Source organism: Hippocampus guttulatus, chromosome 8 (assembly GCF_054856545.1).
Source record: "Hippocampus guttulatus isolate MCC_2025c chromosome 8, RoL_Hgut_1.0, whole genome shotgun sequence".
In the NCBI taxonomy this organism is placed as follows: domain Eukaryota; kingdom Metazoa; phylum Chordata; class Actinopteri; order Syngnathiformes; family Syngnathidae; genus Hippocampus; species Hippocampus guttulatus.
Window position 1 is genome coordinate 2,822,755 of NC_141268.1, and position 57,609 is coordinate 2,880,363.

Consider the following 57,609-nt stretch of genomic DNA (forward strand, 5'->3'; position numbering starts at 1 on the left):
GTTCTCCCCGGGCCTGCGTGGGTTTTCTCCGGGTGCTCCGGTTTCCTCCCACATTCCAAACACATGCATGGCAGGCTGATTGGACGCTCTAAATTGTCCTTAGGTGTGAGTGAGAGCGTGGATGGTTGTTCGTGTCTGTGTGCCCTGCGATTGGCTGGCAACTGATTCAGGGTGTCCCCCGCCTACTGCCCGGAGACGGCTGGGATAGGCTCCAGCACCCCCCGCGACCCTAGTGAGGATCAAGCGGTTCGGAAAATGGATGGATGGAATGGATTATATTTAATTTTTAATAAAACAGTCATTCACCCATTATCCGAACATCTTATCCTTACGAGGCTCGCAGACGTGTAGGAGCCTGTGTCTTCGGGCAGTAGGGTGGGTCACACTCAGGGCAATTTACAGTGACCAATTAACCTACCGGGCATGTTTTTGGAATGTGGAAGGAAACCGGAGTACCCGGAGCAAACCTATGCAGTCATGGGGAGAACATGCAAACTCCACACAGGAAAGCTGAGGCCCGGAATCGAACCCTGCACTGCGAGGCGGACGTGCGAACCAGCCGCCCACTGGGGTTTCTCCTACATTCCAAAAACATGCGTAGCGCGTTAATGGACCACTTGAAATTGCCCCAAGGTGTGAGTGTGAGACGGATGGTTATTCGTCTCTGTGTACCTTGCGATTGGCTGGCAACCGGTTCAGGGTGTCCCCCCCGCCTACTGCCCAAAGACAGCTGGGATAGGCTCCAGCACCCCCGCGACCCTCGTGAGGATAAAGCGGATCAGAAAATAGATCGATAGATAGATATTTAATACGCATGCTGTGCGCTCTCTCTCTCTCTCACACACACACACGCACACACACACACAACAATTAAATGCCTCGATTTTTCTCTTGCAGTCCGTTTAAATACAGAATTAGTGCATACTATAATTGACAACACACACATAATAACTCAACAACCCATATTCATGTTATCGTAATGTGTCCCTAACTCCGACGGTAAAAACGAGTATCGAGCATCGAACGTCCGGCCAACTTTGCCTCTTTTAGCGAAGAGGCAGGGCTGGACCAAAACCCAACCCCGCCTCTTGACTTCAAGCTTCTAGCCTGCTCAAAATCTGAAAACGCTTTTTCTTCTTCTTTTAAAACATGCAGGGATCTCTCTTCCAATTTTTATCAAAATTCAAATAGTTGTGCGCACGAGATTTCAGAAGAATGGAGTTGAGTTTGGCTTTTACGGTAATTTGCGTCGTTCTACCATCATACACATCGAGTTCTTATTTGAGCAATAATTTTGTTTTGGAGCCCTGTGATTTCCTTTTTGACACGGCGGTGGAAGCCTATTATAAGGGAGACTGGCTCACGGTGATCCTGAACATGGAAAAGGCTCTGCGGAACAGAGCTACAGTCCGCCGGGTAAAGGCAGACTGCCGACTCAGATGCGCCAACCAGACCGCTTTCGAGGACCTCACGGCAGGCTTAGGAATTTCCATTCCCGAGGCTGGATCTGTGGAGGACCTGGCTTTCTTCTGGAAAATTTTGAAACGAGCGCACTGTGTGAAATCTTGCGAAACGGAGAAACTTGGTCAGCCAACTTTGCATCAAGTCGGTGAAGCGGTGGAGTTGGAGTTTAAGAGGAGGACCCCTTACAATTACTTGCAAGTCGCATATTTCAAGGTACAGCACCACTGTTTAATCTGGTCAAATGCATATCACAAAAATACAATGTGTGTCAGTTATGTAGAGGTAAACGCTAAATTTAGAGGAGCCTAAATCTTAACAGTAACCCCCCCACTCCCCCAAAAAAACACAGCAATGCCACGTCATAAGGCTCGGGGTTTAAGCTTCTCAAAATAGGGAATAGGTTAGTCAAAAAAGATTTGAATTTCTTTCCATGCTGCTTTTAATTAGTCTATTCCCTTACACATAATGGCCTGTTATTTTTATGATTATTCTCTGGCCTAAGCCTCAGCTGTTATCATTAACTATGATTACATAGATAATGACCACTTTTCAATTTTTTTTCACGATTTATTTATGTTAAATTAGCTTGTGAATGTTTTTTGTTCTTCAGCCATATCATGCTTGCCTCCAAAGTCAAGTGACATTAATAATTAAAATCTGAAAACTTGTCGTCCCAAGGGTTGTGAGCATGCTGGAGCCTATCCTGGCTGTCATTGGATGAGAGGCGGGGTACACCCTAAAACTGGTCGCCAGCCAGTCACGGAGCACAACCAATCATTCACACTCCTCTTTAAACCTATGGACAATTCAAAGCAAACCAAGGCACAGTATGGCCTTTTGGCCACATCCGCACAATCGTGGCTCACGAGTCCATGAACTACTAGGGGTCCACGTGCAATCTGACATCCCACCCCCGTAAAGTGGTACAAAATCAGCATTTGAATTTGCATAGAAAATTTGGGGTAAGGGAAATTTATTGTGTATTTAAATGAGATCCGCGAGGCATTAAAGTTCTCCAAATGTACACTTTTTAACTGATGATGCTCTGCTCTGGAAATGATCCAAGTGAGATTCTGAACACAGTTCAAAAGGTCAAAATTAAACACTTGGAAACGGTGATTTGATATCAACAACTTATCTTTGAGTATAAATAAAACTCATTTTATTTTACTATCAGAACAATAACTAGGCACAAATCAAGATCAATGATAAATATTTACTGTACATAGAAATAGAGAGAGATGGAAGCTGCGGGTAAACCATGCTCAGTCAAAATTATCCATAGACCTTGGAGTACGTGCACTACATAAATTGAATTAACCAAAATGCTTTACATTTGTTGTTTACTTGTTTCCCTAGTCCCATACATTAATTACTGCTTGGAGGTCTGGAGCCACACATACAAATCAATAACAAATGCAGAAGATGGCAATTAGGAAAATACACAATGCTGCATATTGTGCACCTATCTATCATTCATTCCCAGTTCAGTGATTGTGATTTACAAAGTTCCCCTGGGGTCTTAAAAAGTCTTGAAAGTATTAAATTTATGAATTTGAAAATAATACCTGAAAAAGTCTTGAATCTCAATGTCTGTGTCTTAAATCTAATGCCGTACAAGGCTGTAAATAAGTGGTCTCGCATCGCAGTTTGCGGGTAAATATGTGGATTTACTGACACATTATAAAGCAAAACTACGAGCAGGCACAACGCGCTTGCGTCACACACTGGCAGGAGGTGGAAGAGAAACTATTCGGTTGACGCCCCGGAAGATGGCAGAAGTGGGGGGGACATTCCACATTAAAATGCAAGGTGGCCACCATGGCATGTTGTAACACGGACCTTGCTAAAGAGGCCCAGTGTGAAAACCGCATCGGACCCAAAACACGGTAAAAATTAATGTTCCACAAATGAATGAGATACGTTAATGTAATAGCCCGTCGACTGGTTAGTGCGTCGGCAAAGGTGCAGGGTTCAATTCCAGCTCTGGTCTTCTTGTGTGGAGTTTGCATGTGCCTGTGTGGGTTTTCTCTGGGTACTCCGATTTCCTCCCGCATTCCAAAAACATGCATGGCAGGTTAATGCAGTGGTTCTCAATTATTTTCTGTCATGCCCCCGCCTACCCGGAAGGGTATAAATAGTATCATTTGTCTATAAAATTGTTATAAGGGCACCTTTGCATAACACTGTATCCTTATTAACGTATAAGAGAATAAAAAAAGAAAGAAATATGGACCAACTTTATGAACCAACTTACAACAAAGAATAGCTTTAGTAAGTGGAACAGAAAATATTTAAAGTGCATCTGAAATTCAAAATAACTTTAAATCCTTAATTTAACAATAAATATTTTTTGACTGACCATGTCAAACCATACGATACTGAAAAATAAAATTACATAAAATCAATAACTAAGAATGCATTCAAACTAATCACCAAGATAATTAAAAAAAACTTTAACCAGCAAAACAAAAATATATAAAAGATTTCATGCTTTTTTTTTAAATCAAAGATGATGTCTGGATTTATGGCTACAATGAGCACGTTTTGCAATGCACAGCTTTTCGAAGCGAGGTTTGAAGCAGGACACAGCAACTTTCGGCTTCTGCTCAATGTGTAGCGACCTGTATTTTAGTTTACTTTAGTTTAGTTAGCAGTCACAAAGCGGCATGATTGTTGACAATATTCGGCACGTTTTCGCTGAAAAAAACTCAAGCAGCTCATCAGCGTGATTGGGGTGTAATGTCTTTAAGTGACGCCTTAATTTATTTGGCTTCATGCTGTCCCCTACCAAAATTTTTAGACACAGTAAGCACATCGCTTTTTCCTCGTCTGCCACCGCAGGCACATTGAAGCCAAGCGCGACATACGCCTCGTCATATTTCCTCCCTTCGAATGCTCCCTGCGCACACTCTGCCAATGAGAGCGCCACTGCCCTCTAACGTAGTGGAGGTGCAACTGCACGTTATTTTAGGACAGTAAAAAAATAAAAAAGCATGTTCCCCGAGATCAAACGCGCCCCCCTTGACGGAGCCTCGCCCCCCCCCCCCCCAGGGGCCTCACGCCCCACTATTTGAGAAACACTGGGTTAATGGAACACTCTAAATTGTCCCTAGGTGTGAGTGTGAGAGCAGATGTGTTTTCGTCTATGTGAGCTGGCAACCAGTTCAGGGTGTACCCCGCCTACTGCCTGTACACAGTTGGGATAGGCTCCAGCATGCCCTGCAACCCTTGTGAGGATTATCGGATCAGAAAATGGATAGATGGATGTTAATGTACACTAGCATAACATTAGCCCTGTGCCAATCTTGCATCCTGGGCGCCTCACGCCAACGACACAGAAAGTCTGGCGTATCAGAATATTTCATGATTGATGATGGTTGATTGCATGAAATGCAATATGTGTCCTGCATACAATATAAGCCTCAGTCCACACTATCACTATTGCTGCTGTTGTTGTGTGTTGTTGAGTTTTGTATTTATTAAACCGTTATTTTATTTTATTCTATTTTATTTTACTTTTTTACGAAATGCACTAAGGAGTGGGACCCAAATTTCGTTGTATGCTATACAATGACAATAAAGGCGATTCTGATTCTGATTCTGATATTTTTTCCACATAGTTTGACAATTCTGCCTAAAATATCAGACGCACACTCATGGCATTGGCATGGGAAGTTTATTTGTGTCGCACATTTAGGGTACAAGACATTTCAAAGTGCTTTACCTAAAACAAAACATTTCCAGAACAACAAAAAAATATCAAGACATTGCAAAAATCACAATACCATCATCTAAAATAATTAGATTAGAATGTCTCAAAACAAGCAGGTCAGCATTCGCACAGAAGCAGGTGAAGTAGAAAACTCTACAATAACTGGTCACAATATAACTCAATGGGTGGTCATTGGTCGTCTGACCTGAGGTTATTGTTGGCCAACGATTAAATAAAATGGCTAGTCAGGGGCTGCGTACGTGTTGGTTTTAGCACAGTGAGTTTCAAAAGTTACTCAAAGGGAATTGAATGTTGATGATTTTGGATTGTAGTCACTTAATTATTTTTTTCATGGGAAACATTTACAAAAAAAGTGTAAGCTGTTCAAACTCATCCGGGCTGCTTGTTACCATGGAGGAGCACGAAGAGCTAGGAGGCTAGCCCTACACCAGGGGTAGGGAACTCCGGTTCCTCAAGAGTTCCTGCCTGTTTTAGATCCCTCCCGACTCCAACACACCTGATTCAATTATTCATGATCGTTTCAGGCCTCTACAGAGCTTGCTGATGCGCTAATTACCGATTCCATTTAAATGTAATCAAAGCTACGTTAGCAAGTACAGTCATGGCCAAATGTTTTGAGGATGACACAAGTGTTGGTTTTCACAAAGTTTGTTGCGTCTAAGTTTAGGGATCGTTTTGTAAGATGTTACTATTGTCAACTGAAATATAACTGCAACACTTCCAAGGTGTCAAAGGATTTTTTTAGACAATTACATTGAGTTTATGCAAAGAGTCAATATTTGCAGTGCTGACCCTTCTTTTTCAAAACCTCTGCAATTCGCCCTGGCATGCTGCCAATTAATTTCTGGGCCACAGTTCATTCTTGAAGAATCAATGCTTGGGGTTTGTCCGCATTTGTGATTTTCTGTCTGTTCACTGGCCTCTTGAGGATTGATCACAAGTTCTCAGTGGGATTCAGAGAGTCTTGGCCTTGGACTCAAAATGTTGCTGTTTTGTACCCTGGACCATATAGTGATCACTTTTGCCTTGTGCCAAGGTGCTTCATCATATTAGAAAATGTATTGTTTGTCAACAAATGGTTCTTGGATGGTGGGGGCGAAGTGGCTCTTGGAGGATGTTTTGGTCCCATTCTGTATTCATGGCTGTGTTTTAAGGCAAAATTGCAAGTGAACCCAGTCCCTGGGCTGAGATGCAACCCCACATATGAACGGTCTCAGGATGCTTTACTGTTGGCATAACACAGACTGATGGTCGTGCTCACCTTTTCTTCAACAAGCGTTTTTTTTTTTTTGCGGATGCCCCAAACAATTGGAAAGAGCATTGATCAAACTACGGTAAATGACTTTGTCACAGTCCTCAGCAGTCCAGTCTTTGTACCCTTTGCGGGAATATCAGTCAGTCCTGAATGGTTTTCCTGGAAAGAAGTGGCATCTTAATTGTCCTTCTTGACACCAGCCCATCCTCCAAAGGTTGTTGCCTCACTGTGTGTGTAGATGCACTGATATCTGCCTGCTGCCATTCCTGATTAAATTCTGCACTGGTGGTTCTCCCATCCTGCAGCTGAATAAACTTAAGGAGATAGTCCTGGTGTTTTATGGACCTTCTTGGGCCCCCCTGAAGCCTTTTTCACAGCAATTGAATTTTTTTGTATTTACTCCTTAAAGTTTAATTCAGCTCATTTTCATGGCAAAGAGGGACTCTGCAATTTTTATTGATTATTGATTGATGTGCAATTTCCTCTACTGTCTCCACACAAACAAAGTTAGTGGCTACATTATTTGGTGTACTGTCGTATTGCCAATTTAGCAGATTTTTTCTCAGACTTGGTGTCTGCTATATTGTATATCCACATATATTATATATACACATGAAATATTTCATGGATTTTGAATTATGCTCCGAAAATTTTCCCAGCACCATGGCCAAAATGGATGACATCATCAGCCGCATTGTTTACTGATTGGCTATGAAGTGTGCTCGTGGTTTCTCTCCTGATTCATTTCATTTTTTGATTATCCCAAAATCAAGATTGCTTTCACATTTAAGCAAAATCCAGAGGCAGTTTTAACAGGTAAACAATGACGACTTCTACCCATTAGAATTGCACCGCAACGCATACCTGTCAACTCATACGGTTTAGCCATAGTTCACACGGATTTTGTGGTGAATCTTACGTATATGGCCGTATCGCACAAATCATACGGATTCTGAAAATGTCCGGGTTTTTTTTCACCAACTCCAAATGATTTGGAGTTGGTGAAAAAAGTAACGCAGGAATACAACTCTGAATACAGTAATGCCACTAAGTAGAATGATGATTAGACATTAACCAGACATTGTATTATGGAGATCTACAATAAATATCATTGGAAATTTCGTGGGGGTTTTTTCTGCCGTTATTTTGACATATAACATGCTTTGGTATGTTATAAGGATTTTTTTGCTCTTTATAAGGATTTTTTTGGTAGTTTATACAGGTTGGCGCTCCGAAAAGTTGACAGGTATGCCGTAACGTGACATCCCTTTCTTGTTTTTTAGATCAATAAACTGGAAAAGGCAGTGGCAGCAGCCAACACATTTTTTCAAGCAAATCAAGATCATGCGGAGATGAGACAGAACCTGGACTACTATGGCACAATGTCAGGAGTGCGGGAAGAGGACTTCAAAGATCTTGAAGCCAGACCTCACATGGTTTGAACCACAGATGCACAAAATATAAAAAAAGAAATCACCATCACGATAATGGTGCATGCAATATGTGTATCGCAAAGACGTGCGATAAAATAATACTTTTATATGGAATTGTGTGCTTTTATCCGACTTTGACCAATCTGATGCAACATTAATGTGCATAGCCATCCAATTGGAGAACAATATCAAGTGACATTACTCACACAATTTACAATTTTTATTTTTCGAAGTCATTCTATTTTGCCATGTGAAAAAAACATTTCCTTCAATATTAAAAATTTAATTTCTTTTGGGACCTGTTAACTATTGCAATCATATCTATTCAATCTATATTAAACACCCATATTGCATGTTTTACCATTATCGTGCAGCCTTAGTGTGAATAATGCACACTATTCTTGAACATTTGAAACTGTTGGGCTTTGACATTTGACCTCAGATAAATCTTCCAACTTGTGTTCATGTCACATCGTTTTGTACAGGCAAAGTTCTTGATGGCGAAGAGTTATTACAGTGACAACTCCTTCAGTCTGTCGGCCAACCTATTTGAGGTGGCAGTAAATGAGTACTTCACTGCTAACGAAGAGTGCAGGGCACTGTGTGAGGGAAGCTACAACTATGACGGCTACAATTACATGGAGTACAACGCCGACCTCTATCAGACAATGACAGGTAACCGTCATTATGCCTGATTTTGGGACCCATCAATGGAGTTTTTCTCATTGTGGATTTGTGTCAGACCACTATATGCAGGTCCTGAACTGTCAGCAGCGATGTTCCATGGAGCTGGCTCTTGCTGCTGGAAGTGACAAGCCCTTGGAGGATTTCCTCCCCTCACACTTTAACTACCTGCAGTTTTCCTACTATAACAGTGAGTATGTGTTGTTGTGTGAGTGACCGTGCTACGTCACTAATGCTGGTCACCAGAATATTACATCCATTCTACATACCTGTCCTCATTAATGTTGGGCTGACCAAGAGCCTGTTTTGGGCGAGATGTAGAGTGTACCTTGTATTGGACGTCTGTCCACCCTAGGGCACAGATCCACCTTATCCCTACGCCCAATGATCCTTTCCTTGAATTATGGGCGCCACTTCCTGTGTGATTATGAACCAACTCGTATTCTGTTTACATGGTAAATTGTTGCGCGACGTCACTTTCTTTGACAGTTACAGACTTAAACAATGTGGGAACGCTAGTTGTCACAGTTGAGAAGCGAAAACTCTTCACTGCCGCTTGTTACTCAGGTAGCGGGGTGAGGAAGATGACATCAAGAAGTGGTCAAGGAGCATATACAGTCGCATGTTTCGCTACTTTCCTCAGACAGTGAGGCGATGAGCAAGCTCAAATGCTTTGAGGCTTCTCAGTACCTAGGCAATAATACAGCTGTCGGTTTTTTGGTAAAAGAGGCTTATTTACTTTCAAGCGGATGTAGGACAAGACAAAACCTTAATGTTGTATCAACCCCACTTCTTCCCGCTAAGGCAGAACAATTTTGGGAAATAATCTCATTGGGATTTTTTACCCTCAAAATTGCATTGGTGTTTTGTTTTTGTTTTTCCCTCAAAGTCCTTTTGAAATGTATTTTTCAACAATTTTTCTTACAACAAAAAATATCTGAGCTCATATGCATTAAGATTATAGGATACTAAAATGAAGGCAAATAAAGCATTCATCAATAATATAGGCAGATTATCTCCTACAGTTACTGGTATAAACTTCATACTTTGACTTGCAGTTTTATCAGCCTTCAGCACGACAACATACTGTTTGTTTGTTTATTGAACATAAAGTAAGGTAAGTAAAATAGTAAAAGGAAAGAGAAATTGTTATGTCTCGGATAAACCGAATTTAGGGGATCCAAAAAGCGTAGACAAGAACAAAGTCTCCGTAGGAAAAAATACAGTTTAATGTATCAATCGCACCGAAATAAGGCGAGAACATAAAGCACTGGTCCACAATAAGGACCAGGAGGCAAATCCAAACGAGTAACAAAAAGCGCTTGCACAAAAGAGCAAGGAAGACAAATAAAGACCGCAAAATACAAACGAAAAACAATGTATTACCAATACACGCACGAAAGCCAAATCACCAAAACAAAACAGTACTTACTCAATAATGGGTACCGAGAACTATTACGCGAAATCACGACGAGGTCAAAAGCCAACTAGTCAAAGAACAGCGAAACAGTAATGCCATAGACAATACTCCCACAACAGGTGAATGGCGGAGGAGTCCTTAAATACTGAATCTGATAATTGATTGGCAGCAGGTGTGCCAGAAGGTCCGCTCATGCCACCTGCTGGCCAGACTGCAAAACCGAAACGTGACAGAAATCAGTCATCATTCAACACAATTATTATGTTCAAGGGAGTAGGAAGAAGTAAAGAATTTATTAGTCCTACTCCGTGTTATGTGTTTATATATACCGGTAAATAGATCATATATATATATATATATATATATATAGGGGGCGGCCCGGTAGTCCAGTGGTTAGCACGTCGACTTCACAGTGCAGAGGTACCGGGTTCAATTCCAGCTCCGGCCTCCCTGTGTGGAGTTTGCATGTTCTCCCCGAGCCTGCGTGAGTTTTCTCCGGGTAGTCCGGTTTCCTCCCACATTCCAAAAAACATGCATGGCAGGCTGATTGAACTCTCTAAAATTGTCCCTAGGTGTGAATGTGAGCGTGGATGGTTGTTTGTCTCTGTGTGCCCTGCGATTGGCTGGCAACCGATTCAGGGTGTCCCCCGCCTACTGCCCGAAGACAGCTGGGATAGGCTCCAGCACCCCCCGCGACCCTAGTGAGGATTAAGCGGTTCGGAAAATGGATGGATATATATATATATATATATTTATTTTTTTTATATGTACTGTAATCGTCCCACCAAAGAGTGGTGTCAACATAAGTATATACTATACTGTAAATGCTTAAAAAAAATTCACACAAACTAAAATGGAGATTTTGACAATAAATCGTGGCTTCACCACATCCTCTATTTCACTTTGTTTCATGAAACATGATACGTGCAATAAATGTGGACTGAATCACTCAACTTATCATATAGACTGATAAATACATAAAAGATTCACGTACAAAATTAAAGTTTAGCAATAAAGAGAAATAAGTAGAATACAATACAACACAATACATCTTGATTCACTTTCACAAAAGCTGCAGCTGTGAAAAAGCCCTTGACAGAACTGTACCATACCGTTTTCTACCACTTATTCGGGATCGGGTCGCGGAGCTTTAATCAATTAATCAAAATTTATTTATACAGCACTTTTCATCCATAAAAATGCAACTCAAAGTGTTGTACAGTTAAAACATTTCAAACTTATAACATAAAAAGAGGACCCCCTCCCGTCAACATAAGCAAATATAGTGTATATCCCCACAAGCAAACCTATGCTCGCCCACACACTCAAATGCACACAAATATACAAACCTTGCACACATACCCTAATCCATCCATCCATCCATCTTCTACCGCTTATCCGGGGCCGGGTCGCGGGGGCAACAGCTTTAGCAGAGAAGCCCAGACTTCCCTCTCCCTAGCTACTTCTTCCAGCTCTCCCCGGGGGATCCCGAGGCGTTCCCAGGCCAGCTGGGTGACATAGTCACTCCAGCGTGTCCTGGGTCTTCCTCGGGGTCTCCTCCCGGTGGGACATGCCCGGAACACCTCACCAGGGAGGCGTTCAGGAGGCATCCGAATCAGATGCCCAAGCCACCTCATCTGGCTCCTCTCGATGTGGAGGAGAAGCGGCTCGACTCTGAGCCCCTCCCGGATGACCGAACTTCTCACCTTATCTCTAAGGGAGAGCCCGGACACCCTGCGGAGAAAACTCATTTCGGCCGCTTGTATCCGGGATCTCGTTCTTTCGGTCACGACCCATAGCTCGTGACCATAGATGAGGGTTGGAACGTAGATCGACCGGTAAATTGAGAGCTTCGCCCTTTGGCTCAGCTCCTTCTTCACCACGACAGACCGATACAACGTCCGCATCACAGCAGACGCTGCACCGATCCGCCTGTCGATCTCTCGCTCCCTCCTGCCCTCACTCGTGAACAAGACCCCAAGATACTTAAACTCCTCCACTTGGGGCAAGATCTCTCCCCCGACCCGGAGGGGGCACTCCACCCTTTTCCGACTGAGGACCATGGTTTCAGATTTGTAGGTGCTGATTATCATCCCAACCGCTTCACACTCGGCTGCGAAACGCTCCAGTGAGAGTTGGAGAGCCCCGTTTGAAGGAGCCAACAGCACCACATCATCTGCAAAAGGCAGGGATGCAATACTGAGGCCACCAAAACGGACGCCCTCAACGCTTCGGCTGCGCCTAGACGGACCCTCCTCTCCAGCACCCCTGAATAGACCTTACCAGGGAGGCTGAGGAGTGTGATCCCTCTGTAGTTGGAACACACCCTCCGGTCCCCCTTTTTAAAAAGAGGGACTACCACCCCGGTCTGCCAATCCAGAGGCACTCTCCCCGTTGACCACGCGATGTTGCAGAGGCGTGTCAACCAGGACAGCCCCACAACATCCAGAGCCTTGAGGAACTCCGGGCGGATCCCATCCACCCCTGGGGCCTTGCCACCGAGGAGCTTTTTAACCACATCGGTGACTTCAACAACAGAGATAGGAGAGCCCACCTCAGGGTCCTCAGACTCTGCTTCCTCCAAGGAAGACGTGTTGGTGGAGTTGAGGAGGTCTTCGAAGTACTCTGCGCACCGGTTCACAACGTCCCGAGTCGAAGTCAGCAGTGCCCCATCTCCACTGTACACAGTGTTAGTGGTGCACTGCTTCCCCCTCCCGAGACGTCGGATGGTGGACCAGAATTTCCTCGAAGCCGTCCGGAAGTCGGCTTCCATGGCCTCACCGAACTCTTCCCACGCTCGGGTTTTTGCCTCAGCGACCACCGAAGCTGCGTTCCGCTTGGCCAGTCGATACCCGTCAGCTGCCTCTGGGGTCCCACAGGCCATAAAGGCTCGATAGGACTCCTTACTGCTGGTGTCCACCAGCGAGTACGAGGGTTGCCGCCACGACAGGCACCAACCACCTTACGGCCACAACTCAGATTGTCCGCCTCAACAATAGAGGCACAGAACATGGTCCACTCGGACTCAATGTCCCCCGTCTCCCCCGGAACATGGGAAAAGCTCTGTCGGAGGTGGGAGTTGAAACTCCTTCTGACAGGGGATTCCGCCAGACGCTCCCAACAAACCCTCACAATACGTTTGGGTCTGCCAGGACGGACCGGCATCTTCCCCCACCATCGGAGCCTACTCACCACCAGGTGGTGATCAGTTGACAGCTCCGCCCCTCTCTTCACCCGAGTATCCAAAACATGCTGCCACAAATCCGATGATACAACCACAAGGTCGATCATCGAACTACGGCCCAGGGTGTCCTGGTGCCAAGTGCACATATGGACACCCTTATGTTTGAACAAGGTGTTCGTTATGGACAGTCCGTGACGAGCACAGAAGTCCAATAACAAAACACCACTCGAGTTCTGATCGGGGGGGCCGTTCCTCCCAATCACGCCCCTCCAGGTCTCACTGTCATTGCCCACGTGAGCATTGAAGTCCCCCAGTAGAACAAGGGAGTCCCCAGCAGGAGTACTCTCCAGCACACCCTCCAAGGACTCCAAAAAGGGTGGGTATGCTGAGCTGCTGTTTGGTGCATATGCACAAACAACAGTCAGGACCTGTCCCCTCACCCGAAGGCGGAGGGAAGCAACCCTCTCGTCTACCGGTGTGAACCCCAATGTACAGGCACTGAGCCGGGGGGCAATGAGCATGCCCACACCTGCTCTGTGCCTCTCACCATGAGCAACTCCAGAGTGGAAGAGAGTCCAACCCCTCTCGAGAGAACTAGTACCAGAACCCAGGCTGTGTGTGGAGGCAAGTCCGACTATATCCAGTCGGAACTTCTCTGCCTCACACACCAGCTCGGGCTCCTTCCCTGCCAGAGAGGTGACATTCCATGTCCCAAGAGCTAGCTTCTGCAGCCGAGGATCGGACTGCCAGGGTCCCCGCCTTTGGCTGCCGCCCAGCTCGCATTGCACCCGACCCCTTTGACCCCTCCCACGGGTGGTGAGACCATGAGAAGGGGGACCCACGTTGCCTCTTCGGGCTGAGCCCGGCCGGGCCCCATGGGTGTAGGCCCGGCCACCAGGCGCTCGCCAACGAGCCCCACCTCCAGGCCTGGCTCCAGAGGGGGGCCCCGGTGACCCGCGTCCGGGCAAGGGAAACTGAGTGCCATCGATTTTATCTATCAAACAGGTCCCTCACCTCGGACCTGTTTGCCATGGGTGACCCTGCCAGGGGCATAAAGCCCCAGACAACTTAGCTCCTAGGATCATTGGGACACACAAACCCCTCCACCACGGTAAGGTGACGGCTCACGGAGAGGACATACCCTAATGATCCTGATATTAAAAAAAATAAATTAAAAAAAATAAAAATAAATAAATAATTGCACCCGACCCCTTTGACCCCTCCCACGGGTGGTGAGACCATGAGAAGGGGGACCCACGACAATTTTATTTATTTTTTTAATCCTGACATTAAAAAAAGACATGGCAAGGCACAGATGAACCATACGAGGAAAAAAAAGAGCATTCAACATAAAATAACATTACGACAGAACACAAAACATTGACCATAATACAATCACTACAACAATTTCTTCATGCACCTTGTTGTTTGAAGCGGTCAAAGATGAAAACCATTCGAGCACACCTACTCTTTCTTTTGCTTATTATGTCGTCCAATTATGCTGTGCAACTACTATGTGCCTATGGATAATAGACGAATAAACTGAAATGCGTGTTTTTTTGGAATGTGGGTACCAGCCGAGATGGCTGGAGAAAGCCCATGTTAAACACAGGGAAGTGTTCAAATTCAACAAAAGCAAGGCAGGGACCGAGACTCAAACCAGCACTGCTAACCTAATATTCTATTGCGCTGCCCCTTCTCCATGTAGTCATATGAGATCATGGATATTTTCTAAAGTCAAAAGGTGGCAGTTTGGTGAGGATTTATCTTCTGATAGATGTACCCAATCAACTATGTACTGTATGCATATTGGCGACTGTATTTTTAGAGAAATGGGCTGTAAGGTAATAAAACTGATGCTGATCTGTAGTTCAATATTAGGTGTCCAAAACTGTCGACATTGGACAAACTGTTTCAAAGTCTGTTCTTCTTGCATTCCACTCAAGGTGAAAACTATGAGATGGCCATCGAGTGTGCAAAGACTTACTTGCTCTTCCACCCTGACGATGAAGTGATGAAACAAAATCTTGCTTATTATTCAACCATGCTGGGATTGGACAAGGCAGAGTTTATACCAGCCAGACAGGTACAGTGATGTAACTCACAATGTTTTTAAAAATAATGACAAGGCATAAGCATTGAATAACACCCAAGAAAATGAATTGAGGTATATCTTTTTTTTTAAAATCCACACTTTGCGCTAGACTTGTGCTGGGCACGTAATTATGGCCCTAAATGTCCAAAGTCCTCACATAAAACGTGAGTATTTGTATCGATTTCAACAACTTTGGTGGTATTATAACAAACTATTTTTGACACCCTCAGACTGTGAAGCTGTTCATTCAGCGTTCCCTGCTCGAGAAAGAACTGCTGTACTACGGATATGAAGCATTTGGGGTAACATTTATTGATCCTGTGAGTATTTAAAGTCTGAGTGTCTGTTTTAGTATTTGCAGTTTGTCATTCATGGTTTGAATGAATCTTGAGTGTCCATTCTGTGATAATTTATTTATTTATTGTTATTAAGGATACATGGACTCCAGAAGATATCATGCCGAGAAAACTGAGAGACAAACAGAAGTAAGAGATGCGTATGAATGATTTGTCCACTTCATATTCAATCAATAATCTATAGAGTGTGTGTGTGTGTGTGTGTGTGTGTGTGTGTGCGTGCGTGCGTGTGTGTGTGTTGTGTCTGCTGTAGTTCTATTATTAATTCATTGTTTTTCTGTTTTTGTTATTGTACTGTGTAACTGATTTGTATTGCATGTACAGTGATGCCTCGCTATTTCGCGGTTCGTTTATCGCGGCTTCAGTGCATCGCATATATATATATATATATATATATATATATATACGGAGACGGTGGTTCGAATCCCGCTTGGGGCAAAAAATGAGCACATAACACCATCCAGTGTGGGTCCTTGGGCAAGATCCTTCACGCTAATGCCTACCTCATACAATGATGAGAGACAGTAAAATGAATGACATGCCGGCTCAAACGTCGCCCGGCCAAACAAGGTCTGCGTCAGGTGCTGGGGAACCAGAGCACCTTGATGAAAAATGGGCTACTGGAACAAAGCGGAGATGGGCGAGATGCGACAACATGGCTCTGTTGGAATGCTACTACTCAAGCAACCCTAGTCAAAGGGGTTACATGCAGAGAATGTGGGCTAAATGGTTACTTCGAAACCCACAGTCACGGTTGACCACGAAACAACTAGTAGCTCAGTGTTCCAACATCCACAAACGGCAACTGCTGTCACAACTTGAGATTGATGAGGTACAACGCAGGTTCCATGGTGAAGGGCCCCAGGCTGCCAGATCAGAGGAGGAGGTCATACCAGAGATTGGGAGGCAAGCCCCAATGAATGCAGATGATGAGATTGGGAGGCCAGCCCCAATGAATGAAATGCTGAGCGAGGCAGCAACTGACCTGAAAGCTAAGATCATGGCGAGAATGAAAGCTGGGCAACCTAGAAACCGATTACAACGGCTATGTGAAGTACCACCTGAAAGTCTCATGGAAAGTGTGAATGCAGCACTGAGGGCGATCCCTACCGTAACAATCACGGAAACCAATGAGCTGATATACGCTTCAGCATCAGTGATCCTTGAGATGCTTGGCTATAAGAGCAACCATGGAAGCCATGAGATACGTTACCCACCATGGAAAAGAGGCTAAGATCAAGGCGGCACGGAAAGATGTGAGTCAATTGACTGAGGCCCAGAGAGGTGTGATGAAAAGGCCGATACCCAAGAGGTACATCCAGATGACCATACCTGAAGCACTCGAAACTGCCAAACAAAGGCGCCAAGCCTTGTCCAGCCGCCTAAAGCGATACACGAAAGAGAATGAGGCCAGACGAATAAACAGGCTGTTCGCAACACAACCTGCGAAAGTGTACGCTCAGTGGCAGGGTCCTAACAACAGAGCTGACCCACCAAGACTGGAAACTGAAAGGTACTGGAAAGGCATATGGGAGAAGGAGGTTGCACATAACAGCAGTGCACAATGGCTGGTGACCCTGAGAGAGGAGCACAGCAGCCTCCCTGAACAGAACCCAGTTACCATAACAGTGGCAGACATACAGGAAAGAGTCTCAGATATGAAGAACTGGACAGCACCAGGCCCGGACATGGTCCACACCTACTGGCTAAAGAAACTCACAGCACTCCATGAGCGCCTAGCAGCACAAATGAACCATCTGCTGAAGGATGGGACTCACCCAGGATGGCTAACCGAAGGGCGAACGATCATGATCATGAAGGATCCCTCAAAGGGTGCAGTCCCATCCAACTATTGGCCAATAACCTGTCTCTCCACAACATGGAAGCTCATGTCAGGCATCATTGCGGCTAAGATAAGTGGACACATGGATCAATACATGAGCGAAGCACAGAAGGGCATTGGTAGAGATACCAGAGGAGCCAAACATCAGCTCCTGGTTGACAGAACAGTCGCACAAGACTGCAGGTCCCGACGTACCAACCTGTGCACAGCCTGGATTGATTACAAGAAAGCCTATGACTCGATGCCACATACATGGATCACTGAATGCTTGGAGTTGTATAAGGTGAACAGGACCCTAAGAGCCTTCGTTGCGAACTCGATGAGGATGTGGAAAACCACACTGGAAGCCAATGGCAAGCCACTTACCCAAGTGTCCATCAAATGTGGCATATACCAAGGTGATGCACTCTCCCCACTGCTGTTCTGCATAGGACTGAACCCCCTAAGCCAAGTAATCACCAAGACAGGCTATGGATACCGCCTCAGAAATGGAGCTACAATCAGTCACCTCCTCTACATGGATGACATAAAGCTGTATGCTAAGAGCGAAAGGGACATAGACTCCGTGATCCACACAACCAGGATTTACAGCAGCGACATCGGGATGTCATTCGGGCTTGAGAAATGTAGTCGGATGGTGACTAAGAGAGGAAAGGTAGTCCGCACTGAAAGGGTCTCACTCCCTGAAGGAACAATAGCAGACATTGAGGACAGCTACAAGTACCTCGGTATACCACAAGCCAATGGCAACCTCGAACTGGCAACAAGGAAAGCGGCTACAGCCAAATACCTCCAGCGAGTGAGGCAAGTCCTAAGAAGCCAGCTCAATGGCATGAATAAGACCCGGGCAATAAACAGCTATGCCCTGCCAGTGATCAGATAACCTGCAGGAATAATAAGGTGGCCAAAGGAAGAGATTCAGACCACGGACGTTAAGACCCGAAAGCTCCTAACCATATACGGAGGGTTCCATCCCAAATCCAGCACCCTGAGACTGTACGCAAGCCGAAAGGAAGGAGGCCGGGGACTAGTGAGTGTGAGAGCCACTGTCCAGGATGAAACATCCAAGCCCCATGAATACATCAAGGAGAAGGCTCCAACGGATGACGTACTCAGAGAATGTCTCAGACAATGGGGAACAGAGGATGAGGTGCTGGAAGAGGGACCATATGGGAGGACAAGCCCCTACACGGGATGTACCACCGGATCATAACTGAAGTGGCCGATCTCAAGAAGTCCTATCAGTGGCTAGAGAGGGCTGGCCTGAAGGACAGCACAGAGGCACTCATCCTGGCTGCTCAAGAGCAGGCCCTGAGGACCAGAGCCATTGAGGCCCAGATATACCACACCAGACAAGACCCAAGGTGTAGGTTGTGCAAAGAGGCACCTGAGACGATCCAACACATAACTGCAGGGTGTAAGATGCTGGCAGGGAAAGCCTACATGGAACGCCATAACCAGGTGGCTGGCATAGTCTACCGAAACATCTGTGTGGAGAATGGACTGGAAACCCCAAGGTCAAAATGGGAAACACCTCCGAAGGTGGTGGAGAATGACAGAGCGAAGATCCTGTGGGACTTCCAGATCCAGACTGACAAGATGGTAATGGCGAACCAACCAGATATCGTGATCATAGATAAAGGGCAGAGGAAAGCCGTTGTACTGGATGTAGCGGTCCCAAGTGATGGAAACACGAGAAATACCAAGGGCTCAGAGAGGAGCTGGAGAGAGCCTGGAAGGTAAAGGTGACAGTCGTGCCTGTGGTGGTCGGAGCACTTGGGGCAGTGACCCCCAAACTAGATGAGTGGTTGCAACAGATCCCGGGAACAACATCGGACATCTCAGTCCAGAAATGTGCAGTGCTGGGAACAGCAAGGATACTGCGCAGAACCCTCAAGCTTCCTGGCCTCTGGTAGAGGACCCGAGCTGAATGAGGGACGGACACCACCCGAGGGGGGGTGAGACGAGGAATTTTTTAATTAATTATATATATATATATATATATATATATATATATATATATATATATATACTGAATATATTTCATATGCATGTAGTACAGTACTGTATATGTTGCTCTATGTGACTCGCTGTTGTTTTGCTGACTTTCGCAGCTTCTCGCGGACCGTTTGCGGACTTTTTGCAGACTTAAAAAACAACATTTTTTTAAAAATATGTTTACTGTATTTTGTTATTCATAAACTAACCTAACTTATACATGTTTAAATCTATTAGTATACAGTATTAAGTCATGTTAATTACTTCAAAATTTACTTCTACATGTACAGTATGTATACCATTAAATCTGGGTTTATAAATATTATAATATAACCTATATGGAGGGGGGGGAGGTCGCGGGTGGTTTTGGTCCCCATTAACCGCGATAAACGAGGGATTACTGTACAGCACTTGGTATGCACCAATGGTTGTTTTTAAAGTGCTCGATAATGAAGTTGAGTTGAGTTTTCATTGGAATATCACATACTCTGAGATCATTGCAGTAGAGTAACCAGCTGTTGGCTAAAGCCCTATCTGTGATGTGCATTTGCATCCACAATGTTCACTTCTTGCTGCAGGTGCTCATGTGATTGTAGTTTATCGTTCTGTCAATGAAGTCTACTCCATCAGTCTTGAAACTAACTTTTGAAATGAAGTTCACAAGAATCTCTAAAATCAAATTGAAGAATGATGGAAATCGTTAACTCATTCACTCCCAAAGACGTTTTTAAACGTCTTTTCAGACTTGGTCCAGAATTGGCTGGTACTAAATGAGTTAATTGTTTTTTTTTCTTCTTCGCTTCAGTATAATTTAATCTTTGCTTGTCTCTCAGGGCTGACAGAGAGACAGCAGCAAGGATTACTGAGGAAATAGGAAACCTGATGAAAGAGATTGAAACTCTTGTGGAAGAAAAGAAGAAGGACTCGACAGATTTGACAAACATGGTCGTAACGCAAGAGGGTAACTCTTGAAGTGTTAATTATATTAACAGTGGTTAATCACAGCAATTCTACATTAATTAAAATAACCTTCCAAAATCATGCCAAAGCTGTTCTATTTGGGACCATTAATGTAAATCTGTCTCCTGTCGATGATCGACTTTAGGTGGAAGTCAATTTTATGACAACATTAAAGTGGCCTTGACATCCATGCAGTTGAATGGCTCTCAACGGGTCTTGCTCGATGGGGTCATCACCAATGATGAGTGCACGGAGTTGCGGCATCTTTCTAACGTGAGTTATCTAAACATTTGTGTCATAACTATATAACGCAGTATATATAAGATAAGAGGGGAAAAAAGCACTGGACGTCATGGTACTTTGACCATATTTCATTTGCTGCAAACAAATGCTTTGAATGAGATTTGTATTTTTGTGTTATCAATACTGTATACGGTAACAGTGGTCCCAAATTGGTGGACAGCAGTCTGGCTCCGAACCCCGAGCCCCTTTCATCCGGACCTTCAAGAATATTAATTTAAAAGTACTGGAATAAAAATATCTTACGTTTTTACCGCTAGACGATTTGGAATAGGCACACGTGAGGTCACCTATGCCTGAACTGGGTTCATTTGACAAAGCTCACAAAGTTTTCGTTTGTTTCTCGGGGTAATCACCTTCCCACGACAAACATGAAGTATGGTGTTGTTCAAAGTCAGAAACGTAGACTCTAATAAACCTGCCTTTCAAGATAAGTGGACTGAGGCGTCTGCTTAGATTTTGCCAGCATCGAGTGCTACGTGGCCCGTGTGTGTTATTTGTTCACAGTCTGTTGCGCGTGTTAAAAATGCAAGCAGGAAGCGGCATTTTGAGACTAGAAACAAAACCTTTGACCTACGAGGTCGAGGAAAATTTGTGAAATGAAATGATAGTATGTGATAAGTGGGCGATAACGCACGCTGACAGCACAACGACGACCCTATGAGCGCTCACTACCCGTGAAGTGGATCTTGAGCAAACACAAAAAGCCTTTTACTGACTCCGGAATGATCAAGGTATGTATGGGGGCGAAGGCAGACACTCCATACGGCGAAAGGAAAGGAGAACGACTTCAACAAAGGTTCCGGCAAATTCCATGGTCATCCACAACAACAAGAAGGGCAGTGCTGCTCTCTGAGGATATGCACTACCAGTCGAACAGTGCCCTCCACGGAAACCGCAAATTAAAAAGTGGCTCCTCAATTGAAGTCATTGATTTGCAAAACTGTTCCGCAAGGAAAAAAACATGTTGAGCCTTGCTGTACATTGTCTGCTTGCTTTCCACCTCATCATTTCACTTTGTTTATTTTTTGTCTTATGTGTAGGCAGCTGCCCTTGGAGGTGAAGGCTACCGGGGACATCCTTCTCCCCATTCTACGAAGGAAATGTTTCAGGGAGTCACAATTCTTAAGGCTCTGAAGGTCTGTAAACAGTAAACTAGACATCACAGGTGGTACATTAAAAAAAATTGAAGCAAGAAGCATTTTTGGTACTTGAACTTTTTAACCCGGCGCCATGCAAAGGCAAGGTTGTCTTATTCTGATCTTTTATATTCTTGGCTGTGTTCAAGTGTTATAGTGTAAGGTAACAAAAACATTAACAGCACACACACAAAAAAAAGTCACTTTTGTCCCCCCTCTATGTATCTTGTTCCTCCTATAGCTGGCACAAGAAGGAAAGGTTTCACTGAAGGCTGTCCGTCTTTTCTTTGATGTCAGCGAGAAGGTGAAGAAGGTTTTGGAGTCATACTTTAGCTTGAGTTCCCCGCTCTACTTCTCCTATTCACATCTGGTGTGTCGATCCGCTATTGAGGGTGAGTAAAATAGAGAATGTATCATCCATTTGTCTTTGCGTCCATATATGTAGACTTGTATATGGGCGGTGGTTCTTAGAAAGTATCATCCAAAATCTGACATGAGAGCCCAAAAATAAAATGTAGATCAAACCTTCCTGCAATGCGCTGAATAAATGTAGTTCACTCATCCCTTTGTTGGCAAGAGTGGTTCTTTGCATTTTTGCACACCCCTGTGGAACAGTATTACCGCAGTGATCATTGTAGTTCCACTCTGTACATACTCAAACAATTGTCATTGATCAATATTCCACAGCACCAGACGCTTTAAAACGCTTAAGGACTTTCTGTATAATTGCACAACTAAAGTGGTACCAGAATTACTGCCACTGGTCACTAAAAAAACATTGCAACGATTATCTGCACCAACTGCACAACCGTTAAAGTGATCAGTGGCGCAATAAAATACTAGATCTCTGCTCGATGACTCTGTACATTGTTGCAGAGCTGTCATTGGGGCGTATTACTACATAATTATACTCTTACATTACGGAAAATCTTTTAGAAAATCTTTTGATACTTGGATGTCATGTCCTTGTTTATTGTAGTTGTTTGTTATTACAACACTAGTGTAGCCTGTCCTACCAGAGACAAATTCTTTGTGTGTTCTTCATACTTGGCCAAAAAAAAGATGATTCTGATTCTGATTCTTAAAGAAATAAAATAAAATAAAATAAAATGCTATGGTGGGTGACCCGGTGGGCCAGTGGTTAGCGCGTCAACCTCACAGTGCAGAGGTCGTGGGTTCGATACAGGCTGCGGCCTCCATGTGTGAAGTTTGCATGTTCTCCCTGGGCCAGCGTGGGTTTTCTCTGGGTACTCCGGTTTCCTCCCACATTCCAAAAACACGCACTCTCACACCTAGCGACTATTTAGAGTGTTCAATCAGCCTGCAATGCATGTTTTATCTATCTATCTGTCTATTTTCCGATCCGCTTTATCCTCACGAGGGTCGCGGGGGTGCTGGAGCCTATCCCAGCTGTCTTTGGGCAGTGGGCGGGGGACACCCTGAACCGTTTGCCAGCCAATCGAAGGGTAAACAAAGATGAACAACCATCCGCGCTCACACTCGCACTGAGGGACAGTTTCGAGTGGTCCATTAACCTGCTATGCATGTTTTTGGAATGTGGGAGGAAACGGGAGTCCCGGGAGAAAACCCATGCAGACACAGGGAGAACATGCAAACTCCACGCTAACGCTAACCAGTCGACCACCAGGCCGCCCGCTAGGATTTCTAACTCGTCATTAAACTCATAACTCTCTTTCCTTTACATTTTGTAGTAATAGTTAAAAAAAGACACTTTCACAAATTCATCCAAACATTACCTCAGAAACAACACGAGCTATTTTGCTCTCTTCTGTGTGCAAAATGGCTGCTACATCCTGGCACATATGACGCATTCCAGAAAACCATGAAGTAATCAAATAGTCAGGATTGTTCGAATGCTCCGTCAGAGCATTCTGAGCTGATGAGCTGATCATTTTAATCAGGTGTGTTGCAGCTGGGAGAGATGGAAAATAAGCAGGACAGCGGCCTTCCAGAGGTCAGTTTTGGATTCTGCAGCCAAAAGTTAGTTTAAAACAGCTGTTAGACCTAACTCAACAAAATTTGTGTTCCCCATGTCATCGACCAAACACAAATTCCCTTACTCTTGTTTGCTCTGTTTAGATTGTTTTGACTGGTCAATGTTAGGTTGAATATGAAAAGCCACACCATAACACTTGTGTTCTGGTTTTGTTATTCAGGGAAGCAAGAAACACGGAATGATCTGAGTCACTCCGTTCATGTTGACAACTGTCTGCTCGTTTCGGAGCTCAATGAGTGTTTTAAGGAACCGCCTGCATACACACATCGAGATTTCAGGCGAGTCTCACAGGAGGTTTTCCAGTTGCAAATTGCCTGCTTGCATTTTACTAATATGTACAAATCAGTCTTAGAATCTCATTTGTCTTTACAGTGCAATACTTTACCTGAATGATGACTTTGAAGGAGGAGATTTTATTTTCACTGAATTAGATGCCAAAGTAGTCACGGTATTTATTCAATTTCGCTTGAAACAACGTTTTGATTTCTGGATGTACTTTGTGTCCATTTGTCACTCGTTTCTGATTTCTCTAGGCAGTGGTGCGTCCACAGTGTGGCCGTGTGGTTGGATTTGGAGCAGGAAAGGAAAACCCACATGGTGTGAGAGCTGTCACAAAGGGACAGAGGTGTGCTGTTGCACTTTGGTTCACCTTGGATCCAGCGCATGAGGAAAAGGTACTTAGCTACAGTACCTCTATCTTTTTATCAATGCCGGCCATTTTTCTCAAATTGGGAAAGCCGGTGCCCGAGCCATTTATGGCCATTTGACTAATTTATGAAGACCTACAGAAAATTGAGTTCTGTCCCTATATAAGCATGGAGCTCTAACCCTCTTCTTTCATCAGGAAAAAAAGTACATTTCTACCTTTTAACATTCTTTAGTAAACAACACTTGAACATTGGTAAGTCTTGAAAAGAGCTTTTTGTGAAATAATGCATTTCAGGCAGAACTTCTACCTTGATGCTATTTTTTTGCATTTCTGATTCTTCAAATATCGAAACACTGCTTTCCAAAACACTGCACTGATGCATGAACTATGCACGAACTTTGGATGAACTTTTCTGTTGAACTTTATCGATGTTCTCACCACCACACTGCTTTTGCACGCCACCTCACCAAGTGGAATAGCGAACTGTATAACACACATACCCACCCACCCACACACACACACACACACACTGTGTGGACCAAGATCTGATCTAAGCCACTCCTTCCCTCTAGTGGTGATTGATCAAACTGAAGTCATTCCCACCAGGGTTAGGGTTGATACTTTCGGAGCAGTGTTGCAAAGCCCTTATTTTTTAAATTATTATTTTTTTTAAAAACATTTTGGCATGAGTTAATTTTTATATTACCGTACCTTCTCTAATTTCATATATCCCTTCGCATTGTAGGAAAGAATTCAAGCTCAGAGTATGTTGGAGATGTTCTCCACCACTTTGATGCCAGGATTCGACTCAAAAGAGGCATTGGGCAGTTCAGATCACGATCCCGTGGTGACAGAACGAACCAGCGAGACTGACAAGGCAAAAGTAAGTCAAGGAGAGGCTCCAGATGTTGAGCAAGTTAACAGCATACAAACTGAAAAAACAGCTGAGGTCAAGGAAGATGGAATTCAACCTTTTAACGTAGGTGGAGAACAAACACTCAAAACAAAAGTTGAACAGCTGGACAAAGAGAGTTCCAAAGATGACGTCAAAATGGATCTCCAAACGCTTTCCATGTCAGACTCTCAGAATGACAAGGATGAGTTGTAATTGAATTTTACAAACATAATTTTCTTAACATTATTTGTCCTGAGTGAAAATAAAGTGATTTGTTTGAAAAATGCCTTGTCTTTTTTTATGTATTTGATGTGAGTTGAATGTAGTCATCAACAATTTTCAAAGCCTCTCTCAGCTATATTTGAATTTTGAAATCACAGCATGCATTTTTAGTTGACATGCTAGCTCTTCTCACCGTAATACCTTCAATACAGGTGTGTCAAATGGAGAAGGAAGATTTCCCATAAAAATAAGTTGATTTTTCCAAAAATGGAAGTCCTCAAGGCCAATGCCTGACGTCATCCCAATTCAAAAAAATATACACTACATCGTAATATTAAGGATAGTCATACTAAACAGCTGCAACTACATGTTTCACTGAGTCAAAGGTCCAATTATCAATATTGATCCAGGCACAGGCCTAATCAATAAAACTGTAATATTTAAAACAAATTGTCAATTTTATTTAAAACAACAAAAATATGAAATGAAGTAATTTTGAAGTCAGCTGGGATAGGCTCTGGTATGCCCACGACCATCGTGAAGATAAAGCAGTTTGATTTTGGATTGATGACAGTAGTATACAACTAGTGATGTGATAGAGAGAGAGAGAGAGAGAGAGAGAGAGAGAGAGAGAGAGAGAGAGAGAGAGAGAGAGAGATTTGGCTTTCAGGTGAAATTTATGGAAAATGTAAAAAGTTCACAGTACAGTGATCACGAAAGCAGGACATTTAAGTGCAAGGATGCACTGGTGATTTCCTCATTTCAAACAATTCATTGAAACAAAGGTTAGTTTCAAGCCTCTACACGGCGACTCAGCTGATCCCACAGGGTTTCAACAGGATTCGAGTCTGGACAAAGTGCAGGCCATTCCATTTGAGAGACTCCAGTCTCCAACATCCGTTCCCTGATGCTGCGACCTTGATGAGCTGCAGCATTGTCGTCCATGAAGATGAAATTAGGCCTGAGTGGTTCATGTAGGGTGGTTCATGTAGGGCAGGGGTGGCCAACCGACGACTCGCGAGCCGCATGCGGCTCTTGGGCTGGTTCAATGCGGCTCCCGGGCTTTCATATGACAAGAGTCAAAAATGACCCAGCGGTGGCGCTGACTTTCAAACAACTGCGCTATGGACAGCAGAATTTACGATGTCAGCCTATCATCAATCCCGTTACTTGATTTGACATACAGGGCAACCAGTCAGATGACAACTGAATCACCGCGCATGCGCAAAGAACGGCGCTAAACTAGTCAGCAAATTTCCTCTGATTTTAAGGCAAGGGTGCCTAATACGTCAATCGCAATCGACCGGGAGCCAGCGGACTGGTCGCAAGTCGACCGCGAGGGTTGCGAGGAGGAAATAGGGGGTCGTGGGGGAACTTTGTGTGTCTGTATGTTTCGATTTCCTTCATGTTCGGTGATGTTGCGGCTGTCGCTCATCTCGGCGTGCGTGCATAAGCGCACGGGTGCATGGTTGGAGGCCCGCGTGTTATGTGCGTGTGCGTGTGTGTATGCTTGCACGTGCCCGATCATCGCGGGAGGTTTGTCGCTTCCAAAGTCGATCTTCGGTCAAATATGTAGCAAGGTGACCCAAGTAAGTAACCACTGCTTCACAGTGCAGAGGTACCAGGTTCAATTCCAGCTCCGGCCTCCCCAAGCTTGCGTGGGTTTTCTCCGGGTCCTCCGGTTTCCTCCCACAGTCCAAAAACATGCATGGCGGGCTGATTGAACACTCCAAATTGTCCCTAGGTGTGAGTGCGAATGGTTCTACGTTTCCGTGTGCCCTGCGATTGGCTGGCAGTCCATACTCCACACAGATGTTTCGGTAGATGCCAGCCACCTGGTTATGGCGTTCCATGTAGGCTTTCCCTGCCAGCATCTTGCACCCTGCAGTTATGTGTTGGATCGTCTCAGGTGCCTCTTTGCACAACCGACAACTTGGGTCTTGTCTGGTGTGGTATATCTGGGCCTGAATGGCTCTGGTGCTCAGGGCCTGCTCCTGAGCAGCCAGGATGAGTGCCTCTGTGCTGTCCTTCAGGCCAGCCCTCTCTAGCCACTAATAGGACTTCTTGAGATCAGCCACCTCAGTTATGGTCCGGTGGTACATCCCGTGTCGGGGCTTGTCCTCCCATGATGGTCCCTCTTCCAGCACCTCATCCTCTGTTCCCCATTGTCTGAGACATTCTCTGAGTACGTCATCCGTTGGAGCCTTCTCCTTGATGTATTCATGGAGCTTGGATGTTTCATCCTGGACAGTGGCTCTCACACTCACTAGTCCCCGGCCTCCTTCCTTTCGGCTTGCGTACAGTCTCAGGGTGCTGGATTTGGGATGGAACCCTCCGTATATGGTTAGGAGCTTTCGGGTCTTAACGTCCGTGGTCTGAATCTCTTCCTTTGGCCACCTTATTATTCCTGCAGGTTATCTGATCACTGGCAGGGCATAGCTGTTTATTGCCCGGGTCTTATTCTTGCCATTGAGCTGGCTTCTTAGGACTTTCCTCACTCGCTGGAGGTATTTGGCAGTAGCCGCTTTCCTTGTTGCCAGTTCGAGGTTGCCATTGGCTTGTGGTATACCGCGGTACTTGTAGCTGTCCTCAATGTCTGCTATTGTTCCTTCAGAGAGTGAGACCCTTTCAGTGCGGACTACCTTTCCTCTCTTAGTCACCATCCGACTACATTTCTCAAGCCCGAATGACATCCCGATGTCGCTGCTGTAGATCCTGGTTGTGTGGATCAGGGAGTCTATGTCCCTTTCGCTCTTAGCATACAGCTTTATGTCATCCATGTCGAGGAGGCGACTGATCGTAGCTCCATTTCTGAGGCGGTAACCATAGCCTGTCTTGGTGATTACTTGACTTAGGGGGTTCAGTCCTATGCAGAACAGCAGTGGGGAGAGTGCATCACCTTGGTATATGCCACATTTGATGGACACTTGGGTAAGTGGCTTGCCATTGGCTTCAAGTGTGGTTTTCCACATCCTCATCGAGTTCGCAACGAAGGCTCTTAAGGTCCTGTTCACCTTATACAACTCCAAGCATTCAGTGATCCATGTATGTGGCATCGAGTCATAGGCTTTCTTGTAATCAATCCAGGCTGTGCACAGGTTGGTATGTCGGGACCTGCAGTCTTGTGCGACTGTTCTGTCAACCAGATACATATATATATACTGTGTGTGTATATATATATATACACACACACACACACACACTGTATATCCTCGTCTCACCCCCCGGGCGGTGTCTGTCCCCCATTCAGCTCAGGTCCTCTACCAGAGGCCAGGAAGCTTGAGGGTTCTGCGCAGTATGCTTGCTGTTCCCAGCACTGCGCTTTTCTGGACTGAGATGTCCGATGTCGTTCCCAGGATCTGTTGCAACCACTCATCTAGTTTGGGGGTCAGTGCCCCGAGTGCTCTGACCACCACAGACACGACTGTCACCTTTACCTTCCAGGCTCTCTCCAGCTCCTTGGTATTTCTCTAGTTTATTGTGTTCCTTCTTTCTGATGTTTCCATCACCACTACAACAGCCCTTTATCTTTGATCACGATATCTGGTTGGTTCGCCATTCCCATCTTGTCAGTCTGTCTCTGGAAGTCCCACAGGATCTTTGCTCGGTCATTCTCCATCACCTTTGGAGGTGTTTCCCATTTTGACCTTGAGGTTTCCAGTCCATACTCCGCACAGATGTTTCGGTAGACTATGCCAGCCACCTGGTTATGGCGTTCCATGTAGGCTTTCCCTGCCAGCATCTTACACCCTGCAGGTATGTGTTGGATCATCTTCGGTGCCTCTTTGCGCAAACTACACCTTGGGTCTTGTCTGGTGTGGTATATCTGGGCCTTAATGGCTCTGGTGCTCAGGACCTGCTCCTGAGCAGCCAGGATGAGTAATAATGAACAACTGAGAGTTTGTGTAAGTGAGATCGTACACACAATTCATTGTTGAAAATGACTGGCCTGTGGTCTTGGTACTGTAGGAGTCAATTTTTGTCATTATCATGTTGGTGTGTGACATTTACAATAAATGAGGCTGAGCAGAGAGGTCTGTGTGTGTGTGTGTGTGTGTGTGTGTGTGTGTGTGTGTGTGTGTGTGTGTGTGTGTGTGTGTGTGTGTGTGTGTGTGTGTGTGTGAAAGGGATGCGGTCACGTTTATGTGTACCCATGTGCATGATGTGGCTCTTTGCAGTAACACAGTAAAAAAAAAAAAAAAATGGCTCTTAGTCTCTGACTGGTTGGCCACCCCTGATTTAGGGGCACAATCACCGGATTAATAATGTTGTTCAGGTCATATGGCCTTGTCACTGTACCCCCCCCACAAAGTTTGTAGGGCAGTTCTGTCCCGACTGGACACACCGACCAACACTGACGGCTCTGTTTGATGTCATATCGTAATGTACGCCCTTACTTATTATGTTCATAAAAGAAGTGTCCAGCAGATGACGATGTTGTATGTACTGGGCAGTGCATCGAGAATGCAATGTCATCGTCACTTCTTCCGGTTACCAGTTCGAGTACAGTGTGCAAGACAGAATTCAATTGAGAATGACCCCTAAATTCCAACAAAATTTCTGAATTATAATTTTAATTGAGGTGGCAAGGTTGCAGGAAGCAGAATTGAAATTCATGATGTAAAATTTAAAAAAATGACGCTTTACGTGTATAAGCCTATTTACATGAATTTCATTAAAAATATCATTGTAAGCACTTCATGTACTGAATACTCGATAATAGTAAATACTCAAATGTAGTCGTATTTTTAATTAACCATAAAAGTCCACTCAGATAAAACAGATCATTATAATTGAAAAAAAAAGTTTGATATGATGGAAGAAGAGCACTGCATTTCCCAGAATACCTTTCTTTATCCAAGCCTTTAAAATGGCTGCCCAAACATTTTGAACAGGTCGTTTTGGAGCTGACTTGTGATGAGAATGCGTTTTTCTGAATTGCATTGAATTCTCTTGTAATACCTCACATTCAGTTCAACATCTTGTTGGGTGGAGTCAATTCAAAATCAGAATCCATTTAATCGAACAGAATTCTCAAGTGTCATCTCCTCTTGTAGTGGCTTGGGTGAACTTTTATTTTTTGAGAACTAAAAATGAGCAATGCAGCTTTAAATTTACAAGCCATGAAAGATGATATTGGTTCCTTGAAAAATAAAACAAACTCTTATGGCAGTCTATCTTTTTCCACTGTAAAAAGTTGGGCCAATTTTGCACTCACTGAAACATCATCAAATGGTCTTGGAGTCACATGGGAGAGCTCAATAGGTGCTCTCAAGAGGATGAGAGCATATGTATGCTCTATTCTCCAAGACATCCTTGGCAATCTTCTTAATGCTGGCATCATTGTTCTCAGGAGAGTCTGTAAGTTCAAATGATTGAGGAAAGAATAAAAAATCAAAGTAATTCACTCACATACAATAATCGACACGCTAAGACCAATACTATGACATACCGGTGCCATCTGGGTCGGCAAATTCTACATGTTATATTTCTACCTATACATTTGAACTTTATGTCTTGATATGATTGATGATTTTATGTGGTAGCTTCCTAGTGGTTATCACCTCATCGAGTAAAGCACCCTTTCAAGAAAACGTTTTTGATTGTTTGAATGTACATCCACAACATTACCCCTACAACCCCACCATCATCGATGTAGACAAGAATTTGCAGTAAATCTTCAGGGCAAAAACGCGGGTGTGGGAAGAGTTCGGTGAGGCCCTAGAAGCCGAATTCTGGACTGCTTCGAGGAAATTCTCGTCCACCATCCGACGTCTCAGGAGGGGGAAGCAGTGCACCATTAACACTGTGTGCAGTGGGGATGGGGCGCTGACCTTGACTCGGGGCATTGTGAGTCGGTAGGCAGAATACTTTGAACACCTCAAGTCCACCAACACGCCTTCCTTAGAGGAAGCAGAGTCTGAGGAATCTGTGGTGGGCTCTCCTATCCCTGGGGTTGAAATCACCAACGTGGTTAAAAAGCTTGGTGGCAAAGCCCCTGGGATGGATGAGATCCGCCCGGTGTTCCTCAAGGCTCTGGTTGTTGTGGGGCTGTCCTGGTTGACACGCCTCTGCAACATTGCATGGTCATCGTAGAGAGTTTCTCTGGATTGGGATACCGGGGAGGTGGTCTCTCTTTTTAAGAAGGGGGACCAGAGGGTGTGTTCCAACTACAGAGGGATCACAGTCCTCAGCCTGCCGAGTAACGTCTATTCAGGCATGTTGGAGAGGAGGATCCGTCAGGAAGTCGAGCCTCGGATTCAGGAGGAGCGGTGTGGTTTTAGTCTCGGCCGTGGAACAGTGGACCAGCTCTACAGCCTCAGCAGGGTCCTCGAGGGTGAGTGTGAACTTGCCCAACCAGTCTACATGTGCTTTGTGGACTTGGACAAGGCGTTCGACCATGTCCCTCGGGGAGTCCTGTGGTGGGTGCTTCGCTGAGTATCGGGTACCGAACCCCCTGATACGGGCTGTTCGGTCCTTATACCACCGATGTCAGAGTTTGGTTCGCATTGCTGGAATCGTTTCAAGTGAGGATAGAACTGTGGCAAGGCTGCCCTTTGTCACCGATTCTGTTCATAACCTTTTTGGACAGAATTTCTAGGCGCCGTCAATGCGTTGAGGGGGTACATTTTGGTGGGTCGTGACCGAAAGAACGAGATCCCGGATCCAAGCGGCTGAAATTAGTTTTCTCTGCAGCATGTCCCTTAGAGATAAAGTGAGAAGCTCGGTCATCCGGGAGGGGCTCAGAGTCGGGTTGCCTCGCCTCCACGTCGAGAGGAGCCAGATGAGGTGGCTTGGGCATCTGATTAGGATGCCTCCTGGACGCCTCCCTGGTGAGGCGTTCTGGGCATGTCCCACCAGCAGGAGGCCCCGGGGACGACCCAGGACATGCTGGAGACTATGTCTCTCAGCTGGCCTGGGAACGCCTCGGCATTACCCGGGAAGAGCTGGAAGAAGTGGCTGGGGAGAGGGAAGTTTGGGCTTCCTTGCTAAAGCTGTTGCCCACGAGACCCGTCCCTAGTTAAGTGGTAGAAAATGGATGGATGGATGGATGGATGGATGGATGGATGCAGATGCAAGGTTCTGCCCACTTCATGTTTGATGTTCATTTTGATTTAATTTATTTGAATTCAACATGTAGCACATGTTTACTAATGTAACAACTATATACCATGTTATTTAAGAATAAACAAATGTTTTCAATTAAAAAAAGGTTGTGACCCAACCATTTCCAAATTATCCATCCATCCATTTTCCGAACCGCTTGATCCTCACCAGGGTCGCGGGGGTGCTGGAGCCTATCCCAGCCGTCTTCGGGCAGTAGGCGGGGGACACCCTGAACCGGTTGCCAGCCAATCGCAGGGCACACAGAGACGAACAACCATCCGCGCCCACACTCACACCGAGGGACAATTTCATTTCCAAATTATATATTTTCAAATTGTAATTGCAATAATGTGAAACTGCAATATTTTTGCTTAAGGTTATTTTCCCACCAGAATATGATACTGGCTCATGGCAACATAGACAGCATCTATTGTGTTTACATACTTTTTTGCAGCTGAGTCATCCAATAATTGTTCTTGAAGTAAGCGTCACTGCAGAAGGTGTTTGCGAGCAGCACCTGAGAAGAGAGACAAAATGTCACACACACACACACACACACACACACACACACACACACACACACACACACACACACACACACACACACACACACACACACACACTTTACAATTAAATGCCTCAATGTTTCTCTTGCAGTCCATTTAAATTTGGACAATACAGAATTTGTTCTGACTATAATTGGCAATACACTTAAAAAAAAAGGAAAAAATAAACAAGAGACTCATGAATCAAAGACTCATGATCAAGGTTTCTGTCGTCGCAATTTCCCACATGCCTTTGGGAAACCTGATGCATATCTTTTGTTTCATTTCTTCTCTGCAATTCGAAAATGATAGTTTGATGTGAAAACAACACTGTGTATCATATCTACAGTAAGTGCTGCTACCGAGTTGATCTGGTTTTGGGGTTTGATTTCCTGGGCCATTCAATACCAAATCACCCAATGGGTTTAACCAAACAGCTTTCTTGTTGATAGTGATGGCATAACACTAAATCTCAAATTTGACATTAATCGGAGCAGGGGTTTGGGAGCTACGGCTCATCGAATTTTAATTAGTCAAGTCAACTGTATTTATAGAGCACTTTCAAACAGCCATCGCTGCATACAAAGTGCTGTACATGGAGCAATTTAACATGCACAATAAACAGTAAGATAAATCGGTAATAAAGGCGGTAGAAAGCACCAAACAGTAAAACCAAGAACAAATCTAAGTCATGCTGAGTCGAATGCCAAAGAATACAAGTGAGTTTTGAGGAGGGTTTTGAAGATGGGCAGCGAGGAGGCTTGCCGAATGTTCAGTGGGAGGTCATTCCAGAGAGAAGGACCAGCAACAGAAAAGGCTCGATCCCCTCTGAGCCTGAGTTTAGTTCTTGGTACTTCTAGTAATGTCTGGTCCACAGACCTGAGGCGCCGGGCAGGTGTGTAGGGGCGGATGAGCTCAGAGAGGTAAGGTGGCGCGAGATTATGTATAGCATGTAAAAAAGGGGCACGGACACCTTCTTGCAACCCTTTGATCTCAGGACCTACTGAGTCAATCTTCACAAAACAGGTATGGTTTGAAATGGAATTCAACGAGGAATCCCAATATGCAATTAGTGGAAATACTTGGGCGTATTTTAGTAACTTGACCTTTTGACCAATGTGGTTATATCGCAACATGCCAATATCCCACCGTTGCCAGGGCCACAAAAGGGCTCTTTATAAATGGCCGTTTATAGCTTCTCATAGCTCTAGTTAGGGCACGAGCAGCGACTGCTGATAGGTCCCTATTGTTTTTGTAGAAATAATAATAATAATAGTTATTATTATTAAAAATTCACATTCTCAAATTTTGCTATGGTGTAATGGGTTGGTCTACTGATCCAAGTTTGGGTGTACACATACCTCATGGTCATGATTCCTAAGGCCGAGTCTGATGGAACGACTACTTCTAGACAGGACAGCAGTCATGGCATACAGGTTGATAAGCACATCTGCTACTTTCTTCAGAATGAGTTGTTCATCCACAATTGTCTAATAACATAAAAAAGGAACAAGACCATTTTTGGGGTTGAGTGCAAATTTGGGGTGTGCGACATGGACAAGATTTCATATGTCAACATTCTTTCCAGATATCTTGAAAACGATGTGAAAACGAAATCGCTATGGGTTCAGTGAAAATTAAGCATGTTTTCATAACAAAATATCAATCCAAAAGGACGTGGAAAGTACTTTTTTTAATGATAACTTATTGACAGCCATTGAACATTTTAAAAACGGCAGATTCTCATTCTACCGCAACTGAGCTTTTATACGACCACAGAAGTGTTTGTTGTGCTCGCGTGTGTGTGCATGTGTCCGTCCATGTGTTAACTGCATCGTGTGCATTGTTTTGTGTGTGTGTACGCACACACGCGCGCACACACACAAACACGCGCACACGCACACACACTGATACACATGTTTTATTTTTTGTTCCGACATTCTGACATTACTACTGCTGTAATCACAATAACAGTTCTGAGTCTTCAAATATAAAAATGTATTGCATTTTAGTTTCCACAGTGACAATCAGAATGTATCAGTCATGATGAAAAAAAAAAGTTTTTGATCCATCCATTATCTGATCCGCTTATCCTCACAACGGTTGCGGGTGTGCTGGAGCGTATCCCAGCTGTCTTCGGGTCGCAGGCGGGGGTACACCCTGCACTGGTTGCCAGCCAATCGCAGGGCACACATAGACAAATGACCATTCGCGCTCACACTCACCCCTAGGGGCACTTTAGAGTGTTCCATCAACCTGCCATACATGTTTTTGGAATGTGGGACAAAACTGGAGTACCTGGAGAAAACCCAGCAAGGCATGGGGAAAACATGCAAACTCCACACAGTCTGGGGTCTGGAATCGAACCCATGACCTTTGTGAAGCGGTAGTGCTCATCAGTCTACCTCCATTCCACACACTTTGGTGTTTAGTTTATATAAGATCTGAAAGTGCATAATGGAGCAAAATACAGGAAAAAAAATCATACACGCTCAGCACAGCCTTTCTGATGGCGAGGTGGACCGTATGTTAAAAGCCCAGGATAGCAAGTTATGAACACGCATTGTCCCTCGGCGCATGTACCATAGCTGTAGTCTTCTTTTATGTTCCACTGTGTTCCATGTTCAATTATAAAATTTTTTTTGCATTAAATATCTCAGGCTCATGCCCACCCCTGCTGAAATCGGCCACATCCTCAGTTAAGCAGTTGATTAAATTCTATCCCTAAATTGAAAACCTTTATAAATAGAATCTAATCATTATTTGGTTCAGTTTTTCATGTTTTCAGAAAAATTAGAAAAATCACTTATGCTATTGTTTTGGGACGGTGTCAATATATTTAATGGTGACACAGTCCAATTGTGATCAGTTCGTCAGTCATCATTCCGTCATTATTTCAGGTCGGCCTCGTATGTCTCAACCATCGGCGACAGCCTATCAGTGTCATGAACGTATTTAAAGCTACTACTTCACATGCAGGCACAACAAGCAGACACTCAGCCCCAAAAAAGTTTTTAAAAATGCGTCTGTCTCACAGACTGCCATGACATTGTTCCATATTGTTTTTATTTCACCAATCATCATGACGATGGGTGGAGTGGAATGAAATGATGACGGAATGCCGACGATGGACTGTTAGGTTGATTGTTTTTATCATACATTTGCATATTATTAATGATAAATTGATTATGCTTGCAATGAAGAACGCTTATGCTTTTAATAAAGATATAATGCTTTTAATCATGATATATTCACATTTATGATTCAAGAATGCTTCGTGCACTGTGTGGCAGTTGAGGGACGCAACCACCTTTTCGAGGACGTGGTTGGGAAGTGATAAGTATTAAGACTAAATAGGAGCAAGGTCGGACGTGGATGGAGCCATCTGCAACGTGATGTTTTTGTAACAATTGCATATATGTACGTAATTTACACTCACATACACACACACACATAGTCAAACAAGTTCAGTGTGTCTTCAACAGCCCCCACCCTTTAGGTTGGACACACCCATGTATTAGATTGCCAATAAATGAGAGGGCGAGCGGGGAGATCCTTGGGTGACGTGCAGAGAACTGAAACCAACACTTCTCCTCGTTCCCCCCGGTACCAGAATTGAGTCTCCTGTCTCCTCCTTGTGTTTTATGCCGAGATGTCAAATTAATGGACCTGACATGGACTGAGGTGCCCATTTTGCTGTTCAAAATTGGATGTTGTCTGCGTTAACGCTGTTCCAGCCAGACGTCTGTGCAATCGATCACCCAAACATTGAAATGTGATGTTAAACACGCTAGCTATATCATTCTTACATTAGCTTAGCAATTAGCATGGCTTCTTTGTCTTTTCTCATCACCTAGTGTGGATGAAATGTCGCTTATTCGGCGCCACGGAGACAAGGATTACAGTTTGACAGAACTTCCCTCGAGCTCCCCACTACCCATGGTAGATGACAACCAGTGATGCGAAAATGCTTATTTCGAGCTTTGACTTTTGATGGTTAGAAATCGATCGTCTTTACACACCGTTTTTCTAAGAACAACAGATAGGCCAAAAGAAACATTCATTGACCGAAATGGCTTTTGTGGAATATAAAGAATACAAGTTAAATGTTACCTTTCCATATCTGTACAACAGGCTCTCCACAGTTGATCCAAAAAGATGAACATTCTGTTCAAACTTCTGTGCACTTTCCTGTAAAAAGAAATTACTGAAAGTTAAAAGCAACAATACCCCCATGCAATATAGTGTGAATGAAAAAGCTCCTACAGCTAAACTTGGATGAACCACTTCATTCTTTCCCGCGAGGACAGAGTCTGGGACACTTCCAATTGAGTTCCTCAACTTTTTACCAATCATTCCCAAAGCCAGACCGATATTTCCTTTCTTCATCTCTCTGGAAGCAGAACAAAAATACTTCAGACACAGAATAAAGTAAGGTACGCACATATCAACAATCAGACCAAATTGAACATTATTTGCATATCCATCCATCCATCCATCCATTTTCCAATCCGCTTATCCACATGAGGATGGTGGGCGTACTGGAGCCTATCCCAGCTGTTTTAGGGCAGCAGGCGGGGCACTCCCTAAACTGGTCGCCAGATGAACAACCATCTACGCTCACACTCACTTACACTCAGGGACAATTTAGAGTGTTCTATTAACCTGCCATGTATGTTTTTAGAATGTGGGAGGAAACCAGAGTACCTGGAGAAAACCCACGCAGAACTTGAGAACGTGCGAACTTCACACAGGAAGGCCGGAGCCAGAATCGAAACTTGCACCTCTGTTCAGTGAGGATGATGAGCTAACTGTGTACAGTTCTTTTTCTGAAACATTTATTTATTTTGTGCATGCAACACTTTGTTTTTGTTCTTTAAATATGTATTTTGCTAAATGTGTATTTTGTTAAAATGGCCTTTTTCGTGGCTCCAAATGCCGGAGACATTCCTTGTGGGTTTTAACATACTTGGCCAATATCGATGTTTCTGATTCAGACTTTGATTTGGCATGCACGAATAGCATAATGAGGGAAACAAATAATGAATATATGTCAGTACTGTTATTCATTCCGACACAACAGGGACAGGTCTTTCCTCTTTCCAGCCTCATCATTGTTGAAAAATACCTTTTTTCTTTCTCTTCCAAATGCATGACATTTAACAGCAGATTGAAAAGCATTCTTTTAAAAAAAAGGAACAATCCATCAAATACAAGCGTAATCAATTATGTCACTTTTCCACTTACTTGATTTTACTTGTGAGGATTTTGCCAGCATATTGCATTCCAGTAAGTGCGATGTACATTCTCAGAATTTCATTGGTACCCTGAAAACAAACAGAAAACAAAATTCAGCTACGTATTTCAAGTTGCTGTGCGAAAAACAAAAATTCCCGAATGAATTTCACAAAATTACAAGTCACTGTTGTTGGACATTTAAAACCTGATATATAACTGTCAGTTAATCAAAGCAAAGTGTGCATCTATAGTTAAGTTGACAGACATGTCACAATTAAAATTAACGGTGTTGTAGATTGGATGAATAGTAGTAATCTTCTCTTAACAATTAGGTGACAAAGTATTTAATCAGTGAAACACATTTTTTGCACTCCCACAATGGACTTGAAATAAATTGGTGAAATAGTTGGCTTCCCTATGGAGTAAATGTCACAGTCATCATGCCCAAACTGTGGCCAGTCAAAGGTAGAATCCTCTTAATCTCCTCCATGAAGACATATATGAGCCGGTGTGGGTTCGAGCTTGAGGAGGTCTGAGAAGTTCTCACGTGGGTTCAGCCCAATGGACATCCAGGAATATGCCCATACTTGCCCCATATGCATCATTACAGTATAGCACGACTGCACATTTCACTTAATCCTGCCATGCAGGTCTTATGATTCATATCAATTCATATCAATCCACAAGTTAAATTCTTCATTAAAATAATGGGGTTCCAATTATTTTAATGAAAGTTCCAATTAAAGTATTTGGCTTTTTGAGTTTTTTTTTTTTTTTTTTTGTAAGCAGCTACATTCATTATCTGATTTGCTTATCCTCACAAGGGTCCTGGGTATGCTGGAGCCTATCCCAGCTGTCTTCAGGCAGTAGGCGGCTAACCTGTGCTCCCCGAAAATAGCTTCTTTGTTACTAAAAATCAAATTCTGTTCATTTGTTAATGAATAAATGTGTGACATTCAAATCACACTTCTTGTTTTATTCCCTGTCCTTCCTTGCGGTATTGCAAAGGTTGCTAAACATTGACAAAAATGCTTGAGAATATTTCTCTTGTTTAGTTAACACATTGAAACCTGCAAAGGGACAACAGATAGAAACTAGTCAATGGCTATAATCAGGCATTTTACATGTAAATGTTCACCCAACGTAAACTGTCAACGCACCAACGGCAAAAGTCATCTCCGCCTTGTTGCGGTGCGGCTTTCAACAATCCGTCAAATGTCAGAATGTGAAAGCCGTCTAGGGTGCAAAAAAAAGGGCATCGGTCCACGAGAGACCTGGGCTAAATCCTCTTGTGGTCTCATATGAAGCCCCGATCCCAATGAGGGGCCAATGTTTGCAAGTGTTGGCAAAGGAAGCAAAATGCACTTTTATGTCAGGGTTCGTCATTGTTTGTTCAAGGTCACAAACATTTCGGAACTATTCGAGACATTCACCAACAATTTTGATGTTTTTTCCGGATTGTCATGTTCAAAATTTCCTTGCGATAAGCAAAGTAGAGGCGGATGAATTTCTGGCTAACGTCTGGAGGTTGTTTGGCGAATGTTTGCAACCCTGAACGAATACTGATGAGAACACATTTGCTGTCCTGGAAAACACTCACAAACAATCACCCCCTCAGTGGGACAGGGATTTTACAAGTCAGAGGCAGGCAATACATTTTTCGAAGCTGCCATGCGAAAAATTGAAAACGGTGGCCAAGGGCCACACCAAGATGCTCACTCGATTGTGTTAACTACAAATGTAATGTTTTTTGTTGTTTTTTTCCTCTTGAAAACAGTAAAGTGCTCCCAAACTTTTGAACAGTAGTATACACACTCTATATCAGTGGCGATCCAACAGGACCTTCTCTGAAGGCGCAAACACTATCAGAAACACATACCTACATTTACAACTTCAATGAAGTGGAAATAATTCTTTGCAACAGTCTTTTATCTTCATAGGTTATTTGAAGTTATTTAAATAAACATATTGCTCCATCTTGTGATTGGATCGTTGATCAGTGTTTTCTCACCTTGCTGATCCGCTCAGCCATCAACCTCAAAAATCCTGAATGTGCAAAGCCTAATTTATTTTTTTGTGATTTCAATCATCTTTGTAAATCAGATCTAAAGCATTCTTGGTTGAACAGTCACAGATGGTTGTGGCTTGATCAGTCTGAGCATGGACACCATCATCACCGTCACAACTTAGTTTTTCTTAAGTGGGTATTAAACACAAAAATAATTATGTTACCTCAAAGATGGGAAGGATACGACAGTCTCTGACGTAACGCTCATATGGGTAGTTCTTTGTATAACCCAGACCTCCAAGAACCTGAAGAGCTTCGCTGACACAAATCCAGCCTCCCTCTGAGCTGAACACCTTGAGAGCAGAAACAGATTACATCATGAGAAATGTTTGGTGTTTTCATGTCAAATAAACAACAAAAACAAGAACAAAGTCCATTATCCCTGTTATGTTTGAATGTATTGCATGTTTTAAATGTGAACATTTGTATTTTAATTCAGTGATTCTTTCATGTTGCTTTTGTTACATGTTGTCTTGAGCGGGAAGAAATTTCATCTGTGCTGTACAGCACCAGAGGCGATTGCTCTAAGACTGCAAACCCTAAAATGTCAAAAAATAAGTGATCAAATATATGTGTGTACATACAATTGTGTGTACATGTCATTGACTAAATATGTCTGCGTCTAATGTGTTGTCTTGTATTATTTTGTCATTTTATGTTAACTTGTCTTTTGATGGCGGCGCGGGCACCCGCAGCGGCTCCTCTTGTTGTATTTTGTGAGAGGGAAGAAATTTCATCTGTGCCGTATGTCATTTGACAATTAAGTTGTACTTGATGCTTGACTTGATGTGCTACAACACGCTCAACTTTTGTTCTGAATCGGCTTCTTAAGACTGGTTACGACGCGACTCTCTTTTCATTCATTCCCGCAGCTTCACTGTGCTTTCAACTGTGTGGACGCTGAGCGTCGACAGCGCGGACGCTGGGCATCTCGAGAGTTCAGAGCCCGTTGTCCCAAGGCATTGAAACGAGACGAGTCATTGGATAAATGCTGGTTTTGTCCTGCCCACCGGACGCTCAGCATTTCTGGGAGTCGATGGACAGTGGGCGTGTATCGGCTGGCCCGATGCTGAGCTTTTCTGCATGATGATTGGATGATCTGTCTGAGGCTGAATCTCTTTTTGATTGACAGCGAAATGAGCCAATCACCGATCTTTTAGTGTAGGCATCCGTGAGAGCATCTTTCAATTCTCATTCTGTTCTAAGTTGAACTGGAGACTTCTTCTAATCATCTTAGAGACACTCTGTTTGTTGAAAATGACTAGCGACAAATTAATCTTTTATTTCTGGTGGGTTTTACAGTGAAACTCCTCCACAACAAAACCTACATGGTCGAAAATACCCCCTAATGTGAAAAAAACCTTCATGCATTAACACCATTCCCACTCTCCTGCCCCCCATACAACGAAAAAAAAACTCTGTTGCGTTATACGAACTCTTTTTTTCTGCTCTTGCCTCGCAAAGAGATTCACTACAATGAAGTCTAATCCAACAGCGACCTCTACTGCTTCGTTCGGAAATGGCAACAGCAACCACCACACTGGATTACACATGCGCAGTAGTCCAGGAAGTATTTGTTATTGTTCGATTCAAATGCAGCAGGAACGTTGCATTGCTAAAATGGCTACAAAACGGACCTTTGGATGTCAGGCAGCTAAGAATTCTCGTCTTAGCTGCCTGACATCCAAAGACGGAGGAAGCAAAATAAAATACATTATCCAAGAAATTAATGTAAGTGAAAGTGAATGCTAATCGTACATTTCTTCAATTTCTTTCCCTTTTTTTCTTTGTACACTGACGATATGAAGTGTCAAATAAGTGTGTACTCATACACTCATTCCACTATTGGAATAAAAATAAAGAGTACACATATGTTTGTGTGTGTGTGTGTGTGTTTACATCTGAGATCAAATTTGCTACAGTGAAAAACCCCCTGTTGTGAAAAATGTGTTGCTGCAAACATGATTTCTTTGTAGAGGTGCTTCACTGTATTGTAGTTGCTCTAGTTGTAGGACACTAGTTAAGTCCCTGGAAAAGACGCCTTGTTGGTATGACAGGGTCACAGATAACTTTCTTGAAAAGGAACGGAGAGTAGAATTCACGTATAAACAAACGGACACATTTTATGATGTCGACGAAAATTGAGCTTCCCCTCCTTGACAGACCAGCATCCGCCACTGTATAGCACAGATGAAATTTTGACAATAAAGTTGTACTAGATACTTGGTACTTGTACCCTACTTTTAGAATCACTGTTATAGGAATGGCGGCCCGGTAGTCCAGTGGTTAGCACGTCGACTTCACAGTGCAGAGGTACCGGGTTCAATTCCAGCTTCGGCCTCCCTGTGTGGAGTTTGCATGTTCTCCCCGGGCCCGCGTGGGTTTTTCTCCGGGTACTCCGGTTTCCTCCCACGTTCCAAAGACATGCATGGCAGGCTGATTGAACTCACTAAATTGTCCCTAGGTGTGAGTGTGAGTGCGCATGGTTGTTCGTCTCTGTGTGCCCTGCGATTGGCTGGCAACCGGTTCAGGGTGTCCCCCGCCTACTGCCCGAAGACGGCTGGGACAGGCTCCAGCACCCCCCGCGACCCTAGTGAGGATTAAGCGGTTCGGAGAATGAATGAATGAATGTTATAGGAATGAAGATGCTGTCTTCTGTCTTGACATAGCCTCCGTATTTTTTTTCTTCCGAAAAGACAAACCATGGAATTCTTCAGCTGGAGTCTCAGCACTATGGATACTTTTTTTTTCGACGAAAAGAGCAGGTGATGTGGAGCCCTCTTGCGCCTCTGGGACAGATGCTGCTGGCTTTACCTTGGATCCTTGGCAGAAGTGGAGAATGGAATGGTGTGCTTGACAATATTGTCCGCAGAGGATGTGGAAGACATCTATCTACATTATTGGACTGTTGATAACAGGTATCCTGCTGTTTGGTGTTTGCAGTTTCCTGACCTATCGCACAATTCAGCTGGCAGGAGCAGCTTCATTGGAAGGGAATGTGGGGCAGGTGGTCAACACTCATACTTATGTGTTGGAGTAGAATGGCTCCCCTCTTCTCTACTGTTCATATCTAAGATATCGGGGCACTTAACAGCAACCAGTCAAGCTTCTCGTCCTACCTCGCCCATGTTTGTTATTGCTGTCTTGTTTATGTTCTTCTGGACGGGTTGCAACTGGGAAGTAAATTCCTTGTGTGTTGTTTGCATATTGGTTTTCTTTTGATTGTGTGTATGCATAAGTCTCGGTATTTTGTGCATATTTGTCCACTTTCATTTAACAAATGTATAACTGCTTATTTTGTATCTTAACGTCTTCAAAAAGAAATCTGTGTATATGTCATTGCTGTATGATTTTTTTTGTGGCAATAAAAATATTTAGGAAAAAAATCTATAAAGCAGCATTCAAGTGCCCTTGGTTGTCTGTTGATTGATATTTATTGTTTTATTTGTTTATATTTATATATTTATGTCTTTTTTTATGCAGTTCGGTTTCACTGCCTTTATTTTTAGCTGTGTGTGTTTTCAATGCACTGCATGTTTGCACTGTGGTTGAGAGGAAATAAATTTCATCTGTGCTGTGTGTTGTACATAGAACATATTTGTCAATAAAGCTGACTTGACTTGACTTTTATTGTGTTGATTTGGAGTTAGCTTTATTTAGTCTCGGTTAATTTGCAGAAAAGCCACTGGTACTGCATCAAAATATTGTATCACAATCGCTTTTATCATATCGAACTGTATCGTTCTAAACGAGTGATATATCGCTTTGTTGCTAATCGTCATGCCTTAAATAAATATGTCCTATTGGTAGAAAAAAAACACGTATTACACCCCAAGTGGAGTGTGAACACTTCACTCCTGCCCTGAGGAGGTTGGCAATAATGTTTCTGTTATTAATTGCTCTTGATACCATTGGTCTTGCACTATCTAATGTTAAAGCAATCAATCTAAAAGGAGACATCTTGGGCAACGAGAAACGTGATAGGAGGGGCCAAGGTGAGGGCTAGGGACAGCATTTAATCCCCTTCGTTAGCATGTCGATATGCTGGCTAAAACTTGTCAGAGTGCCGGCAATTTTACGTGGTTAAAATCACTTCGACCATGTATGATGCCTTTGGATGCGTGGACTGTAGGCAGATAATGGTGTCGTGAGATTCCTGCATGCAGCGCTCACAGCATTGTATACATTGGTGAGGTAAATAGCTGTGAACTTGCAATGCAAGGTGCGTAGCAAATGCTCTACTTGACAGAGTAATGGCTCCCTTGAAGTCAACTGTTTGTGTACCAACCTCTGGTGATGTAAATACACAGTCCAAAACCATCAATTTTGGAAGGCTGAGTCGGTTTCCGGCATTGAACTTCATCTCGCTACAGCCAGCCAACTTCAGACGGCCATTTTTTTGTCCAGTGAGGGAACACTGGCTTGAAAGAGCGGTTAGGTCAGCTAGCGTTTGGGCAAACCGGCCATACGGCACTTTTAACCTGCTTTTGTTTCTGCGAGCAATGCCTCCATTGCAGCCAACTCCCAATGTTTTGCCAAGAGTACTTTTCAACATCGATGAAATGGCTGCCATTGAACTCTATCTAAATTGGTATAGTTAGTCCGTGCTATATATATCACACGGTATTAGCGCTGAGATGGCAGTCGGCTTCGAAGTCATAATAAAGGGGCTTAATCCTGGGATCATGACATACTGCTGCACCGGTGGCACCGGCATCTTTTAATTGTAGAATTGAAGCAGGAGCTTGGCTTGCATTGCCAACTGTTCAGTGGCTATTTCAGAGTAAGACTCAAACTCCCTTCAGGCTGCCGTTGGTCTCCCTTGGTGATCATCTTCGATACAGGTTCAAATTTATGGGTGCAGCAAAGGTGTTGTGCAAACAGGTGGACTGATCTCGTCTTAGCTATTTGCAGATGATGTGTTCCTGACAGTTTCATCAGCTTCTGACTTTTGTTGAGGTCGGGCTAGAATCACTCTTGTATGTTCAGAGGCATTGTTTCTCAAAAAATGGGAAACTGTGCCTTGTGGCTTCGGCGCAAAGCTTTATACCGGCTTTAGGGCAGACATACAGTTACGTTTTACAGCTGTGAACATCTATGCGCTCTGCCCCTGAATAGATCGATTTAGCACAAGGCTTTACAAAGACAAATATGTCTTACCTTGACCACAGCAGCCTCTAAAGAACAATCTGGTAGCCCGGGTCTGTCCATCATTCCTGATGTCAGGTATGCCATGCTCTCCATCACAAAGGCATTGAGGGCCATGACTGCAAATTTCTCCTGGATTAACAAGGCAGATATGAAATAAATCGTTCGACCGGGCGGCACTGATCACTGACCTGTTTTTGGTGTTGGGGACAATACCTGTATCATACCAAATTCACTTAAGCGTTTGTTAAACTGCTTCCTTGTTGCAGCATATTCAGAGGTCAATTCTACAGGGAAAGATAGCATTCATTGTAATTTCTTTGAAACTTTATTGATGCCTTTAGTAAATACAGTGGTACCTTCACTTTCAAGTGACCCATCTTACGACTTTTTAAAAGATACCAACCACATAAATGAAAGCCCACTCGATGAATGCTAACACAGAATGCAAAACACAATCGAAGAAAACTAGCATGTCGATGATGATGATAAAACTCTTTAATCCAGTGTGTCAAATTCATTTTTGTCATGGGCCACTTTGGGGCGACGTCTTCCCTCGGAGGGCCGTGACGACAGAAACTGAATAAACGTTTTATCATCACATCGTATTATTACTTGATGGCTTACTAGTTTTGAAATCAGTCAACTATTTCTTTGTTGTTTGTTCAATTATTGTTCTAGTGAGTGTAAACAGGGGAACAAAATTATTGCAAAATCTCATGATTACACATGATAATGTAGCATTTCGGTACAGATTTTAGCAAGCATCATGGAAGTTGACACCCACAATTTGCTTCAGTGGGCCACATACAATGATGTGGCGGGACAAATCTGGCCCCTGGGCCTTGAGTTTGACACCTGTGCTTTAATCAATGGATATTTGAGCACAGAGGGTATAGCAACACATCGACAGACAATATAAAAATACACGTAACAATGTTCTTGATCCTCTGCAAAAAAATAAAATTAAAATACTACTACTACTACGATTACTGCATCTTACTAAGTAAATGGGCTTCACTTGTATTGCGATTTTCTACCTTTGAGGTACCCAAAGCATTTAACACTGTCTCCCCAATCAACAACTGATGATGCAGTATCGGGTGCAGGGTAGAAATCAACTTTGATTTCTTTTAAATGTTATTAATATCTCTGTTTGTAGGGGTGTTCACACGGAACACATTTGCTCCGGCGCTGCACCCATGTATTTTGTTGCGATATATTTTGCACTGCAGCAAATTGTGTGGAGCGTTCACACGTACAAAGCTGCTGAGTGTGCCGGTGCAGCCCCACTTGCGTTCACACGGCAGTTTCTGCAGCGGAGCAAAACGACAGAAAACAAATGAGCTGTCGTGTTGGTTCTTTTTAAAACGTATACACAACTCAAGCGACTACTGGACAGGCACGTCCTTCTCCTTCTCGGTCTCCGTGCCTTCTGCTCGAGAGTGACCGCCCCCGAAAACATAAATCAACGATGACTTCAATGACACTCAGAAAAGCAAATACGTAATGCGCCAAACAGAAAATCAAGAGAGGAAATCACAAAATAAATTATATGGGGGGGCGGGGGGTTGTGAACACACATCAAAGGAACAAACTACACAAACAACTCCGAGACTGTCCAAGCTCCTACAAAAGGAAAGATGTTACCAGCCAAGTCTTGTGTCATTATTAAACAAACACATGACGGAAGTCCGACAGAGCACGAAAGCCACGCATTCTCGCCGTACGTAATCAACTCTTCACAAGCATTTGTTCTGGAGCAAATTTAACCCAGTTGCGTTCACACGTGCAAATTTACACCGGTGCTGCTTCGCAAACGAGCATTTGCTCTGGAGCAAATTTTTAAACCACCTCCATGAGGTGGATCAAATTTGGTCCGGTGTAAGCTGTTTTCCGGGGCTACGCCGGGGCTAATTTGCACGTGTGAACGCTCTACTGGGGCAGCCCTGGCGTAGCACCGGACCAAATCTTGCCGTGTGAACACCCCTAATGTGTTGATATATTGTCACCGTACATTCTTGTAGGTTCTGTAAACTTGTGTTTGTAAATGCTTGACTGTCACATGTCTTTGCTTGTGTGAAGCACATTGAGTTGCCTTGTGTAGGAAATGTGCTATATAAATAAAACTGCCTTAAAATTAGTTTGAAGATTTGAAACCTTTGTGTGTGATAGATAGGCAAACAACAGAAATCAGGAGGGGGACTGTGACTTGTGCTGTCTTTTCCTAGCCTCCGCCGTATTTTTCATCCTAAAAACAAACCATGGAATTGGTTGGCTGGTCTCTTGATGCAATCGACAACATTTTCTCGACGAGAAGAGCAGGCAGTGGGGAGCCTGCTTGCCCCTCGGGACATTTGCTGCCGGGTACACCCTAGATCCATGGAGGAAGCGGAGAATGGTGTGCCTGTCAATACTGTCCATTGAGGAGGAGGAAGACATCTACATTATCGGCCTTCTGATAGCAGGTATGCTGCAGTTTGGTGTTAGCAGTTTCCTGTTCTATCGCAAAATCCAACCGACGGGAGCAGCTTTATTGGAAGTGAGGAAGCTGCCGGTCATTCTCAATGGTCTAGCGCGAATGTCCAACACTCAGACTCAAGCGGTGACCGAGCTCAACCGCAATTGTGGTTCTGGAGCGTCTCCGTACGATCGACAACAACATGGAGAAGTTGGAATTCTCGCTTCGAAAAGGAATTGAGGATTTGGCTGATCGGCGCCAGTGAAGGGATACAGGCCACGGACTCAAGGCCACCTGAAATTGTTGGCGGCCGTCCCTCCAAAACAAACAACGCTATTTGGACCCCTTTCCCCTGGATGGAAGGTATGCACGGAAGCTAGTGCCCCCCACCATCACCCCCTCCTTCTCGGCCATGGACTGATAAGCCAGGACTGTCTTCATGAGCAGACCTTGACGAAGCAGCTGTGGCCTGTACACGCATACACATCCTTATCATCACCATCTTCATCGCTCCGTTTCTTTTCCCCCGTGACGTGGAACGATCTGCGGAGCGCAAGGTGGTCCGTGCAGCTGGTCGGACGGGCCGCGTCGCGGTTACACCCCCCCTTCCCCCCTCCCCCCTTCCCATTCATCCTCCCCCTCATTACATGTTATGTCTTGTGACTTGTTGTAACTGTCATATGCTTATTTATGTGCTAGGGTCTTTTTTTTTAATCCTGGACTTAAATTATCCTCAGAAGAGGATAGTTCGAGCGTGGTTTTTTTCCCTCTCCCTACCCAGTGTTTTCCTTTCTGAACTCTGACTGTAAATTTCCCCATTGCGGGACAAATACAGGATATCTTAATCTTAATCTTATGGTCGCGAAAATACAGCGATGGTATTTCAATTGATTTTACTCGAGAAAGATGATTTAAGGGGTGAGTATTTTGAGATATGAGTGCTGTCAGACAACAATTTAACCTCATAAGTCAAGGTACCACTGTATATCCAACAAATTAGAAGTCATACCAATCAATTTTTTTATCATTCCGGCTGAAGAACTTCCCATGCTGAATCTTCCAGAGTTGAGTATATTCATGGCGATCTGTTCAAATAAATAAATAAATAAATTTGGGAAAAGCTATACATAAACCTCAACAAGACCTTTGACAAGGCAAGTAAAGGATTACCTTGAATCCGTCCCCTATTTCTCCAAGAACATTTTCCAGTGGCACAGGAACATTGTCAAATGACACTTCACAAGCTGAAAAAAGAAAAAATAACATCAAGGAAAAAAGTGAATTACAAAGGACATTCGAATCCAATGGCTCATGACCACAAAAAAGTACTTGAGCAGTCTTACTGTTCGAGCCCCTGATGCCAAGTTTGTCCTCAGGTTTTCCACTAACAATGCCTCCAAAAGCTCTCTCAACAATAAATGCAGAAATCTTGTCTTTCTTTATGCCATTTGAAACGACCTCAGTCTTTGCAAACACAGTCATGATGTCAGCCATTCCACCGTTTGAAATCCAAATCTGATCAACAGACAATGTCAATTAGAGAATGAACACATCAAATATATGCTGAGTAACACCTTTTACTTTTTACCTTGGATCCACTGAGAAGGTATTGTTTTCCATCATTTGACAATGTTGCTCGCATCTGAATGGAGGCTGCATCACTTCCACTGAAAAGATTGAATTAAACCTTGCTGGAGCAAAACTGAGTGGAGGGTGAAATAACTATGTACTCAATAGACATGGGCTGATATTAGATTTTGACAGTATGCTAACAATTAGCAAATATAGAACAGTATCACACTATTAAGATTAAAGCCTCTGAATTGTCTTTTTTTTTTTTTTTAATATTTGTGGAAATAAAAAGAGCATTTTTTTGCACTGTAACATCTATTTTATTTTCAAACAAAACAGAATATTTGGTACTAGGAAACGTAATACTGCCCTACGGGGGGCACACGCCAGTGCAAACTGCAGGCCGGTTCCAAGCCCGGGTAAATGCAGAAGATTTGCGTCAGGAAGGGCATCTGGCTTAAATAAAACTTTGCCAAACAATTATGAGACTTCATCCTAATAATTGCATTTCTGGTTAACAGTGACTGACATTGGCACCATTAAACTTCACGGCGCCGGTGGAAATTGACCTTCTGTGGGTTGAAGACGGACGACTGGTGGAATGCAGGTTTCAGAGACAAAAAGAGAACAGAAAAGCACATAACCACAGACCTGAAAGAGGGGACTTTGATTGTTGGGACTATGACTAGGGAGTTGGGCGACATGATCGTGAGGAGAAAGGTAGTGTACAGTGCTGTGAAAATAATATTTGCCAATTTCCTGATTTCTGTGTTCTTTGCATATTTATCAAATACACAGGTTTCAGTGCATCACATATAATTTAATATCACACAGAGACTACTCACGGAAATAAAAATGGAGTTTCTAATTGTCAATTTAATGTATTAAGGCACATAAAAAATCCAAAACAAGCTGTCCTTATGGGAAAAAGAAATTGCCCCCCCCCGCCTTGTCAGGGATGGCAATGGCTAGTGATGAAAAAAAGCGGAAAGGGGCGTGGCCTGGACGGGGCGACCAATCACAACAAGTACGACATCATACACGTCCAATCGCAGGGCTGTTTACAATCGGAAGATGGAAAGACTGATCGGGAGAGCTCGTGAAAACTCGACGATAAGGTACCTGACCCCCCCCTAAAATGTTCTCAACGGATTTAGAGGATTCACAAAAATGATCAGTTTAAGAAATAAAACGGCGGATTTCCGTGTATCCGCGGAAAATTGCCATCCCTGCCTTGTTAAATCACAAAGGAACTGACTAACGACAGAAAGCAATACAAAAGCTGACTTCAATTTCACAGAGCAACACCCTGGCACCACATTTGTTGAATCAAGAAATCATAAAGAGAATCTGTCAGACAGAACGAGGTAGGCTACAAGATCTCAAGGAAAAGAACGCACCATGCCACGATCCAAAGAAATCCAAGAAATTAGAAAATAGGTTCCCAGAAGTGGTTGACCAGCTAAAAGTACTCCAAGAGTAGGACGACGACTCATCCAGGAGATTGCAAAAGAACCTAGAACAACACCCAAAGATGCCCAGACCTCGCTGGCCTGAGTTCAGATCAGTTTTCATGACCCTACCATAAGAAAGACACTAGCCAAAAATGGCAGCCATGGGAGAGTTCCCAGGCGAAAACCACTGCTGTCCAAAAAGAACACAAAGGCTTGTGTCACATTTGCCAAAAGACATCTTGATGATTGTCAATGTTCTGGGCTGTTATGGCTGTTACTCATCATGGCGTGCTAGTGTGGTCGCGGGTCGATTGCGGGAGGTTGGTTGACTGAAAAGTCGATCTTCATTTAAAAAAGGCTGGGCACCCCTGATCTAGGACAATGGCGCAAAAGTATATAACCCCTTGTTAACGTGTAAATATTGGCCAAAATTGGATGTGCAAAAAAATCATAGCTAATTTCATGTGCATCTTAAGACAGCAATCTTGATGTCTCAGGATGCTACACATGCCTTCCAATTTTCCTCGCCCTCGGCCAAACATACCTGGATTGCATTTAGTTTTTCCACTGAAGGTAGACCATTTTCTTTGGAATTGTGCAAGACAACTTCAAAATATAAAGATTTTCATCCCAGATGAGTGGGCAAATGTTTTTTGCACGTGTCGGTCCCCAAAAATGCAGGAATAACAACAAAATAAACATTTTTAATCGGGAGCAATAAAGGGCCCATGCAGCTCTAGCAACATTGTGGTGCAGACAGGTGTACGGGCACATTGGAATTGGAATTGTTTTGAAAACGAAGTACATCACATTCATATAGTTCTTTGGGATCTTTTTGTGGAGAAAAATGTGCAAATGGAAGGGATTTTACAGTAACAATTTGAGAAGAGTGTGACGACTTGAGCTATGGATAGACTGACAGAGAAACAGACAGACAGATATAGTTGAGAATTGGTTTAAAAGAGTTTACCTTCCAGGCTCCGTCAAACAAAAAGCTGCAATGTGTTCCCCTGAGGCTAATTTAGGCAGATACTTCTTCTTCTGGGATTCATTCCCCGCAATAAGTATACCCTAAAAGATAGAATGACTGTCAGAAGATCAAAGTGCGGGATATATGCTTTCCCATTTTCACTGGGATTCTACATCAATGAGGTGACAATGTCAACATGAGGCATATGACAACATTTAAATTTTACCTTCAGTCCAATTGCTTGATGTGCAGCGAGTGTCACTGCAATCGAGCCATCCAATGAGATAATTTCCGCTAATCGTGCATACATGGTATTGGACAAGCCAAGACCTCCTGAAAATGCAAACACAAATCAAATTCTCAGGAGCCTTTTTATGTAAAAACAATCATGAACCTGAAATGTATGGTTGATTGTGGATGGATCCTTTTGAGGTACAGCACATAAACATAGCATGGACAGTATTTCGGAGCATATTATGTAGGCCAGGGGTGGCCAACCAGTCAGAGACTAAGAGGCATTTTTTTTACTGTGTTACTGCAAAGAGCCACATCATACACATGGGCACACATAAGCATCACCGCACTACACACACACACACACACTAAGACCACAGGCCAGTCATTTTCAACAATGAATACTGTGTGCAGTGTCTCACACACACAAACTCTCAGTTCAACCAAGTCCACAAACAAAAATATAAGAACGTTTTTCTCTTACTACGCATGTTACTTAGCGCCTTAGTGCAGGGACTTCTGGCATACCTTCTCTTGAACAATCTTCTTCAAATCTAACTTGCATTCTGTTGCTGCCACTCGAAGCAGGCACTGTCGGCATGCGAGCTGCAGCGGTTACTTACTACTTGGTTCAGCCTGCCATATAGGGCAAACTTTTTTGCCCGAAGATCGACTTGTGAAGCGACCAACCTTCCACGATCGACCCGATCGCTCACGTGCAAGCATATACACACACGCACGCACAGGGGCGCCCAACCATGCATTCGCGCACATTTGCACGCAAGCCACGATGAGCAACAGCCCGAACATGAATGAAACCGAAACACAAACACATAAATGCGGTAATTCGCTGACTAACTTCGCGATTAGCACTTCGCGCCGTTGTTTGCGCATGTATGGTGATTCAGTTGTTATCTGACTGGTTGCCCTGTATGTCAATCAAATAAAGGGATTGACAATAGCCTGACAAAGTAAATTTAGCGCCGCTGTTTGAACGGCAGCACCACCGCCGAGTCGATTTCGACGCCTGGCATGTGAAAGCCCGGGAGCCGCATTCAACCAGCCAAAGAGCCGCATGCGGCTCGCCAGCCACGGGCCACCCCTGATCTTGTGCAACTCTCTGGCTTTGGAGCCATGCTTTAAGTCACTCCACTTGGTGCAACAACTCTCCAAGGTTTGATCACTCCTGTTTAACCGCAGACAAATGGTGAGATCTACACAGTCACAGGTGTAAGTTTTGGAAATTGAAATTTACAGGGTGATTCCATAATTTTCCATAGAATTGAGTGATTCTCTTGATTTTCTTTTACTCTGCTTGGTCTAAAAATGTAACTGTTAATGCTACTTTTTTATTGTTAATGACATCGAGTGTTTCGTAAAGCTATAAAGTTACCATTTGAAATGATTCCGTTTTGTAATGTCTGTGATTTGAATTTTTTCTACAAATTTAAACAACTGAATCATCATCCTCTTGAGATGGTGATTCCATATTTTTCCCAGGGATTGTAGTGTATGTAAACCTCTGACAACAACGACGCATTTATGCGTGTCTGCTACCTGAACACTGTTGATGTCCCAAGCCAACAACTCAAAGCAATTATTTTGGGGACTATTGGTGACTCCAATGTATGATTTAAGAAGATAAAGAATTCTTACCATATTGCTCAGGAATCTGGATTCCAAACAGTCCAAGCTCTTTCAAGCCATTCAACGTTTCTGTGGGGATTCTGGCTTCTTGGTCTATCTTTGTTGAATCGACTAGAATGAAAGAAGATAAAGGATTGCATAATTAAGTTATAAAGTTGCATATATGAAAACCTCTGTATGTGTATCAGGTACAGTAAATCAAATTGTTGAGGCTTTGTCGTGGGAATTCTTTCCCATTCTTGCGTGATGTACAGCTTCAGCTGTTCAACAGTCCAGGGTCTGTCTCCATTGTAGCATTTTACACTTCATAACGCGCCGCACATTTTCATTGAGAGATAGGTCTGCACTTCAGGTGGGCCAGTCTAGTACTCACAGTCTTTTACTACAAAGCCCTGCTGTTGTCACACATGCAGAAGCTGGTTTGGCATTATCTTGTAGCAGGGGCATCCATGAAAGAGATGTTGCTTGGATGGCAGCGTATGTTTCTCCAAAACCTGTATGTACTGTACATTTCAGCATGAGTGATGCCTTCACAGACGTGTAAGTTTACCATGCCACTGGCACGAACACAGCCCCATACCATCACAGATGCTGGCATTTGACCATTGTGTTAATAACAGTCCGCATGTTTTTTTTTCCCCCTCTTGGCCCAGAGGACACGAACGACGTCCACAATTTACAAAAACGAATTTGACGTGGACTCATCAGACCACATTTTTCCACTTTGCATCACTCCATCCATCTCAGATGAGCTCAGGCCTAGAGAAGCCGGCAGCATTTCTGGGAGATATTAATAAATGGCATTCGCTTTGCGGAGTAGAGTATTGAAGTTGCACTTACGAATGTAGTGCCAAACTCTGTTTACTGACATTATTTTCTAAAGTGCTCCTGAGCCCATGTGGTGATATCCTTTACATATTGTTGTCTGTTGTTGATGTAGGGCTGAATTCAGTGTTGGTTTTGCAGTGATTTCTCCAGATTCTCTGAACCTTTTCATGACATAATGGACCATAGATGATCATCACTATAGTAGCTCACGTGTACTGTTTTAAAATGCTTCTCCAGATTCCCATTCTTTGCCAGTGCCAAATTGCAGATGAAACAAACTTTGAATGAGTGTAATAGTTAAAAAAAAAAAAAGCTATATTGCAACAGCTCTGATTGCAAGCTGCAATTGCAGACTGCTGACCGCTAACAACTTCCAGTGATGCAGGTAATGCCCCACACTAGGTTAAAGGCAACCTGCTTTCCTTATTGTAGCTTTTTCACGAAACTGAAAATAATAGGACTCTTTGTGTCAATGTACACTGCACCCTACATATATAATATTAATAACACAGACAGGGAGAGACAAATCTTTTTTTTCCCCATTTCACCCTCCACCCTTCACGAACGACCCGGTACCATTCCGCGGGCTACCGGTCGATCGCGATCGACTGGTTGGGCATCTCTGTTCTAGGACAAGGGTGCAAAAACCCCTGTACATGTGAAAAAATGAGCCAAAACTGGACATTCAAAAATTCATAGCTTACTTCCTCACAATGGACTTATTTTTATGTCTGAACCCGTGACGCGAAAGAATCAAGCGCATTCAGGGATCAACCCACGCATGTACATAAGGTACGATGTGAATTTGTACTTGTTGGTGGTCCAGTGGTGAGCGCATCGACCTCACAGTGCAGAGGTCGTGGGTTCGATCCTGGCTCTGGCCTTCCTGTGTGGAGTTTGCATGTTCTCCCTGGGCTTGCGTGGGTTTTCTCCGGGTCCTCCGGTTTCCTCCCACGTTCCAAAAACATGCATGGCAGGCTAATCAGCCTCTAAATTTGCCCTCGGTGCAAGTGTCAGCGCAGATGGTTGTTCGCCTCTGTGTGCCCTGCTGGCTGGCAACCAGTTCAGGGTGTCCGACGCCTACTACCTGAAGACAGATGGGATAGGCTCCAGCATCCCCCGCAACAATGGATAGATGGATGGATGGGTGGACTCCCACGATTCATGGCAAAACACTAGGTGGCGAGTTGCTTGTCACGGCAAAATAACCACTGTGTATTATTCATCACTGTCCCCTCACCTTCCTCATTGAAGAATTTTTCCACAGGTGCCACAAGCTGGTTGATCTCCTCCAATTCTTCTATTCCAATTTCCGGAAAAGGAAATACTTCAGCCTGAAGGAGAGAAACTGAGTGAGTTCTCAATACAGTATTCATAAGTTAATAGCAGGTAGTGTAAGTTGCTCATCTCTATAATGAAATTTCGCAGACAATGAGGGGAAATAATTACAGAGGGCAATTTAAACGTTTGCATTCTTTCAAACAAAATCATTTGGATCAATTTTCAGACGTTCAGATATTGTTGATATTACCTCGTTAACTTGACCGAGGAACAAGTCTTTGGCATACGCGAGATTTCTTGAATAAGTTTTAATTGATCTCTGCTGTGGAAAACAACAGACATATTTTGGCCTTATACAGCGCAGCAGCTGCTTTCGGATCTGAAAATAGTTGGAGAGGACAAGTATTCTACTGATATTCATCATTGGCTGGGCGTATAGACCCGCTGCAAACTGCTAATAGCGATGACTGAACACAATGTCAAAGGATCGCACATATTATGGGCACATCTCATTTCGGTTTACCCGCTGTCTTGTGTGTAACCTCTTCTATCCTCTGTTTACATCTTAGCTCCTCCCCCCAGAAACCGAGGAGCATGTTCGGGAATAAATCCAGAACGCGCACTGCTCCACTCCAACCATCCAGTTATTCAGAGTGCCCGGGAGCGCTCTTGCCACTCCGACTGGGAACACGGTGTGCCTGTTTGTCAGGTTGTACAAGTGGAAACATTTAAAGCACGAGCTACTGAAATACGATGCATTTGAAAATCAACGGGAGGAGAGCGCGCTTTGCCTCGCAGAACACAGACTGTCTCAAAGTAGTACACAGGTGCCACGGTCAATTTCCGAACGCGCCCTAGATTTCGTATATAACGTTGAGAGTGAAATACAGGAAGTGAACACAGCGCAGAGTCGCCATCTTGAACCGGGAGTCTCAATCGTTCCGCTCTTCCACTTTTATTTCGACTGAGACTATCGATATATTTCAATACTTTCACCGCATACTAAGTCCCTGTCGCTCTCTCATACACACGCGCACACACTGTTTCGATCACATCGACACGTTGGCTTTTAGAAGACATCAGTGGCTCGCACTGATTTATAACCACATTGGGCTCATCTCATGTCTATTGATTTCTGTCAACGCTCGAGCTCCAAGAATCATTGAACTCAACCCGGAAGTTGTTCTCACGCCGCTGTGTCTCCGTCCGTCCGTGGCCTAAGACTTTCTTTTGAAGAGATGAGATGTGCCCGAGCATTCTTCCAACGTCATAAAACGGAGACGGGGAATGACGATGACGTCATAAAAACTAGTCGAACACCAAATATACTGAAACAAGTGGCAGAGGAAGAGCGGCCCGGTAGTCCAGTGGTAGCACGTCGGCTTCACAGTGCAGAGGTACCGGAT

At 43.8% G+C, this 57,609-nt stretch overlaps 2 protein-coding genes across 2 annotated transcripts; one reads left to right on the forward strand and one right to left on the reverse strand.

The window, feature by feature from the left end:
• The first annotated feature begins 1,088 nt into the window (after positions 1 to 1,088).
• On the forward strand, positions 1,089 to 25,708 carry p3h1 (prolyl 3-hydroxylase 1). Its single transcript, XM_086117842.1, has 15 exons — positions 1,089 to 1,677; positions 7,739 to 7,891; positions 8,374 to 8,563; positions 8,631 to 8,762; positions 15,123 to 15,262; positions 15,502 to 15,591; positions 15,704 to 15,756; positions 20,302 to 20,429; positions 20,574 to 20,701; positions 21,772 to 21,867; positions 22,109 to 22,259; positions 24,045 to 24,162; positions 24,257 to 24,332; positions 24,418 to 24,558; positions 25,279 to 25,708. Exons 1-15 carry the CDS (start codon positions 1,216 to 1,218, stop codon positions 25,639 to 25,641), a joined length of 2,421 nt encoding a protein of 806 aa, XP_085973968.1. The 5' UTR covers positions 1,089 to 1,215; the 3' UTR covers positions 25,642 to 25,708.
• A 4,672-nt stretch (positions 25,709 to 30,380) lies between these two features.
• acad9 (acyl-CoA dehydrogenase family, member 9) lies at positions 30,381 to 56,700 on the reverse strand. The gene is made up of 18 exons (XM_086118276.1): positions 56,454 to 56,700; positions 56,163 to 56,256; positions 54,104 to 54,205; positions 52,440 to 52,546; positions 52,214 to 52,314; positions 49,806 to 49,884; positions 49,561 to 49,732; positions 49,388 to 49,461; positions 49,227 to 49,302; positions 45,973 to 46,043; positions 45,769 to 45,888; positions 40,773 to 40,901; positions 38,550 to 38,629; positions 37,569 to 37,695; positions 37,416 to 37,493; positions 34,664 to 34,792; positions 33,202 to 33,274; positions 30,381 to 31,009 (listed from the first exon to the last, which is right to left on the reverse strand). The coding sequence occupies exons 1-18, from the start codon at positions 56,625 to 56,627 to the stop codon at positions 30,909 to 30,911; spliced, it is 1,887 nt and encodes a 628-aa protein (XP_085974402.1). The 5' UTR covers positions 56,628 to 56,700; the 3' UTR covers positions 30,381 to 30,908.
• Positions 56,701 to 57,609: the final 909 nt, after the last annotated feature.

Excerpts from the sequence above, each read along its gene's own strand:
- p3h1 (XM_086117842.1), top strand. The coding sequence starts at position 1,216 with ATGGAGTTGAGTTTGGCTTTTACGGTAATTTGCGTCGTTCTACCATCA. Across the intron at positions 7,892-8,373 it reads TTGAAGCCAGACCTCACATG|GCAAAGTTCTTGATGGCGAA; the intron begins GTTTGAACCACA and ends CGTTTTGTACAG. Across the intron at positions 21,868-22,108 it reads CAATTCTTAAGGCTCTGAAG|CTGGCACAAGAAGGAAAGGT; the intron begins GTCTGTAAACAG and ends TTCCTCCTATAG.
- acad9 (XM_086118276.1), bottom strand. The coding sequence starts at position 56,627 with ATGATGAATATCAGTAGAATACTTGTCCTCTCCAACTATTTTCAGATC. Across the intron at positions 49,303-49,387 it reads AAATAGGGGACGGATTCAAG|ATCGCCATGAATATACTCAA; the intron begins GTAATCCTTTAC and ends TTATTTGAACAG. Across the intron at positions 37,494-37,568 it reads TGGTTCATCCAAGTTTAGCT|GAAAGTGCACAGAAGTTTGA; the intron begins GTAGGAGCTTTT and ends TTCTTTTTACAG.